The sequence below is a fragment of the Rhipicephalus sanguineus genome, chromosome 6, assembly GCF_013339695.2.
Source record: "Rhipicephalus sanguineus isolate Rsan-2018 chromosome 6, BIME_Rsan_1.4, whole genome shotgun sequence".
Taxonomy (NCBI): domain Eukaryota; kingdom Metazoa; phylum Arthropoda; class Arachnida; order Ixodida; family Ixodidae; genus Rhipicephalus; species Rhipicephalus sanguineus.
The window spans coordinates 61,325,741-61,397,829 of NC_051181.1; the positions used below are offsets into that span (position 1 = coordinate 61,325,741).

At 49.3% G+C, this 72,089-nt stretch overlaps 1 protein-coding gene across 1 annotated transcript; it reads right to left on the reverse strand.

Moving 5' to 3' along the window:
- Positions 1–5,362: 5,362 nt before the first annotated feature.
- Positions 5,363–59,857, reverse strand: LOC125758852 (uncharacterized). Its single transcript, XM_049416519.1, has 5 exons — positions 59,766–59,857; positions 49,767–49,900; positions 43,227–43,274; positions 9,983–10,114; positions 5,363–5,499 (listed from the first exon to the last, which is right to left on the reverse strand). The coding sequence occupies exons 1-5, from the start codon at positions 59,855–59,857 to the stop codon at positions 5,363–5,365; spliced, it is 543 nt and encodes a 180-aa protein (XP_049272476.1).
- Between the last annotated feature and the right edge of the window lie 12,232 nt (positions 59,858–72,089).

Consider the following 72,089-nt stretch of genomic DNA (forward strand, 5'->3'; position numbering starts at 1 on the left):
GTCAGCTCGTTGCTCATTCGAGTACGGCATGTCAGCTGCTTTGTCACAAACGAGCAGGGTTGCCAGGTACTCGGAGAGCTACCCGCCAAATTTCGGCCCATTAATAGCCCAAAAGTAGCCAAACGTAATTAATAAAAAATAGCCCAAAATAGCCAAAGAGTAAATATGAAAAAAAAAGCTTCTATTTATTATTTTTTGTGCAGAGATAGTTTCACATGAATAAAACAAAAAAATGAAGCAGTATTAAAAGAGAAATCAATACCTTTTGTGGGGAGTTACCCATATGATATGCATGTCTCCAAGTGTGCTGCTCCATGCAAGATCGCGTATGTGGTGCGCATAGTGGCAACAGAAAAGAAATGCCACCTTATTTGCTGGCATTTCTATTTTCGTGTTGCTTTATTAATTTGTTTTCTTTGAAGTGACGCCAGCCACAATGTGATGATTGTAGCCAAAGGAATGGAGAACCCAATGAAGTTACTTCGTGTGTGCTTTCATTGACACTTTGTATTTAAATCCACAAATTTATCCGCCGTCAGAGAGAGCGACTCAGCAGCAACGCGAAACCCGGCAAAAGAAGCTTCGCCTTCAAAGGAAGGGAATGAATTCATTATTAGTGACTACCGCAACTGTATGGTGGAGGCTGCTGATACCTAAATAATGCAAAATGCCAAGGAAAAGATAGTAGAACGAGTGAAGGAAAGATAACTGTGCACGTAAACACTTGATTCACAACGAACTTGAGGCACAACAACCACTAAAGAGGAGAAAAGGCATCGGAAAACAAGCGTTTCAAGCGAAGGCAGGTAATAGCCCAAATGTAGCCAAATAGCCAACGACAAAAAATCCCGCCAAGTCCACAAAAAAGTAGCCCAATTTGGCTATTTATAGCCCAACCTGGCAACCCTGCAAACGAGAAACGAACGCGTCAACAAAGCGAGCGCGCGGCCACTTTCAAACGGCAGCGCGATAGCACGGCCCCAGCCGCTCACTCAAGAAGCGCGAACGGCGAAACAAAAACAAGTATTAAAAGACGCCGGCGCGCCGGCGCGCCGACGTTTCTCCTCGCCCACTCAAAGCCGCCGCAGAGCCGCAGACAACCAAGACGCTGCGCCGTGCTCCCTCAAGGGCTGCAGAAATTAGCGTCTATTTCCCCCCCCAGAACCACTACAACAACAACAACAACCAAATCACTCTTCTGGGGCTCGGCTCGTCTCGTCCGCCACGGCGCGGAGTGTTCTTTCTTCGGTGTCGTAGCTGCTCTCCGAGATGGACGGTCGCGTTTTCGCGGAGCTCCGTCGTGGGACCAGCTACTCGTAGCAGCGTAAATATCTCTCCTTCCCCAGTCATTTTTCTTTATACAGAGTTATTTAACGCGCGCCTGCGCGTTTTTTATTTTATTTTTTCTTGAACCGCGCCCAGTGCGCAGCCCTTCTTAGGGCTTCAAGGCCATCAAATGTAGATCCCCCACCATAGCCTATCTTCAAGCCATCTTTCATGATGGCAGACGACCTTCCACCAGGATTTCCCCCGTGCTACTATCTATCTACTATAGGCAGCAGCAACCGGGAGGAATGCTGTACGTAGCAGGACAGGATCACGTTCGCACCCTCTCAGCAGGAGAGCGAGACAAACAGCCGCGGGTCACCCCCGCCACAGACGTCCCCTTCGTGGAAGCACACCGCACCCCCTTCCTCCTACCCCGCCGATCCTCCCGCGGACAGCAGCCCAGAGGAAACCCGCCTGGCCGGTTCGCCTGTTCCCTCCTTTCCCGCGGCCGCTGATGTTACGAGGTCCCCTCAGAAAAAGGCAGCCTCCTCTCTCGGCACAGCCAAGACAGTTGCGGCCACCCTCGTCCCCACCCCAGCCACCTCTGACACCATGGAATCAACTGGAGCAGGCGAACAGGTGATCCCTCCTGACGCGGCAGCCAGGCAACAGGCGACGGAGAGCGCTAGGAAAGGAACAGCCCCCCTCCCAGCACGCCACTGGAGGAGGCAGCATTCTGAGTTGCGTCATGGGCACGCTGGCTGTAAACAACGAGGATGATGCGTTCCCCTCGCTTCCCTCCACCGGCGCCCCTCCTGGCACACCCCTCTGCGCTCCGCTTGTACCCGCACCACCACGCGGCCCACCACAAGCGAAAGCAAAACCAAACGGCTCCCCACAGCCTCCAGCCACCAACACGGCTCTGCCACGCCCTTCACCGAAGAGGGCCCGTTCAACGTCCAGCACCAAAGGCCCTGTGGAGACGGCTCTATTCCGCCCAAGGAGCAGGAGGACGAACTTTCGAACCTCCACACAGGAGGCCATCTCTTCGCTCCTTGCCGTGGTGGACGGTGTCGTGTGCGTTCGCGTAAACTTTTGCCGGAACGTTGTGGCCGCTGATGTCCCCATCGGGAGCCCGCTCGAGCCCCTCCTCGCGATCACAGACATCTGTGGTATTAGTTTGCGTGCGAGGAGGGCCTCTAACAACAACGCCTGCAGCGGCATCATTTTCGGCGTCGACACAGCCCTCGGGGAGGACGATATATACAAAAACATGGCGTCCGATCTCCCTGTAACAGCGTGTTCGCGCTCAAGGAAGAACCTCATCGTTCACTTTGAGGGCACCAAACCGCCCGCGGAGGTCTCCCTGTACAAACAGCGCCGAATCGTGAAATCACGACGCCCGCGACCTGTTCAGTGCGATTCCTGCGGTCGGTACGGACACGTCCAGACCACCTGCACGTTCGACCGGCGCTGTGTTCGCTGTGGGGCAGGCCACGAACAGTCGGAATGCACAGCACCGACGGCCAAATGCCTCTTTTGGGGTGGCAAGCACATTGCCACGGAACCGGGCTGCCCTCGCTGGCAAAAGGAGCGGCAGCTCGCAGAGACTCGCGCTCAGGCCAGGAGAAATACCGCTAGCCAGGCGGCGCAGACACACGGCGCCGCGAAGAGCTCCTCCGAACAGGCCCGTGTTTTCCAGCCAACTAGGCAGGGGCTGCCGTACTCTGCCATCGCTGGAGGCAGCTCAAACAACGAGCTACCAGCATCCACTCCCGCCGACCCCTCTGCCAGCGCTCGGCGCGATTCCGCGATCGCCGTGCTCACAGCAGCAGTGAGAACAACGCTTGAGTTCCTCCCGCCGAACTCTCCTACCCACTCGCTTTGCGCCGCGGCTCTCGCCACACAACAAGCCCTAAACCAACATGGCTAGCAGGGACCTCAGCAATCGCCCCAGGCCGCGCATCCTGCAATGGAATTGTCGCTCGCTGCGCCGCCGACACGCCGAACTTGCGGAGCACAAATCTCTGCATGAATTCGACATTCTCGCCCTGCAGGAGGCGCACATGCCGTGCCGAGGACCTGACGCTTCACAACTTCATCGGCTACAGCGGACCGACGACGTGCGCGCTGAGCAACTGCTCTGATGCGCCCTGCACCGACCCCGGTCATCCCCCTGGCTCGCTACGAACTGTCCTGTATGTGCGCGCCGCCCTCGCGCAAACCTGCATTCCCTGTGAACGTTTCTGTGATGACGCAGTGGAGTGCCTCGCAGTGACAGTGCGTGTGAGTGGTGTGGACACTTTGGTTGCGGGTGTCTACGTTCGCCCGAGCTTCCGTTGTGATTACGCGTTTGTCCCCCGCCTCGCCGCGGCGCTGACAGTTGACTGCATCGTGCGTGGGGACTTCAACGCACATCACAGCAGCTGGGGTTGCGGGCTGACTGATCTTCGCGGCCGGTGCCTGTCGGACGCGATTGCCACCACAGGGCTCTCCATTCTCAACACTGGTGAGCCAACGTTTGTGCGCCGCAACACACGCCCCTCCACCATCGATCTGGCACCGGTGTCTCAGTCCTGCTCGTACATCTGGACATGAGCCCCAGACACTACCGGATCGGACCATTACCCCATCGCCCTGTCGCCCTGCCACCCGAGTCGCGGGGCGAAGCGCGTGTTCAGTGTCGTGAGGTGGCGTGTTTTTCGTGAACTTTGCGCGAAACCAACGCTCGCCAGTGATTTTTCCACTCACATAGCGGAGTGCGCGCGTTCAGCCACAACGCGCTGTGTTGTGCCTGCCGGCTCCCCGTGCCCTGACGTGAAGCTGTTGTATTTGCGCGCCGCTCGCCGACGTGCACAGCGCATTGCGACCCGCACGGACCGTGTCGAACATTGGACGGTGCATAATCGCATAGATGCGGTCTGCAGACGACAGGCACGGCGACTCAGGCCAGCGCCTCCTCTATTTTTCTTACAGGAGGCGCTGCTCAGGCGCAAGAGCTGGTCCGGCGTCTGCTCGTCTCTCGGCGATCCACGTCGCCGTAATCGCGCCTGGCCCATCATGAGAGGACCTCTCAACCCAAGGGCCCCTCGCCACCCTGTGCATGCGACTGCGGTTACTCTAGCCATCACGGAGCTGGAACTTTCAGAGCTATTAGCAGACGCTTTTACCCCAGCCCTCCCTGCGCCTCCGAGCGTGGGTGCCGGCACTCTCGGAGGCCACCGTCTGACCTTATCGCCCTCTGCGCCGACAGACGCGGCCGTCTCGCAGCAACTCGCTTGCCTGTGCGACGCCGAGTTCACTGAGCACGAACTCGCTCGTGTGCTCAACCGCAGACGTCACCGCAGCGCGCCGGAGCCGGTAGGCTAACACACAGCATGCTGCGGAACCTCGACGACGACCAGCGCCATCTCTTGCTCTTCTACTTCAACGAGGTCTTCAACAGCGGCTCCCTCCCGTATACCTGGCGTACAGCGTTGGTCGTGCCGGTTTTGAAGCGCGGGAAGGCACCGCGCAGCCTCGCCTCATACCGGCCGATATCCCTGACATCGGTGCCGGGAAAACCATGGAGGCAATGGCGCTTCATCGCCTCCAATGGATAGCCACTGCGAGCGGCACCTTCCCTCCACAACAGTGCGGCTTTCGCGCTCTTCGCGCCACGGCTGACGCGATTACCGTGGTTTTTGGCACCCTGGAACAAGCGCTACACGACCGCGAGACAGCCCGGCTACTTCTGCTCGACGTGCAGCCAGCTTTTGACTGTATCCCCCACACCACGATCATCCAGGCGGTCTGTGCGCTTGGTGTGCAGGGCAAACTCCTACGCGACATTGAAGCCTTCCTCGCCGACCGCTCACTGAGTGTCCGTGTGGGGAAGGCGAACAGTACGCGCCGCCCTGTCACCACCGGAGTGCCACAAGGAAGCGTGCTGAGCCCGTTCCTTTTTAACTTGGCTCTAGCACCGCTCACCGAGTGCCTTCCCAAACAAGACGCTTTCGCTGTGCGCGCGGTCATCTACGCGGACGACATCGCCCTGTATGTGCGCGGCCCCATCCGATGCCTCGCTAGGGTGCGTAAGTGCCTCCAGAACGCCCTAGAGGCCGTTGCCGGGTTCCTGGATGGCATAGGACTGCGCATCTCGGCCGCCAAAACAGAGGCGCTCCTCGTCCACCCGCGTGCCAGTGAACGGCCTACAACCCGCCCCATCACACTCCACGGTGTTCCGCTGCCCTGGAAAACCCACGTCCGCTATCTTGGTATCACCATAGACCACAGACTAAAGTGGATCTTGGAGGTGAGCCGTGTGAGACGTTAAGCACGCCGTGTCGAAGGTGCGGTCCGACGGATTCTCGCGCGAGGAGCCGGATGCCCGGCCACCTTCGCGATGAACACCTACGAGGCCATGGCAATGTCCAAGGTGCATTACGCGCTTCCTCTGTGCAGTCTTCGCCCCATACAGTGGAGTGCCATCGACGCTGACCATCGCCGATTTCTCCGCATGTGTCACGAACTCCCGCGAGGTTCGAGAGTGGCTGCCACGCTCGCGGAGAAAGGCCTCTGGCCGGCGTCACTCACAGGTGACCTGCGCGCGCCCTACCACCTCGAGCGCCTCCATCGTGCACCGGATGGGGCCGCCATCTTGTCTCAGTTGCGGGCATTGCCCAACTCGCGTGTCGGAACACTATTTGACGCGTTTGACTCTATCGTCGTGGATTCCACACCCGAGATTCCCCCGTGCCCCCCTTCCTCACCTAAGAGTGCCGCTCCCCATCGGCTTCGAGCTCCCATGCGTGCGCTCGGAGCGCAACACACCGGCCTGTGCTATCGCACAGGAAGCCGCAGCCAGAATGGACCAGGACCTTGATGGAAGGACACAGTTTTTCACTGATGCCTCCGGCCTTCGCGACCACTCTGCGGCCGCTGCCTGCACGGCACCACAGCTGGCATTGAAGCGCCAATGCCGGCTCACCTACCGCGCCTCCTCCACCACGGCTGAGCTGGTAGGAATACACCTTGCTGCCGACCTCATCCGTGAAACGCCGCAAGGCACACGCGCGGCAATCTACACCAACTCGAGGTCTGCCCTCCGCCAACTCGCCAAAGAGGAACGCCCCCCCCCCCCCCCCCGACTCGCACAACGTGTGGCGTGGTCACTCCACAGTCTGCGCGAACACGGATGCGACGTGGCTCTCCAGTGGATACTGTCGCACATTGGCATCGCAGGGAACGAGGCTGCCGATGACCTGGCAAAGACAGCACACGACCCAGCTGTTCCACCGACAAAGAGCGCGGACTCCGTGGACTCAGCGCGCCGAAACCTTTGGCGAGAGCTCGTGCGAAACCACCCCGACGAGCGCACGGCCGCCGGCTCTCCACCACGCATTCTATCCGAAAACATGCTGACCAGGAAAGAGCGGTCCCTCTTCCTCGCACTGCGGACAGGTTCCGTCTAAAGTCCTTAGTTCCGTCTGGCCTGCTGAGCGCCGGCACCGCCTCCGCGGTGCGCCCTCGCCCTTCTGCAGTGACTGCGGAGAGACGGAAACCGTGGCGCATCTGTTCCTTTCCTGCTCCACCCTCTCCACCCACCGCGAAGCGCTCGCGCGTGCCTTCAAGCAGCTGGGACTTTCGTCTGCCACGGTGGATGACATTCTGCACCCGGTAGGATCAGCCCATCGCGGAATCGCTCGGAGGATTTCATGCAAGACGGACGTGTCCCGCGATGCCCTGTTCGCCCGTTTAGGACGTACTCGTGCCACTCGCCGTCGACGGCCCGTGACGGTTGCCTCGTCCGCTATGCCGTGCGTCTCTCACCGACCAGGGCTTCGCCGCTCCGTCACCGATGTGCACCGTGCCTCTAGCCAATCGTGGTCCCGTCCCTGAACTCTTGTGACCGGCTCCCACCCCATCTTTTCTATCTCCTTCTTCTCCGTCGCTGTGCCCCTACTACTATCTTTTTTTCTTTCTACTTTTCTTTTTATCCCCATCCCCCCACCCCTATAAGGCACTGCGCCGTGTCGCCTCAAGGCAGACAGAAATTAGGTGCATTTTTCCTTTCCTCTGAACCACTGAAGAAGAAGCCCATCGCGTGCGACCTGCCCTGCGCGCGGTCCTCAACTACATCGAGGCCGCGCAACCGATCGTCTTCTCTGAACCACGCCGACCAAGCCCCCAACAGAGAGAACTCCCGTGTCTTTTTTTTTTTCTTTTTTACCCTCTCCCTCCAGTCATGTGTTTCCCTCGTGTCCCTTTTTTTCTCCCCCCAGTGATGTGTCTAACTCCCCCAGGCCTCCCCCTCCACTCAAACTCTAACTTCTCCTATACTTTTCTCCCCACTCCTCCCAGGTGTCGCGGCTGTGGTGTCCTCGCCTGAGAGACAGTTACTGCGTCACTTACCCCCACTCATCACCTAATTTTCCCGAATAAAGAATCTCTCTTGAACCAGATCAAACGCCCGGTAAAGCCTGCGAGCGTTCTATGAGCTGCACGGGATTGGTCGAGGCTTGATTCAAATTCAAATTCAATATGCATTGTTTAACGGTCCAAGACATGAGAATAGCCTGTAAAAGCCATAGAACGGTCACGTGATAGCCACCTCCTCTCCCATGACGCGACGCCGCACGAGTAGAACCGGGGAGAGAAATCTTGAATTGCAGCAGCCGTCGAGGCATTTCATCGTTCTGTCGCGTTTCGCCCTATCTACATGAATCAGAATCAAATCGCTGTTGTTGTTTTTTTCTCGCAGTCGTGACCGCTTTATCGCCGTGGCAGCGCTCGGCGAGCAGCGTGCATTTGCACCGTCATTCAACGAAAGACAGACGCCCAAACATCGGCCACTTTCAAAGCACCCTGTCGTTTCCCCGTGGCCGCCGCGGGCGACCTCGTTCACCGGTTGCACGTTTGAGAGCAGCACTATAGCAGTGCGCTCGCAGTCCGTCACATGGCCTCTTTTCAAATTTCGCGGGCTTTCTTTACAACGCGGAAAAAACAACACCGCGAGTCGTATCGTACAGGAAACAATTCAGTCCGTGGTTTCTAAAAGTGCTGCACAGCTCAGTGTTCATATTTTGGGTTTTCAGCCAATAATTAAAAAGTTAGGTAATTAAAAATAATTAACTATTTAGTTTAGGGCAAAATAAAATATAGCCCGAGTATCTATAGGCTAGTGCGAGTAGTATACGTTTGGTTCAATTTGCCTCTGAAGTGCCTTTCATTTTCAAAGTCTTGGCTCAAGTTATGTGGGACAACCTGTATATAGTGGACAGAGTGAGCGACGCTAGCATCCCCCCCCCCTTCACTCACGAGCGAAACGAGTTGGTACGCCACTGAGCGTGGTCAGTCTTTAGCAGCTCTCTTTAAAGGAAATTTTTCCTCCCATCCAGCCATTCCGCCAACAACACCGTTTTCACCGAAAGAAATAACAGTCCTCGACAATGCTCGACAAAGCTCGGCGAGCTTCGCGTTCTGTCGGCCTCCGTGCTTTTGAATACCCTCACAACCGTTCTGCTGGCAGCGGGTGCAGGTAAGTGCAGAGGCTGCGGTCGAGAGTAATCCGGCTGACTAATGCTAGGACACCGTGCGTCGTGTGGATGCGCCTGCTAGCGGATGATCCGCGGATCAGCCGTCCGTGTCTACGACAAATCCGTATTTGGTCAATCGTCTGAATGCACCATTAAGGCTGCAGTGTTGGCTATTCGCTTTTATGACAATGTAATAAACATTGACTATGCAAAGTATACTCAAGCGTAGCTCAAATACGCCGACAAACACTACCTATGCAAATCATGCACTTTGTTGCAATGAAACTTCCATCGGTGTTCTAACGCGAATACCGACGTTACGCTTGACCATGAGCTACCCCTTACACGTCAGTGTGATTGACGAGCCTGGCAAGTCCATAATATGCGCACAACTACTAAATTAACACAAAGATGCCAATCCACCTCGCAACGCTTGGTTCAAAGCAAAAAAAAATACGGCACTGGCTCGATGACTGCTTCAGATGAAATTGATTCCCACAGTGCGTAGGATCTGGCTGAATTTTGTATCCCCTCCTTCAAAGAGTATACCGATGGAACAAAGTGTCGCATCTACGGGAGCGGGAACAATAGGCCTTCGAGCGCAGTTCATTTATCATAATTCGAGGTACTTGTGCGCAGCGCGGTTCGAAGATATCTGCACTTTCTTCGTGCCGCGACGGATTCCGCTTTTGTCAGTAGGGAACCTGCAACGTGAAGTGAGTGGGGCGTCCAGGGTGCGGCTGGTGCGAGCAGTACGAAGGGGCGACGACCAAACGGTTCCGGAGCTCGTATGACCACATTGTCTCGCAGCCATAGCACAAACACAAATTGTACCCTCGCACTGTAGTTGAACAAAGCATAGCGAAGTATTGCACCAGCTTTGTTATACCCCCCGCGGCTCCCGCCACACCAAAACGGTAAGCTTCCATGACGGGTGACGGTACACGTAGAGATACTGTGCATGCTACCTCTGGCAGCATACAGAATAATTCTACGGACATGGCCGCGCAAATGAAAACAAGGACCACACTCTACAAAAAAAACCACAACTACTTTTATGTTTGCGGTCCTAGTGCCGATGTGCGCTGCCACATCCTGTAATAACAAACTAACTTCCTACTAGTACGTCTTAAGGAAATACTTCAAAGGGAAGCCCTGTTATGGCGGTACAGCTTCTCCGGTTGTGGCACACGTACCGTTAGCATTTGACATTTCTGTGAAAATCTTTTCGGCCGTCTTAGCGAAATAGTCCGTCTTGGCCTTGCACACGTGAGCGCTGAAACCTTTGCAGGCGTCACTCGTGTCGCCCATCTTTTGGATCAGATCGGCTGAAAGAAAAAGAGGGTGATGTGTCAGTAGTGAAATCTGATTGATCACTCTCGGTACAGTATTTCGTCACAGTTCACCGACAGGTTGCGTCTGAGAAACGCAGGTAATGTCGATGAGGTTTTTTTTTGTTCTTCCCCAATTCCTTTTCGGAGCAGCTGAATTCATTTCAAGTGGAATTCAGAGAACCGCAGTTTGCTACTGACAACACTGCTACGTAAAGGTAATGACAAATGCTAGCCTACATGTGCAGGTTATATTTACACTCGGAATGTACACTGTAACGGGATTCATGGAGTCGTCTTGGCCACAGTAAATGAGGCTCATCATGGTCCCCGTACGATAAATGATAGGCGTCACATTAAGATACAACAACAAAAAGATGGTTCATATCCAGCTTTTGTGGACACATCACAGCCAGCGCCCCTGGCGGCCCCGGCGCGAATCTAGCGCGTTTTCAATGGAACTGGCGAGTTTTTCCCGAATAATTAAGTGTAGAGGTCGAATGTTGAAAAACGCAGACCACAGAGCGCTTCTGGGAACCTAAACGCACGAGAGGACTGCAGCGATCATGTTGCAGTAGGCTTCAATTTTGTTCCCAGAGCAGTTAAAGATTGTACAATGGGAGTCTATGGAAACGGCGAAAAATGTGGCCTGTTTTTCGAGACAAAAACGGTCACTGTCGTAAAACTAAGCAAGTTATGTTAATGGTCAGGAAATCACATGTAGTCCTGACACTCAGCTTTCGTTTGAAGCCATTCTCAACTTGCCGCAATTGGTATAACATTGTTCCCTAACGCGTTTTTTGAAGCGCGGTCGTTCAAATGTTTTCGGTAAATTGATAAACCCTTGCTTACCACAGGCGACAAGGCGTCCACCGTGGCCGAGTGAGCTAATCGCTCAAGTTCGGAGCACGGCATGACCGCGCCGCCACCGGTTCTATTCCTGGCGACGGATCAGGATTTTTTTTTTTTTTTCAGCCCGTGAATTAGTTCCACAGCTTCGCACAGGATGTCGCCGCCGAAACAAAAAGAGCTTTCGTTTCGGTTTCCATTCTTGACTGTAATCTTGAGCTGCCGTTTCTTTTTCTCTTTATTATATGACTTTTTTAGAGTATGTTTAAACACTCCACGCGTATCACATCGTTCAGATCTACATTTGTAATTCTTACTTTATTCTTTTTAAACGTCCTAAGGAACAGAACGCCCGATCAATTTATGGTGAACAAAGCTCTTTCGAACTTTTGTACGCGTATTGTGGTGGAAACTTATTTCTCCCTTCTCAATGATGTGGTTACGATCTCCTCGTAACCTACAATTCAGCAACGGTACCTACAATTCAGCAACGTAAAGGAAGCGAACTAAGCTTAGACAATCGAGGCATAGTAATTAAATGACAAAGTTAGACGTTTTTGCAGTTGCTTTTTACTTTAGGGCTAACGCAAATGTCTGTCGTAATCTTAACCATAGAGTTTCCTACAATACTTACTAGAGGGAACTCTGGCGCTAGTGTCTATGGGAGCTGCAATGCATCGCGCTTCAGACAGCATGGGAATCATGGGTAGCACACGGATTTGTCTAAACTTCGTTCTTTCGGCTCCGTTTGGCTCCGCGTCACCTGCATCCGCTTTGTCGCAAAACGAAGTTAAGCAAAAATCAGCAGTTTCACTTCACCACTTTAACGTCTTTAGGCTCACCGATTCAAATCTGGTCACGAAGTTCACAACGATCCATTCTTTTATCAGAAAGAAAACCAAAACATAGCAATAAACAAAGCCACAAGTGCGTTCGAAGCCCACAAGCACGAAGACTAGGCAAATCCGTGTACTACCCATCATTCCCATGGTGGCTGAACGATCGCAGCGCCAGAGTTCCTTCTAGGTCATTTTAGGAAACTCTATGATCTTAACGAACGAAAGGGAATTTTTCGAGGGGTTCTTTTTTTTTTTTGTTAGACACTGCTAATGAAACCAACAGATAATTAAGCCAATCAAAGAATAGGAAAAATTATTTGTTCTTTTTCACGCAGCAGTGCAATGATTTCGCCCTAACTTAAATGAAATCAAAGTCGCTATTTCGACAAACATCAGCGGACGGCTCATATACCCTCTATATGCTGCGCTCTCAACTCGAAGAGACTGTGCGAAATCCCCTTTCCTACCTGGAGTGGCTGTGTTCTCTTACAGCACCATTTTGTAGAGTTACGCGAGGCTGGATCTAGAAGAGTTAGCTGCCAGCTTTACTTCATTTGTTGCCATCGCACTCATTGCATCGTCCTTGCGGTGAAACTGGGATATTGAGAGTTTGACCGCAGTATCTTTATAATAGCTATCGTATCACAGGCTAGCCGCCGCGCGCTGTGGCTGAATGGGTTGATCATCCGTGCTGGCTGTTTGCGCGCAATCGCAGGGGCCTTGATTCGAATCCCAATACGGTTTTTTCTTCTTTTTTTGTCCCTCTCAGAATTGCTTATGTTTGCTGCGGTGGTACAGCGGTTACGGTGCTCGGCTGCTGACCCAAAGGGCACAGGTTCGACGGCGGCTCCAACATTTTTGAACAATGCGAAAATGCTAGAGGCTCGTGTACTTGGTTTTAGATGCACATTACGAACCTGAAGTGGTCGAAATTTCCGCAGCCCTCCTCTACGGCACGCCTCATAAACATATTATGGTTTGGGCACGTAGAACTCCAGCAACTATTATTACTAGTTCAACGCTGCTCAAGATTTAGTTGCGTGTTTTTTCACTGGAGCATTTCAACCAAGATATTTGTTGCAGTTTCGGTTTCCCTTTTGGAAATGGAGCAAGTAAACTTCTAATGTTTTATTTTTTATTACCACGCAACCCATTACTTAATAACGAAGAAAAGGAACCCAGATTTTACCCACCACCACAAACGCGTTTGTGGTGTCCTGACTTCTTTCTTGTGTCCGTGTTTGCACGCCCTGTCTTTTCAGAATGAAACCAAGGCAAGCATGAGGGCAGCCATTTGTAATATAATGAAGCGTTTTAAAGAAGTACTCTACTATTAGAAACGACGCAGAAACGTAACCAGTAATAGCAGAACCAACGCAAAGCTTGTATTGTTGAATCGTCGCCTTTTTTCTACGGGAGCAGCGTTCTCTGCTTCTGCAAGTTGTGCTGCTCTTTTGCATTACATTTACTTCACCTCCGAAAAAGAGCCATCCTGGCTAATTACGGACAGCGGCACAGTGACAGTGAGGCTTTAGCAGGTCCATATGCACAATCTCATGCCTCGACATTGTTTGATTACAATAAGTCTCAAGCGACTTGACGGCGTATATGAAGTACGAGGCTTGCTAGACCACACGGTACGGGCCGTGGTACTTCGGAAGAAGTTTCGTAGACCGACCGGGGCCACCTAGGAGTCCAGAGGCCAGGCCCGTAGCTAGGGGGTATGCCCCAAGGGCCCGCCTCCCCTCCCAAAAGTTTGACGGAGGCGGTGTTTTACCGACAAGAATAATGAAAATAGGTGTTTCTCTCAAACTGTCAAGACGTTCAGCAAGGGCCCCCTCCCTTTACCCAACCCCTCCCCCCCCCCCCCCCCGCTGAGTGGCGCAGGCCGGCGGCGGGAACGGTAGGTAAGCAGACACGGAAGCGAGCACGGCCGCGCGCGCCGTTGCCATAGCAACGACGGAGAGATCTTCAACCGGCTGCTTTCTTGCTGGCTTGCGTTTCCTTTCTTGAATTCTTGGCACTCGCCACTTTCATATGAAGAATGCTGTCTCACGCTCATAACGTGCATGCCATTTGTGGCCATGAAGCACTGGAAGTGCCGGGTGCGCGGCGATAATGCTCTCGAGAGGCATGCACGATATCAGGACTGTTTTTGTGAGGCGAAACGACACCCTTTCAACACGTTCTTTAGTGTACGCTGCTTTCCTGAAAAGCATAGGTAATTTCATAGGCAACGCCACTTCACGCCGTTGAAAGAGTAATAAGAGGGAGTAACTAAGAGGGAAGTCCAGGCATGGACACATGCATGTTGTCTTTACTGATGACTTTCCCTTAACAGGTGCCCATGTTAGCAGCAATGTACAACAGAGTGAATGAAAACAGCGAGGAAGAAGACTTCAAAACTAACAAGCGCTTTTCGCTTTACAGTTCTGCTTACCGGTTCAATGAGACAAGTATTCGACGCTCACTAGATTGCCCTCCGCACTGTGTTCCCGAGCCAAGCCTAATTACGGTTTATCAAACTAATGAACAGATCAAGCTCGCCTTGCTTGTTCGCCTCAGGTTTACGACTAACGTGTCGGTAATGCACTATATATATATATATATATATATATATATGCGTGTCTGTGTGTGTGTGTGTGTAGAGAGAATGCATGCCTTGCGGGTAGCACTCACTAAAAAAAGAAAAGATGCTTTTACTAACGTTTCAGCCGTGACACCGCTTACGTAGGTCAGTGTCTTGCGAAGCCCATGCCACAGCCCAAATGTTATGGAATGCATTTATTCCGGTTTTTGATGTGTGCTACCTGGAAGTTCATTCAATGTAGAAAGCGCCGCGCGCATGCGCCGTTGCTCGACATGCGTTCACTAGTAGTCGCGAAGGCAACGCCACCTCTCAACGTCAAGTCCTTTTGCTCTTTTATAAGCACAGATTAAATCGAGAATGCCTAATACCGTGCGGATTATTTTTAAACGCATTTTTTTTTTTTTTAGTAAATAGCAGCGGACTGCGTACAGCATTCTGCACATCTCATTCGTGCACTATGAAGGCTTGCCCGTCAGGCAACGCGACATGCCGTTGTGACTTTCAAAGCGCAATTCAACAATACAAATCATAATCATATGGTGAAAAAAAAAGCTCGTTTATGTCACTGTAATTCACAGCCAGGGTCTTGTGACATATTTCGGTCGGTTGTCAGTCCCTTTAAGAAAGCACATCGCGAATATATATAGTGATAGAGTAAGTATTTACTCTAAAAAGGCGTGACCTCACTCAAGCTCACCTCATGTTCCACGATCCCAAATATTTGTCCATAAGTAAATATTGAGAAGATTATTGTGTATATATATATGAACTTTCTCACTATCAAGGAGGTAATTTCCGCGTCACTACAAAATCTGCCCTAAATGGTGGCTCTGCGCTGTACAGCACACGTGTGTGCTGTACAGCGCAGAGCCACTATTTAGGGCAGATTTAAGGCCTAATCTAAGAAAAAAATAACATGTTATCAGATTGACAGGAATTCCATTCTTTGACCTATTTCCACTCAAACAAAGCTGAGAGGGAATACCACGTCTAGAGGGTGTTTTCTAAAACACGTGCATCTATGACAGCACTGTGCTATCGATGCGCATTAACCAGACTTCACACCTGTGTGCAGGTATCCCTATTATTAAAGTCGAGGCTACATGCCAGTTATCGTGTCTTCTGAAATATTATTAATTTTTCTTAGTCGCTTTCGCGCGTATTTCTATTGCAAGTTTTATGATGCAGTAAAATTTAATATTGAACTATATATTTCTTACTATCTATTTTACTATGATTTCCTTATCTACAATAGAGACAAACCTACCCGATAGAGTGGAAGGGACTTTCAGGGTGGGCCTACAGGTTTGAGCCAAAAAAGAATCCCAACCAGGAATGTCTTCGCAGCTTTGACATTCTTATCAAGCCAGAAGATTCCAGGATTCAATACGCGGCTGATATTTTGCATCATGAAGTGCAAAAAAAAAAAGCTCCGGTTTTGAAGACGCTCGAGCGGAGCTGTAATCATTCTATTCGACATGGGACATTTTCCGTTGGGCTTTCGGAGGAAGAAGACTACTGCTTGAAAAGCAGTAGGTATTAAGGGAAAAAGCAGATTTCGCTAGGCTTTATCTGGCTGAAGACTGGTATTTTTCAGTCATTGCTACGAGCGAAAAACTGCTAATCAAAATTCCTGTGCGCATAAACACCATCGTTCTCTTAAGGGAACCTCCTGGAAAGAAAGGCTTAAGATTTCCTTTGGAACGCCTGCACGTCTTCGTGGCAACAGAAGGAGCTCCACTCACAACTGAAGAAATTTTCATATGCTGAGTGATCGAAAGAAGGGGGAATTAAAGGATTCGCTTTTCTCTGATGTGTCTTGTGACCCGTTGTTGAGCAAGTCAAACGCATTTTGTATTCTACATCAGGAGTGATACAGAATAGAGAAGTGATTTTGCGAGATTGTAGGAATAGTTACTATATTATGTTGCATTAACAATCGTTGTCAGCGCAAGAACGCCAAAATTCGCTCTTCTGAATTTCTTTGTGCTGATCAGAGTGGACGATTGGGCCAGTAGGTGATTCATGATCGACTTTGTGCTTGCTGTAGTGCAAAGTTGAAAGAGACTGCGCCTACAGAACATGAAAGGAGAGCTTCAGGAGAACTTCCAGCACATTAGAGTAACATATTGGTCTATCTGCGCCAACGGGATTCAAGACGATCACCTCCAGCAAAAAAAAAGTAAAAAAAGAAAGAAAAAGAAAAAATGCAATTAGGATAGATAAGTGCCTTTTTTACCGGGATAGACGGCAGATCTAGAGATTATTACACAACACGTCAGTCGTATATGTTCTACTATACGTTCATTCCTAACAAAAAAACTAACCAAGTTCACATTTTCCGGTGTACAAGATCATCTTTCAACGACTGTATCATTTTTGCACAGCCGCTTAGACGGCGCCAAGCTTGCGGTGGCAGCCACATTTAAATAAGAACTAAATGAAAACAAATAAAAACTATCTTTAACTTCCTTTTTTTACTCTCATTCCTAGCGTTCTCAAACTTATCCAGTTCTAACTTGAGGTAACGCAAGGAGCAAACGAGCGTCACCCAAGTGGTACACCAAAGGAAATTCGGTTTATTATGCAACCACAATATCCTGTTCGTACCCAAACATAATGGTTCCCGCTAGCTCAAAAAAAGAAACTCGGAAAGCAGCATGCTGCTCCAAAATCCCACCGGTACGGCAGCGCAAGAAACTAAACATACAAACAAACAAACAAACAAACAAATAAAAACACGATGCTCTTCATGCATCGTGGGCGCGTCTATAACGGCCAGACATTTGGCATGGCACGTCTAGAAAAACTGCCAATTCATTGCCAGTCGTCGTCGTCGAGATAACGCCGACAAACAGCGCTCTCTTTTCTGCGCACCGAGGTGAAGCGACAGTCTCGGGGCGTGTGTACTGTTTCTTTTGATTCTCTTTTATTTAGTGCCGCGTCACTGCATACGTCATGGCGGGACTTTTGAATTCTTTAAGGTCGATACGCCACGAGGTGTCGTTCACGCGAACTAGGCCACTGGTGTCCAGAAAAGCTGCATATGGATCCCTCCGTCATAGGAATCGGAATAACACGACAGTAAAGCGTGCCCTTACAGAAATAACTGAATGTTTACTCTACATTGATATAAGAGAGTTTGCACAATGTATAATGATGTGTGCCAGCTATAGCACCCTTTAACGTGGATGCACCCACTTTGATGATTGATGGTACATCTCCATCCCGACGACTAACGTCCATGGTAAATTATTAAACAAACCCTTGTGGTAGCTGTAGTAGTTAACGTTGAAAGCGTAATCAGAGAACGAGGTGTGATAGCCAGAACAGCGTCGCATATTGGACGCGGAACTTGGTCGCCATCCCGCGGCACGTTAAAATGTGATTGAACACCGCGGCCGGACTACACGGAAACGCAAAGCGCGTCGTGCCGCCCCGGTAGCCCGGCCGCGATTTTTCTCGGGGCGAGCTGGGCGAGCGCGTGAGCGGGGAACGCGGTATTACAGCCAGGTGATGCAGGCGCGCGTCGCAGAGCTATTTTTTATTTGGATTAGCCTGATGCGAAGAGCGTGGCCGACGCTTTTACGACGTTTGGGCAAAGATCGCCACCTCGCGGTGTGTTAGGGCATTGAAAAAATTGAACCTGTATTGAAAACGCGCCGAATCTGACAGGCGCGCAACGCGTTGCAGTTGCTAATCGCGGAGGCCACAGTAATGAAGAATTACTTTACTTTACCGCTCTCAAATACGTCACTGAAGTCTTGGTGGACCCCGGCATAAAACACTTTCGTGTTAAAAAATAGTGGATACGAGAAAGAACCATGGTAACCGATATCCCTTCTGTTATTAAAGGGCCTCTAAAACACCCAGAGGTCGAAATTAAGTTGTGGCATTGCAGTTATGAACAAGTCTGCAGCGAAGGGTAGCGGAGTTACACGCGTTTGCTTGTTTCGCTTTACGCTAAGCTGCGTTCGCCGGCTCGTCTATCCACCTCTCCAACACCTTCTCTATTATAAAAAAATAGAGGAGGCGCTGACCTCTCCGAGTGCCCTTGCTTAGCGTCTGAGGTGAAAACGCAAGGAGCGTCCGCACCGGCTAGCAGAAAACAAGTTCCTGTTCGCCCACTGAGAGCGTCTGTTGCTCGCGACGTCACCTAATGGAACAAGTGACATCATGACGGCTGTTGCGGATAGCGGAAAGGCGCGGCGAAGCGTACGCGAGCGTCTGTTGCTGGTTTTGGGGCCCTTCAAGAGACAGAAATGCACCGGGGTAGTAAGGAGCGCAGATAACCACTGCTCACCATTCAAGAAATCGGCAGGCATAAAATCGACTCAGCTCGCGAAGCTCAGTGTGGATTTGAGGTCATTGGGATAGGCCTTCGTCCTGCGGTGAACTTTAGGTAGGTTGACGATGATGATGATGACGGTTAATACGTAGTATTGGACAAAAAATGGATGGATTATTTCAAGGTGACCTAAATGGTTAGAATTCTTCATATGCTATGTATTATACACCATCAGCCTGACTACGCCCACGGCAGGGAAAAGCCCCCTCCCACGTTTCGCTAATCAACCCGGTCTTGTGCTTGTTGCGGCCACATTAATCCTGCAAATTTAATAATCTCATCTGCCCACCTAAGTGTCGGCCTTTACCCTCGCGCGCTTGCCTTCTCTTGGAATCTAGTCTGTTGCTCTTAATGACCACCCGTTATCTTGCCTTCACGCTACTTGCCTCGATCATGTCCATTTTCAAAGACGATAGTCTTTCTTGGGATACTTCAACGCAGAAATTTTGGTCTGTCTCTCTGTATGTCTGTCTGTCACACGATTCAGTCACCCGGCCAAATATTAAGCACGTGCTGAATGCCCAGCCATCTTGAACTGGTAGCTACGTTCATATGTGTGAACATTGTCGATCAAAAAGCAAATATTACGCATATCTGAGGCGCATCACCAATACGTAAGTATTAGGTGGTGTGTTCCTTTGCTAGACAATACATAGATACGTAATTCTAAAGACCCTAGTGTTTCTTAGGCTGCGCTGAAAATGCGACGCTATGCACGAAAAAGCCCTCTGTCGACGATATGGTGCTGCCACGTGGCAGTGGCCCTGGGTTCTGCACAAGCTCCTGTTTCCCGACGCCACTGCCAGATGGTGTCCATATCTCACCCAGCACCTCCTCTATTTCATCAATGCCAGCCAGATGCGGCCGATTCAACATAGAGGAGGCGCTGTCTGAGGCAAGGCAAAGCGTAAATGGCCGCTTGATGAAAAAATTGGTACGAGAACAGCATCACGGGTGGCCGCAGATGAGACCAGGACTCATGTAGTACGGCCGGCAGAAGACTATCGTCTTTCGACGACATTTGCAGCGAAGCACGCAGATACTCGGCCAATTTTTTTTCTCGATTTCGACTAAGATGTCTTTAAAGATCCCCTCTTGTGACTGCTGTAGTCAAATATTTCTTTAAATACAAATGTACCAGGATCTTCGTGTCCCCGCTTTAACGTCGCTAGCAATGACCCTGGTGGCACTAAAGGTCAACGTCAATTGTACAACGGTACGGCTTCAACTGAGAAACATGAATGACATCGCTAGAAGGCGACGAGGATAACGTCAGTGCAGACATCTCGTACGTCACTTCAGTCACTTGGCGCAATCTGGCAGACCTCACATATGCTTGCCATCGTACTTATTGCATCGAGGAAAGAAGATGACTTTTAATGGCTCGTTCTTTTTTGCTACGCAATAATAGTGAGAACTAACACACAATAATGCCAAGGAAAGGATTGCATCGAAGCACTTACAGACAGCACGACACTTATAATGTTGATAATCTACTGTAGCCGGTACTCAGGATCGAATGTTGTATTTGGGACTTTTAGACTGCCTCTATTCGTGTCACACCGATTCGAACAATTTATGGCGCTAGCACCTAGCGAGGTTATGTTTCTCAAGGAGCACATCGGAATTCTCCTCCAGCAAACAGGAAGTTGAGCGTTCGCTCAAATCTCATGAAACCCAAATGAAACTTATATGAAAAGAAGGTAATCGCTCAAGTTAGGAGCTCCAGTTAGGAACTTTAGTAAACATAAGGGTCCCTTAACTGTCAGGATAATTAATGAAGATTGGTTTAATTAGTGCATTGTGAGCGCAGATGTGCCATCGATCTGGCACATACCCACTACAGAGCAGTCTTCTTCCACTCCTCAGTTGACTCAGTAGTATACACTAGTGCATCATTTCACTAGAAGGTGGGAAGAGGTCTGACGTCACTCTCGTGCACGTCACCCCTCTATCTCTCGCCCAGTGGCCCTCGCGCGCTCACTGCCCTTGCTTGGTCGCGCCATTTCCGTGGTGACGTCAGCGTGACGTCAGCGCGGCATGCTGACGTCAAGCTCGCGTTTACGCGGCGCTAGCTTCGCAGCATGCTGCCTCCTCCGTGTGGCGTCACTCGCTAGGCGCCCTCTCCCACTTGATCTTAGGGCACGTTGTCAGTTGCTGCTCCATATACCTTGGCTGCTCTGCGTGCGGCACCAGAGTGACGCTTCCTTCGTGAACAATAAGTGGACGACGGTGAACAAGCCGGTCCAAGAGCATTGTGTGTGTGTTAATATAAAAGTCAATAACACTGTGGATCGACGTGGAAAGCTGTGCATATTTCGGAACGCAGGCTGCGAGCTACTGCTAACAACCAAATAAAATAAAATGTTTTGCTGGACGTGTTGGTTCATAGTCTCGAATAGATTTCAGGGCAATAAGACTGGACACAAGAAGATAAGACGCTCGTTTAACAAGACAAGAAGACGCGCTCGCTCAATCGTCATGTCTTCTTGTGTCCCGTGTTTTCGCGCTCAAATCTATACTAACAACCACTGGCGGCCGTCGGAGCTTTAATCCGCCTTTTTCATTGTCCTGTGCTGCCCTCTGCTGGTTTGGTAGGGGCTTAGTAGAGGCTGGGACAACCGGTGTCGCTATGATGAAAGCCTCCGAGATGAAGGGGAGTTTTGTGACTTTTCCGCTAGGGGAAGGGAGCACGCGCCGTGGCATCGTGAAAGAGGCGGATTGCGTCCGTGGACGAGGTCGTCGCAAATGGCGAAATGATGAGCTTGACGGTGCTTCGCGCGAGTGGTTGGTAGTGTCGATGGATCCGGGAGCACTCCTACTATCTGGACAATCCAGGGGCGCTTGCGCTGCTCAGAGACGACGGTGTCAAGGTCGACGGAAGAAACAGTAAGCTGAGATACTGAGGAGTGGGCACGCTCGTCAGCCAAGTGAGCGCGCGAAAGGTCAGCTGCGGCACAGCACGCGAATATTGTAGCGCTGCAGGCGAAGTGCCCAACGGGCAAGACGGCCGGAGGGCAAAGTGCGTGGTGGTCCTTGACATCAAATGGGCGGCCACACAAATACGGCCGGAATTTATCAAAAGCCCAGATGATATCGACACATTTGTTTTTCGTCACGGTGTAATTACTTTCGGCTTTGGTAAGTGTCCGACAAGAATTAGTGACGACATATTCATGAAGCGCTGGTTTGCGCTGCGCAAGCACAGCGTTTAGCCCAACACCACTGGCGTCTCTGAGGTCCTCTATGGGGGCCTTCTGGTCATAGTGGCGCGAAATTGGGGGAGACGTCAGCAAGCGACGGAGGTTCATGAACACCTCGTCGCACTCTGTTGACCACGAGGTGAGGCGTCCGTTGGTGCCAAGAAGCGTCGTCAGGGGTGAAACTGTGGTGCCGAAATTACGAATGAACCATCTGAATTACGAACGCAGTACAATGAAACTGCTTAATCATTTGACAGGCGTTGGCGTAGGACGTTCAGCAGCATAGGCCCGAAGTTTGACAGGGTTGGAGAGAATTCCATCCTTAGATACGACGTAGCCAATTATCATGATTTGCCGCGCATCAAATCGGCACTTTTTAAAATTTAGGTGGAGGCAGGCGTTAGATAAGCACGGCAAAACACACCTAAGTCGTTCGAGGTGCGTGGTGCAGTCGAGAGCGAAAACAAAAACACCTTCAAGATAGCACAAGCATGTGTGCAACTTCAGGCCTGTGTCCATCATGCGCTCGAATGTTGCGGGCGCATTACAAAGTCCAAAAGGCATAATGGTCAATTCTTACAGGCCGTCGGGCGTGATGAAGGCTATTTTCCGCCGGTCGATTTCTGCCATGAGCACTTGCAAATTGCCTGAGCGCAAATTCACAGATGAAAAGATTTCAGCTTCTCGCAGAGTGTAAATTGCGTCGCCTATGCGGGGTAGGGGATAAACGTCCTTGCGAGCGATCTGGTTGAGCCGCCGATGATCCACGCAAAACCGTACGGAGTCATGCTTTTTCTTAACAAGGACGGCAGGGCTAAGGGAAAAGCTAAGATCTAGCGCCAATAAAGACACTAAAATGAAACATTGCCGACGCCTAAAGTTTGTTATTGCTTTACAGTGCTTACAGGAGGTTTCCAGGGCCCTAGATTGGTAAGAGTTAGGGATACGAGTTAATGGAGACTACCTCAATAACATGAGGTCCGTTGATGACATTGCATCGATGAGTAACTGAGGGGACGAACTGAAGGAAAGAAGTGTTAATTTCAAGGGCTCGTTTTCTTTGTTATACACAATATTAATGAGAACTAACAGACAATAATGCCAAGGAAAGTATAGGGGATGTTTTTAGTAATAAATGCAAGGTAATTGTGAAGAAAGAAAAGTGGGCGAAAAGATAGCTTGCCGCGGGAAGGGACCGAACCTGCGACCTTCGAATAACGCGTCCGATGCTCTACCATCGGACGCGTTATTCGAAGCTCGCAGGTTCGGTCCCTGCCCGCGGCAAGCTATCTTTTCGTCCACTTTTCTTTCTTCACAATTACCTTGCATTTATTACTAAAAACATCCCCTATACTTTCCTTGGCATTATTGTCTGTTAGTTCTCATTAATATTGAGGGGACGAACTGCAACTCATGATTACTCAATTGGACAATGAAAACAGAACGATAGATCTGAAAATTAATATGCAGAAAACTAATGTAATGCGCGACAGTCTCGGAAGAGAACAGCGCTTTGCGATAGGTAGCGAGGCACTGGAATTTGTAAAGGAATGCGTCTACTTAGGACAGGTAGTAACCGCAGAGCCGAACCATGACACTGAAGTAACTAGATGAAAAGGATGTGATGGAACACATTCGGCGAGCACTCTCATATCACGAATTGTAGTTTACCATTATCACTCCAGAGGCAGGCATAGAACAGCTGCATTTTACCTGTGCTTACCTAAGTAGCGGAAACCTGGAGGCTTACAAAGAGGGTTCAATTCAAACTGAGGACGACGCAGCGCGCAGTCGAAAGGAAAATGACAGGTGCAACCGCAAGGGACAAGAGAGCGTGTCAGGGACCAAACGGGCGTTAAGTACATGTTAGACGAAATCAAGAAGAAGAAATGGACATGGGCAGGCCACGTAGCTCGTAGGCAAGATAACATCTATGGTCATTATGAGTAACTGAAGCCCGATCACATCAAAATAAAAGAAATGAGCGCGCATGGCAATATACTTGGACCAGGCTCGTCTCCAACCTCTCATTTCCGTCGGCCTCTACTGTGAATACATCGTCTTGAAACACAAGCACGGCAGCAAGATAACTGGGTCACGCGTAAAATGAGCTGATGGCGAACGTGTTGGTTGTTTAGGTCACGACGTCTTCGTGGAGTGTACCGAGTTTCAAAGTAGATATGGCTTATTTCTATTCCACCAGGTACATCATTTCAATCATTTTCGTTTGAAACTAATTATCTCGAGGCAAGTTTCAATTGGGAACTGAGCAATATGGAATGAGAGCGTTTTTACCTAAAACTTACAGAAACGCCGGGCATTATTCACGTTCTAGTCAAATTTAGCATAGTTTCAGTTTCTTAATCTGTTAAAAAGGGCTCCACGGATTGCAAATGCAAATTACAAAGCTATAAAAGCATTCTCGTATTGTTCTCGTAAGCTCGCTATTTTCCGCTTAAGTCGCCGAGAGTTCGGACATTCGAGTGCAACTACAACATGCGAGTGTAGCAAGTTTTCATGGAAGGAAGCGAAAGCGATGCGACGGTATTTGAGCCGGACTGTCACGGCGCTACAGCCTGTTGCAACGTAAGAAAAAAAAATGCAGGCTCCGCGCGCTGCTTCCAGTGTCCCACCCAAAGACAATTTGGATTCAGTTGCATTCAATTGCGTTCGCCCATTACCGCGGTGTACTGAATCGTGAGTCTCCCATTTGCCTGGACGGGCGGCAAAGCCGGGGCGACGACTTGCACCACAGGGCGAAGGTGCAGTCCAGCCGGAATGAATGCCTATTGAAAGTGCGATCAAAATTTGGAAGTTTAGTTATGCAAGGCTCGTTCAAACATGGACCTCAAATCTAGAACGAAATTCGCTCCTAATTAGGGCTGCTACGCTATGCGGCCGAGGGGTGGGGGAAGGGCCGAGCCCCTTCCTCTAACTGATGCCTCTAGTGACGCCATGCACTCCTGCGCCTTCAAAATCGTTCTTCCCACACTCATCTTCCCACACTGGCGATCACAGCCAGCAATGCACTCCCTCACCAGAGCAGGAGTGGCCACCCTTGTTGTGTACTTGACCACTACCTCCCACATGAATACACCAATTAACCCTCGGCCCTCAGTCTCCAGCGGCTACGAAGCAACTAAGGCGGCGGTCAGACCTGCGACGCAGCAGAGGGTGCTAAAAATCTCTGGGTCCGGACAGGACGCCATTGCAATCTCATCTAAGTGTGTGTCGTTATTCATGGTTTGGAAATTTTAACGTCCCAGGAAGTTGCGTAAGACCATAATACCGTGGTATCAGTACTGATCCAAAGACACCAATTTAGCACAAACGACCTGCTTTTTAAGGCGCGGGTCTTAAGAGTCCCATTGAACGGCAACTTGAGCGAAACACGGCAGGCGAATCAAGTGATTCAAAAATCCACGTGACCTGCGTTATGTGACGTCATAATGCCGTCATAAATTGAAAAAAATGTGTGACGTTATTATGGCATAATCGTGATGTTACATGACATCACTGGCAACGTCGCTTCGTCAGAGAAGGGCAGATACAGGATGTAGTGCACCACCACGTGTGGTGCAAAAAGCTTCAGGCTCTTAGAAAAAGCAGTTCGACCGCAAGGGCGAAGCGATGAATGCGACAGCAACGAATTGTAGTGCTATACAAAGTAAGGCTAGCAGCTAACTATTTTGGATCCGACCTCTCGTAACTGTACAAAACGCTGGTGCAAGAGAATACGGCCGCTCCAAGGAGAGAAGCGCTTTTCGTGCAGTCTCTTCGCGTTGAGAGCACAGCGTCTATACGAGCTGTTTTCTTATGCCTGCCGAGATAGCACGCACGCCAGTGATCGCGGTATTGGTTTGTCTATGTCCGTTAATACATGAGATCGTGAGAACACAGTAAAGACAACTACGTGCCCTGCATGCGGTTTTAGGCGCTACCGCACGCTTTAAGATCATTCCCATGCGTATCAGACTTATGTAACCTATGGCTAACGGCACACATGCTGAAAATCGTGCGCTGCCGCTCGTTCCCATGCGCTGTGTCAAGACGCTTTTTTGTTGGCTATGTATGCTCGTGCGCAGGGGCGTAGCCACGTTAGGGCACACCCGGGCCCGTGCCCCCCCCCCCCCCCCCCCCCCCCCCCCCCGAAATTTTTTTTTGCCATAGCATACAGAGCAGAAAATGACACTCGACCACATCTGCCTGCTCGTCCCCACTACAGATCAAGGAGGTGCCCCCCCCCCCCCGAAAAAATTTCTGCCTACGCCCCTGCTCGTGCGCACGGTGTCAACGGCGGTTGCGAAATTGTAGCAGGGATGATTGTATAAAATCGCAGTTTCACCACAAGGGCGAAGCAATGAATGCGATAGCAACAAATTGTAACGTTATGCGAAGGCTGGCAGCTAACTCTTTTGGATCTGATCTTGCGTAACTCTACAAGACGTCGGTGTGAGAGAATACGGCCGCTCCAGGAAGAGAAGCCGTTTTCTTGCAGTCTCTTCCCGTTGACAGCACGGCACGTAGACGGTATACGAGCGTTTTGTTGATGCCTGCCGAAATAGCGCACGCGCCAGCGATCGCGACCGCACCCTTCTAAGCAAGGTTCACAGTTGCTCCTCGAGCGACACAGCCCCAACCCCCCACCTCCCCTGGCGTCCATTCATGCTCCTTCAAGACGAGCGAGGCGATTCCTCTCTTCTTGAGCAGCAGTCGACGGAAGGCTTATTTATGTTTCATCTATGCTTCAGCCGCGTTCGTCGCACCCGCTCGCGCGCTTTTACCCGGGGGTAGAACATACGGTGCGGGAGGACTTTATACGATTTGGACTTTATACGGAAAATGACGGCGACGGCAAAAACCCTTCGGGAGTGTCCATATTATTTCTGCCGCAAGAAAACAATGCAATCGACTGAGAACGGCAAGGTAATTATATGCGTGTGTCTCAGACGGTTGCCAATTATGTCTTTCAACAAGTCTGGTTCCCGATTGTTCAACTTTATGCATTACCAAGTGCGCAACAGGCTTTCGCCTTCAGGCGTTACAATGTAACATTCTGTCGGACTTGTCTTTACAATATACCTAGAGTAATTACGTTAGCAGAGAAAGTAAATTTAAGCTTTGAACGGACTCTAAGCAGTGCGATTTCCTTACAGAGATGAAGGTGCACCGCGGTCCTGTGGACGAAGCCAAACTTGTTCTTATGTTTTAACCGACTGTAAGCCGCGTAACGGCCGCAGTCTTTGCTACGAGTTGTTGACGCAAAAGCAAGAAGTCTCATCTCCAGATGTAATGCGCCAAAGAAGGCGCATTATGGAAGGCCCAAGTTTCGTTGTGTATTACTGTCAAGTGATGTTCTCACAGCAATTACTAAACAGCCAACTTTACTGCTGTATCATTGTTTAGAGGGCGAAATATGAGGCGTGGAAATTTTCGATGACGGCGCAGTACTTGCCTCAGGAGCTGCGGCTCTTATTTTATTGCGATAGCAATTATATGGACAGTCTCGGCTGGAAAATGTCTGTCCCCGTCGCCGTCATGCACCGTATATGTATATATATATATATATATATATATATATATATATATATATATATATATATATATATGAGAGCCCCAAAGAAAAATAATTCAGAAAAATGCTTCCGAAGCGCGTAATCGAACCAGGGACCTCTTGCTCCGCAGCGAGTGGCGCTAGCCACTACGCCACGGAACGCAGGCCCTCCGCATAGCTAACGGCGAGCGTTATATACACACCCTTTGCCGCTGGACGGACTCAGAGATGGCCGGCGCTCATAAGCGTTTCTTCATTACCAGCGAGATGGCGCTAGGAGCGCGATGAGCGCATTTAAAAGTCGTCGGCGAGCTCGCTCGCTTCTTCTTATATTTGCGCAAGGAGAATCTTGGCCTTCCGCTGTCTGCTCGCGCGGTTTTCTCGTGGTGAGGACAAGAGAGATGTTTCAAGCTTTAACCGTGATGTCCGCGCTGATGTCACGGAGCGCCGCTAAACGACGCCGCTAAACGAACAAACAGAAGATGAGCGCAAACTATCAAGTGTCACAGCTCGACACTTGAAGCACGCTAGTTTCCTTCGCTGCTTCGGCCGCCTTTGTAACAGGAGCGCTGTTCAAACTGAGAGTATCCATTGGCGAGCCTCACTTCGTATAGCATTAGTTTCTTGCAGGGGCGTAGCCAGAAATTTTTTTCGGGGGGGGGTTCAACCATACTTTATGTATGTTCGTGCGTGCGCTTGTATGAGTGCGTGCCTATATACCCAAGCAAAACTGAAAAATTTCGGGGGGGGGGGGTTGAACCCCCCAACCCCCCCCCCCCTTGGCTACGCCCCTGGTTTCTTGCTATCGCATTCATTGCTTCGCCCTTGCGGCGAAACTGTGATTTTTTTCCTTCTGCGCGTGAGCTCCACGAGAGGTGAAGATGACATGGCGTGAATAAGCTTCCAATGAGTCGGCAGGAACATGGTGTGCTGGTTTCTGTGGCATCATGCTTCCAGTAATCATACTTCAAGAACACCCTCGCCCTCACGCTGTACGCAAAGCGACAGCTTCCTTCCATCGGCATGAACGAGCCGGCGTAGCGAGTCAAGTAGTCGGGGCCACCACCATCCATTTATTCCCTGACGTTAATGTCAGAAACGGCCCACAATAAGTCTCTCCCAATCTGTTGGAATGATCGACTAGGATGATCGATCGGCTGCAGAAATTCGGTTGACCTTGATGGCACCCTCTTGCGTCGCTGAGTCTCGGCATGTCTTCACGCAACGAGCGGCGTCGGCAGTAATATTGGAGCACTTTAGGTGCCCGGGCTGTCTTATTCTGTCGTATGCTGTCGTATCCTGTCATCGCTTGTCGTAACGCAGTCAAACCCATGTATAGCATAGCCACCTATAGCATATTGAGCGCGCGCTCACGCCAAGGAGAAGTCTGCTTCCTCTTGTTCTTCGAGCGCCTTGATGATGATAATAAGTGCGGAGCACTTTAGGGGCCCAGGCTGTCGTATGCTGTCGTCGCTTGGGGTAACACAGGCAAAACCACGTATAAAAATAGAAAAAAAGGAAGCAAGCGAGAAACAGAGAGAGAGAGAGAAAGAAAACGAGAAAAATAGGAAGAAAATAAAAATGGAGAAAAAGACAGGACAACTGGAAAAGAGAAAAGAAAAGTCACAGTTTCGCCGCAACGGCGAAGCAATGATTGCGATATCAATAACTTGTAATGTAACGCGAAGAACGGAAAGCAGCTCGAAATTGCCAGCGCGTCGCTCGAGCCCAAAGGACGCACGAAAAGAACGCACACAGGACGAGCGCGAACTAATGCGTCACAGCTCGACACTTGAAGCGCACTGCTCAAACATAAAGCAGGACACACGAAACAAACGAACAGGTACACACAAGACGAGCGCCAACTAATTGTCACAGTTGTTACTTATTTCTGTTTGAACCGCGCGCTCCTTTCGCAAACGCGGCCGCTGCAGCGAGCGAAGCGAAGCACCCCACCGGCCGCCCCTTCTTTCCTTGAGATAAGCGCACGAAAGCGACGACGCCCTGTAGAGTGAACAGCAACGGCGCTCGCAGGGGCGGGGCGAAGATCTTTAAAGCGCGCAACACGCGCGCACGTCGAGCCATCTATGTGGCCACTAAGAAAGCATGCTGAATTAAATGGTGTATATAAATAGCTCGCCGTAAGCAGGCTGAGAGACGGTGCTGTCGTGGCCTAACGTCTAACGCGGCGGGCTGCAAAGCGAGAGGTCGCCCGTTCGATTCCGCGCGTCGGAAAGAATTTCTTAATTATTTTTCTTTATGGCCTTTCTGTATATATATACATACTTATACATATACGGTGAATGACGGCGACGGGGACGGACATTTTCCAGCCGAGATTGTCCATATAATTGCTATCGCAATAAAAGAAAGAGAGGAGGAAAGAAAGAAAGAACTGAAGAGAAACAAAGACGGCCCGGCTCCGCACTTTCTTCAGGCTTGGCACCACTTGTGCGAAGCTGCCTTATTTTTTTCTTCTTGTATCCTCGCTAGCGCGCATGAGTAACAAACCGATCTGTCCAGCGGCGGGGTCGTCATGCAGAGCATGGAGAACCGCTGGCCTCAGCGCTGAAGGCCCAACGAGAGGGTATATTGGCTTCGGACTGGCGACAAGTTCCTCTTCACGATACTGTTGCTTTGCAAATAAAAGTATGTCAATTATTGCCTAAATACATTTGGCACGGCGGCGGTCTTTCCCTCCAATTATTCCATCACGCCTCGTATTTCTTGGTCCACCCGCTGCTGTTCAGCGAGAGAAAAACAACTTTATTTATCCCATCCTAAGAGAAAGCGGCTGCGAGAAGAAGGTGAGGGATCTACTCGCAGTACGCTTCCTCTACCACCTCAGCCCACCTCAGGATAGCGTCCTGGAGTGCGGGGACCCAGAAAGGTGTCATCATCATCACGTCGCGACGAAGGGTCAATGGGGGCGCAGAACAAGCCGTCGGCATCAGTGCACTTTCGTACGCACTTGTACACCACGCTAATGTCCAATCCTTGTAGTCTGATACTCCAGTTTGCGAGGTGTCCTGAATGGTCCGTTAAGTTTCCCAGCCAACACAAGGCATGGTGGTCGCTCACGACTTTGGGAGGCCTGCAGTAAAGGTAGAGACGAAACTTTGATGTGGTTCAAAATAATGGCAAGGCACACGTTTTCAGTCGTAAAATAATTATCTTCATTCTTCGACAGCGACCGGCTAGCGCAAACGACGACTTTCTTGTCCTTCCGTCCTCTGTACAAGCACATCGCAGAGTGCGACGAAGCTTGCATCGGTGCGTATTCCGTATCCACGTTTTTGTCGAACTGGGTCAGGATAGGTGGCGGCTGTAGGCGTCGTTTCAGTTCCTGGAAAGCTTCCACCTTCAACGTTCCCTACATGTCTGAAACGATGTCTGACTTGGTCAGGTACGTTAGGGGCTCGGCGATGAAAATGAAAGATCATTGATTAACCGCCTGTAATATGCGCGAAGACCAAGACATCTGAGCACCTCCTTTTTGTCGGAGTTCTGCGGGAATTTCTTAAATTGGCAACCGTCTTTTGCGGATCAGCTTGAACACAAGATTTACTGCTGACGTGGCCGAGGATCAGGTGTTATTCTTACGCGAAGCCGCATTTCTCAGGCTTCAGGGTGAGACCCGATGATTCCATTCATTGCTTCAGGTCGTCGGAGATGTTCATCAATGTTTGCGGCGAAGACGACGAACTCATCCAGGCATAGCAGACGTGTCTGCTACTTCACTCCTGCCAACACCGTGTTCATAACGCCTTGAAATGTAGCCGGTGGCGAGCAAAGCGCAAACGGCCTGCCTAAACTCGAAGAGCCCATCCGTCGTGATGAATGTGGTTTTCTCCCAATCCCTCTCGTCGACTTTAATAATAATGCCCCTATTTCGTCTTCACATCTATCGACAAGCAACACCCCGCGTTGCAAAACCGGTCCAACGCGTCGTCTATCCGTGGGAGAGGGTACACGTCCTTCTTTATTATCTTGTTCAAACAACAATAATTGACGCAGAACCGCAGGATGCCTCGATGCCTTCATCATGTGGGCCCGGCGGCACGCTAGCAATGGGTCGCCCTAATTGGCTTCGTTTCTTCGCAACGCAGCTCATCGTGCTTTCCTGGCAGCCGTTGCCGGTTCGGACCGAGAGGCATTCCGTCGATGTCCTACCAGATGCCGGCGTTCCGCTCCCCGTACCTGCAGGCACGCTGAACAGCGACTACAATTTCCACGAAGATGGCCAGGATGACGCGCCTGCAGAAGCAGTCTGCGCAGAATTGTCTGGGAAGCAGGATCGTTTTTGGTCGTGCTGGGGGGCCCGCGCATGGATCGCACTCCTGACGTACTATCTGCAACCAGCATCTCAACCTCCCACTGGCAAAGTCTATAAAGCCTGGCGAAATCATCGCCGCGATCAGTGCGCCCGGCGGCACGCTAGGAATGGGTCGCCCTAATTGACTTCGTTTCTTCGCAACACAGGTAACGAACCAACATTGCCTTTATGTTAAGCGTACTCGTTTTCGCGCTTTGTTCGTGCTGCCGAGCCCACGGCAATCACTTGTGATAATGCATGACTGTACATGCATGCTGATCAAGGTGCTCTTGTTAGTCGGTGATGTTGAAACTAGTACCGGCCCCGCTACAAAGATGTCGTGTGGCTTGCTTGAAATGTTCAAGGTGTTACAAGGTGGGCAGTCAGCTATGATCGAGCAACTGAATTCTATTAAGGAAACGCTGTCTGAAAACGAAAAAAAGTTCAATGAACTTAATAGTAGACTTGACAAGATTGATTCCGACCTCAAGTCAATTTATAGTATTAACTTGCAGCTTGAAAATATTGAAACAGTCGCGAACAACTGTAGTGCTCAGGTGTCTTAACTGACTGCTCGCGTTGAAGACATGGAATGTAGATCTCGCCGATGCAAACTAGTATTCTACGGCCTGTGGACAAACAGAGCAAGTCTTGGCGCGATTCCGAGGAATTAATCATCCAACATTGCGAAAAAAATCTTGATATCGCTATTCAAACGCGTGACATCGAAAGAGCCCACAGGCTTGGAGCTTTTAAACACGGAAAGAATCGACCAATTATTGTTAAGTTTGCCCATTTTAAGGACAAAGAACACATTATCTCCAAAAGCGGCAAGCTGAAAGGCACAACGTATGGTATAAGTGAAGATTTTCCGCCGCACACACACTTGGCCCGCAGCCGCTTAGTTGAATTTGGCAAAGCACAAAACATACCCATTAAACTGCGCCACGATAAACTAATCTATGGTAACAAAACGTACGTATTTGATCATACTACTCAGACTGTTATCGAGCACAAACCCTGGCAAGTAACAAAGAAAGATTGCAATCTAGATAAGCCCCCGAAAGATGATGTGTCATTTCTTTACATCAATATTCGTAGCCCGATACGGAAACTTGATTCCATAAGTAGCCTTATTTCGTCCTCTTCCAGTAACGTTGTACTAATAACCGAAACTTGGCTGAATTCTTCGGTGTCGGATGCTGAGCTCTTTCCAAATCCACCCGAGTTCGTCACCTTCCGTAAAGATAGGGATGACAGCACTCGCTGTGGCCGTGTGCTAATAGCGACTAATCGTCAATTAAAATGTTCCCTCGTAACCGTGCAAACACCTTTAGAAGTGTCGTGGATCCGCAGTCATGCAACCAACTCGCGCGTGCTCATTAGCGTTTGTTACAGTTCACCCAGTTCTGACACTTCTTTTGCGTCAGACTTCCATGACGTATTACACAAGGTAACGCTGACTAATCCCAATAGTCTTATTTTGCGTTTTGGTGACTTCAATTTTTCTTACACTGATTGGTCCAAATTATCCGCTTGCCAATACAAAAACAGCATCTCCGCTGAATTCATAAACACGTGCCTTTGTTCGGTATGTCGCAGCTTGTCACTTGACCTACGCGCACAACTGAGCATTCGAGCAACGTTCTTGACATCACATCACATCTCACGTCACATCCCGATAGCTTCTCTTCTCTTTCGTATATTAGCGGCCTCAGTGATCACACCGCTATTCATACTACGTTTCCCTGCAACATGATTTTAAAAAGCGTGAAATCAAAGAAGTTATTGACTTTTTACGACAGAGCCGATTATGCCGCTATGAATAATGACAACCGCCTTTTATAGCGAATTTTCTTATGCTTACGATCAATAATCCACCGAATCAAATTGGACTGTAATCAAACACAAGATGCAAGTTTTGATTAAACTTCACATCCCTACAATCACTGTGAGCGAAAGATCTCGTTCTCCTTGGTTTAACGTCGCATTCAAACGTACAAAAATAAGAAAAAACGACAGTTTCGTTCCGCCAAACAGTCAAACTCGCAGCTAGCTTGGGACAAGTACAAAAGTACAGCCAAAGAATACGCGGCGTTGTTAACAAACGCAAAGCGAAACTTTGTTTCAACCACCCTACCTAACATGCTTCGGTACAACCCACGCCGCTTTTGGAAAATTATGAAACCGGACGACAAAACCAAAGTTTCATTTTGTGACACTTTTGGATCCCCCGTTGCCGACTGCGACGTTCCATCCGTCTTCAACTCTGCATTTTGTTCCGTCTTTACTAACGAACCTAACAATGAACTTCCTGATTTTCCGCATTTTGCTTTTCCGCCAATGCCAGAGATTGAATTCAATCCAGGGGAAATTGTAAAAGTTAATAAACAATTAAAGAACTCTTCATCAAGTGGCATAGATTGCATGAACGCCAAAATTTTGAAAAATACTAAACATGTATGCAGTTCCATACTGTCAATCGTTTTTCAGCAGTCACTCGACACAGGTGAAGTCCCATTAGACTGGAGAGTTGGGAAGGTCATTCCGGTGTTCAAGAAAGGTGACCGCTCATTTGCAGGTAACTACCGACCAATCTCGCTCACTAGTGTTTGTTCAAAGATCATGGAACACGTCATCTCTTCTCATGTTGCTACATTTTTATCATCCGTAAACTTTTTTTTCACTCAAACCAACATGGCTTTCGTAAAGATCACTCATGCCAGACCCAACTAACATTATTCCTGCACGACATTCATCTTCATATGAACCGTAACATCCCAGTTGACACACTGGTCTTAGATTTTGAAAAAGCCTTTGACAAAGTACCCCAATCCCGTCTTCTAAAATTCTCGCGTCTAAACCTTCATCGGCATGTTTTCAACTGGATTAAAGCATTCCTAACAAACCGTAAACGATTCGTGCATGTTAATGATCACTCCTCTGACCACTCCCATGTCTTGTCCGGCGTGCCCTATAGGGTACCGTCCTAGGGCCTCTTTTATTCCTAATATACATTAACGATATTCCGCTTTCCGTTGATTCTAACCTCCGTCTTTTTGCTGATGACTGTGTCCTCTACCGCCTCATAAATAACCCTACCGATGTTTCCTCTCTACAGCATGATCTCTCACGCATTCAGCAGTGGTGTACCACCTGGTTTATGTTCCTAAATAAAAAAGCATTACTAATTTCTTTCGATCGTCGCCGAAACCACACGCCGGCTACTTACACAATCAACAACTGTCGTATAGCTGCTACTGACTCTATTAAATACCTAGGTGCCCATCTTTCGAGTAAACTGTCTTGGGGCGACCATATAAATCACATAATTCACTCCGCTAACCGCGCTCTCGGGTACATACGCCGTAACATTTCCATAGCACCACCTTCCGTTAAACTACTCGCTTATAAAACCATTGTCAGACCAGAACTTGAGTATGCATCTGCTGTCTTTGACTCCCACCAAACTAATTATATCAAAATTCTTGAGTCAGTACAGAACCGAGCAACCATATTTATTGTTTCAGATTATCTCCGCTACTCCAGCGTCTCTGCCCTCAAATCCCAGCTAAAACTTTCTACACTCGCTCTTCGTCGTCGTATTGCACGTCTCTGCCTTTTTCACATATTCTTTTATTCAACCCCGCTTGACAACCACCTCATCCAACCAGTCCATCGAGGTCATCGCACAAGTCATCCAAATTCTGTGATTCCGCCACGTGCCCACACCACCTCATTTCAGCAGTCCTTTTTGCGCACCGCCCGAGACTGGAATGACCTTCCGAGCGAAGCAGCAGTCATCCGCGATTTTGCGCGCTTCAAAAATGCCATCCAGGAAGCAGACTCAACCACATCCTAATACACACCTTCATCAATACCGCCATTTTTTATGTCGCCCACCCCTCATGTAAAGTCCCATACGGGACCTTTGGGGATATTATAAATAAAAAATGCAACTTCAGTGGAAAAATGTACACTTAGAGGCGGAGTAAGCAACACGACACAAGCGCTACGCAAGAAAGAACGAAGGGGGTGCAGAGCACGAGCATCGGCCATGGGTGCTGGATCCTTCAGTTGCTTCGACACCTTCAGTTCAGCCAGACGTCCGGGTCTGGGTTTCAACCCCGTCCTTTCGTTACATATTCTTCGGCTATTATCTGGCGTTTAGCGATCGGTGTTTGTCAAATCCTTGAAGACGACGAGACAGTTTCTGTATCGTTGAAGATCATTGTGTTGTAATGCACTGTTCTGCTTTTTGCGAGCTTTACGGCAACAAGAGACACGGCGTTTGCACGTCACGTCACTTAATTCAGAGATACATTTCGAAGCAGCGTCAATCAAGAAAGCGGTAAAATATTCAACAATTGCATATATATGCAATACATATATGTCAGCCCAAGAAATTATAGCACGGTTCCGAGTGGAAAAGCAGCGCTAAAAGACGGCAAAATAAAGGACACAGACCGTCTTTTAGCGCTGGCTTTTCTTTCCTAATCATAAACCAGGCAGCTCAAATGCGTACCCTACCGATAGCAAGACTTGGGAATTTTTCCCACTCAGCTGTATGAAGCTTCCACCGAGAGACTTGGGTGAAGTGTTTTCTTTCTTGGTGATCTCAGCACAGTTGGTAAGTGGTCGCTCCCATAAGGATTTTTAATCACTTGCCGTTGTAGGCCCATAATACCGGCGATAAGGTTAAGCGTTACTATCGAGACGTGAGAGCCACCTGAACCAAAGGGTTGATCTTCATGACCTGAATAAAGTTCATCATGATATTGAAGTTTAGGTAGAATAGTGGGCAAAACTATGCCAAGATCGATGTAGGAATAAGTTTTGTCTGCGAAACCATAATAGGTAGGTTCTCTCTAATTCAGGAGACGTCGCAGAAGAAACCAGAAAATGTTCAATTAGACGAACTCGCGCATCAGTACGAGAGTCGCCCCACGAGCTGCTGTGTGCATTGAGATCGCCAACAACAAAGATAACGTCCCGGCAATTCATTTAAAAACTTTAAACTTCACATATCTGTAGCTGATAATACGGTGGTACGTGCAGCGGGCATAGTAATAACTTTATTTAGAAATACAGCTCGACGATCGACTGCCTCCAGTGCCTTTGGAGAAGAAGGTGATGAGAGGCTACACTTCTGCCCGATGTAACGGCTGAACTGCAATGTGATGCGACAGCATCCTCACGATCTTTGCAGAAAATGACGTACTAGGTTTTTCTGGGAGTCACGTGCGTGTTTCCTCCACAAACAGCGCCTTTAGAAACAATTCACTTAAAGGTTCTTGTTCATCGCTGTGGGGGATTCGTGGCTGCGGCTGGCCCAGAAAGCCCTCAGGGACGAGACCAAGACAGACCAGCAGCCATCTTTACTTCGCCGAGCCTCGGCCGCAACTGCCTGCTGCAAGCGGCCGTTGAGCGCGTGCTGAGCGCGCCCCGTCGTCATTGTTCTCTTCTACGAGCGTTCCTACACTGCCCCCTCTCCCCCGGTGAAATAGGGCAGGAGGAAGTGGTAGGCATCACCCTTGGTCACGGCGAACCGCACGTGGCATGCAGAACCGCGTCCCAGCGCCATCAGGAGACGAGGGCGCACCGGACTCTTTCAGGTTGATGACCGCTGTCGTCGGCGGGAGCATGATGGAACTACGATGCTCCTGGTGCAGATCCTGTCCCACCAAGCTAGCGGGCCCGGAGTAGTCGCAAGAGGCTTCCTGGCGGTGCCGCTGTTGCATTTCACCGTTTTCATAGTGGTCGTCTCGCTGCGTCATGTTTCGCTGTTGTAGCCGTCCGGATCATCCACGTATGGGCGGCGGCCACTCCTCCGCGTGGTAGTCGTCGAACGCTGGCGACCTCGGCAGCCATGGGGGCGCGACGTCCACGTAAAAGGTCTAATCGCCTGTGTCTCCGGCGCCCACTCCACGGCCCTCGCCGAGCTTGGTACCAGGCGTCGTCTTCGATGGGGACGGTCCTTTGCCCGGTCCTAGCACTGGCTTGCCGGATTGCTCATCGAGCTCTTCGGGTTTTCCCCTCACTCTTCTCGGCTTTTTCGGAATTCCCAGCCTTGTTGTTCGAAGCTCTGCAACGGCTCTCTCGTCCTCAGCACTCGCGGCACCGTCCACATCATCCACGAACTTTGCATCGTCGGCGTCCACGCACTCCATCTCGTCCCATTCGCTGTCTCGCGTCGTGCCTTCTCCCTCCTCGTAGTACGCGACTTCGTGCGCACCCTCTTCGACTTTACTGTCAGCGCCGTGAGCTGCTCCTTCCCAGGCATCAGTACCGTCGTCACCTCCTGCGATCTCGTGTCTCTCTTCGTCAACGGCCACCGCTTCAACATCCCGGAACTCCTCTGCCTCTTTTTTGCCGTCGTGACAGTCCACGTCCGTGTAACCAACTCTCACCTCGTCCACATCCGCGTATTTTCCGTCGCCTACGTGCTCCGTGGCCTCCACATCCCTGCGCCGCCCGTCATGGTCTCTCTCTTTCTTCCTTTTCTTCTTCTCCTTCTCAACCTCACCATTTGCGCCATCGGCTGCACTTTCCGGGTCCGCAACGCAGTCTCGTCGCGCGGCGTCTTCACACAGGGCGTCCGCCGCCACGACGCCCCGCTCACTGGCCCGACACTGACCGGTCTCCTCCTCACCGCCTCGGAAGTCATCGGAATCGTTCCCGGAGATCTCGACCACCGCCGTGGACTGCGCGGCTTTCACGTTCTCTGGGACTCGTCAGCGCACGCGTCTTCGCCGCTTTCGTCGTCGTCCTTCGGTGCCGCCTCGCCGCACGAGCCCGCCACGCCCTCCATGTCCTGCGCGTGCACCGCGACGGAGTCCACGATGCGCGCCTCACTCGCGGCAGGCGTGCTTCCCTCGTTGTCGGCGTGCTTCGTTGGCGACGTCCCTCTTAGGCAGTGGCAGCGTGGTAGTTGCGCCACTTGGTGTCACCATGATGCCGATGCCTGGGCCGAGCTGTTCAACGGCCATGAGGACGCGCCTCCTCTCGTCGGGGCTCATTCTCCCGGAGACAAAATGTCGCTGGACGGCCAGGACCAGCCGTTGTAGCTCTAACGGGTCGAAGGTCCCGTACTGGTCCAGGGCCAGGAAAACTCTTCGCAACGTCCACAGTTTCCTCGTACGCGACATCATCCGGTAGTGTGCCGAAGTCAGGAGCCGGTGGGAGCCGTCGGATGGGCATCGTGCAGGTACCTCGGGAAGAGGTCGCACCAGGTTGGGCGCCAAATGTGGGAGTTTCGTGGCTGCGGCTGGCCCATAAACCCCCCAGGAACGAGACCAAGACAGACCAGCAACCATCTTCACTCCTACGAGCCTCGGCCGCAACTGCCTGCTGCCAGCGGTAGTTGAGCGCGTGCTGTGAGCGCGCCCCGTCGTCATTGTTCTCTTCTACGAGCGCTCCAACATCTTAAAGGTTGTGTAGAAGTCCCTGGGCGTTCCATTGCATTATCTACGTTAAAGGTGGGTTTGCGCAGTGTATCACAACATCGCATTAAAGAAGAATGGCTTTTTATAGACCCTTTTCAGGCCCTGAAATTGGGCTTTTGTTTTTGTTGGAGTCGTAAAGCGATCCTGACTCGGAGTCCTGTCCACTGCTTCTTGCGACGCGTCGAACAGTCGCCCTAGCGAGCGATGTGCACGTCGTACTGGCTACGCCTCGAGAGTCGAAGCCTTTGGCCCCACCAGCCCGGAAGTCAACCTTTTCCTCTTAGATGCCATGGATTGTGCCACAGCTGGTAGAGGCTTCTCGTGTGACCAAGTTCAAGAAGGGTAGGCAAGTATTAGCTGCTCCCACTGTGGGGGCCGACGGCATTAGCCTCGGCACGCTACACACAGTTTCTGCAGCCACGTGATGCCATCGGGGTGCTGGCCCCCGCTGCACCACTTTAGCAAGTGATCTTTTCCCTGCGAAGTACGATGAAACACGCGATCTTGCTTCTTGAAAACATATGCCCTCTTTGAATTGATTGTTATGATTTCCTTCTCTTTTCCTGGCTCTGCAAGACCTGGGATATGCCGGGTTGATGTACCATCGTAGTTTGTGCGGTGCACCTCCTCATACAGTCATGATCACATGATTGGCCCGTGGTGCCGCACTTGGCACGGGCAAGCCGCCCTCAGCATCTTTGTCTAGCGTGGCCAAATCTTTGACACTTGAAACAGCGTCGCAGGTTTGGGATGTTAGTATTATGTGCCTGGTGGGTAATTCTCTGCTGCCGACGTCGTGTTGCCGAACTAGTGCTACCGACATCATTCTTGTTACGAATCAAGCAGCGGACTTTTGGGTGCTTGGCTTGCTGGAGTCAGCTGATGCGGTAGTTTTCTTCCGCATTGGCTGCCGGGGCAAGGTGACATTGAAGTGTACGCCTCACCAGAGAAGTGTCAATTGTCTTAATTTCTTACTGGCTTTTTCATTCACCTAACGTATCGTTTTACTTTTTTCACTTGCCCGTGTCTGCTTAGAACAAAATGTCCTTTGTCAACCTCCGCTTGCATAGCGGACTGCCCAATCCTCGTGGGGACATGTCGCAGCTCTTCCTTACTTTCTTTTTACTGCACAAGTATAGCAGTACGGTATTGACGCAGCACGGATTTATCAATGGAGGTTTGTTTGCCTGGACAGCTTGACACGATTCCCAAAAGGCAGCCAGAAACTGACAACAGATTCGCGCTGGCAGAACTGCGCCATCTCTTCGACACCATTACATAGACGTAGACCGCTTCGCAAAGCTTCTCTTCTTGTTTGAGTGTTTTCCCTTAGGGGGCCGATGGCGTCGGGGTGTTCCTGAAACTACATTTTCAGGAAAAGTTATTTTTCCGAAACTGTAGCACAGCATGACTGGCGCCATGGCTACTAGAAATACCTGTGCCAAAAACTACAGCACGGTAACGGCTCAGGCGTGTGAGCTCGCCGCGGCACATTGCGGCAGGTTGTCTGGTCGAGCGGCTCAGTTGTGCCGCGTCTCCCCACCAGGCGTCCTTTCTTGACGCGCCGCCTATCCTGTGTTGGTTTCCCTTACGTACAGTTCACTGTACCTATGTGAAAGCGCTGGCTTCCTATTTGCCCGGAAGGCTTACGTCGCACTGCATGAATATGAGAGGTGAGTAGAGCAAAAGACATATATCATTCGTGTGACCAAAATTTGGAAGTTTGCTTGCACGAGGTTCATCCCACGATTACGCTGCTTGTCTAGAACAAAATGCAGCTGCAAAATAGGGCCGCATTTAAAGGGAACACCTTAATGAGCATATTTCATATTGGTGGCCCCGTAACTTCAAGTAGATGTGGAAACATTGTTCGCGCGCGGTACTAGCCTGTGAACAGAGTCAGAACTGTCAACCAGCAGTAGTCTGACTCAAATCTAAGCCACTATGCTTTTGCAAGAGAGCGAAATCCGGACATACCCTTCACGCAAGTGTTCCCTTTAAGAGTGGACCCGTCTGTACGTCGATTTCAGTGTTACATTCATCTTCGGGAAAATGTGCAGCACGGCACAGACGAATTAAGGGTAAGAAACGGACGACACGAGTGCTGGTGTAGCGCTCGTGTCGTCTGTATCTTATCCTTCGTCTGTGCCGCGCTGCACATTTTCCCAAAGATGTTAGTATACCAACTCGCCCAGATCGCCGTATTAGTGTTACATTCATTAGGGTTTTTATGGTGACCCGAGAACCTCAAGCGCGAGACATCGCAAGACATCCCGCTGTCCATCGAGATTACGCGCAAAGCATGGCGGGATTTTGCGAGACCATTCGTAAAGGTTCCCAACGAATGATTCACGCGAAATTATGAATAAATACGTACAAACGTTCACTCGATGGTGCCGTACATGACGGCAGCGACGACGGCAGAAGTGCGTATCAAGCGCCCGTACGCTTTCTATCGCAATAACAAACGAAACCAAATTACTCGTAGCCAAACCGTAATTATTTAGCATAGTGTGCTCACATCTCATTGACTAAACAGCGTGACTTTTCGCTCACTTGAGGAAATGGAGAAATCGCACACCACGCTGACTTTCAGGTCCAGTTTATCAAAGTAGAACAAACAATTTACAAACAACAAGTGACGTATGCTAACCCGTTTGCTTACAAATGGGGTCTCTACGCTAAGAATAGTGAACATGAAGTCGCCGCTTCGCCGCAAGGGTGACGCAATGGATGCACTTGGAACAAATTGATATGTTGTACGATGTAAGACGAGCAGCTATTTTTTTAGGCATCGGACCTGCCATAACTCAACAAAACGCTCGCGTTATGAAGCACGGCTGCTGCAGCGAGCGAAGCGTCCTTCCCGCTGTCACTACGCCGCCAACCGAGCGGTGAGAACAGCAGCACGTGGAAAGGTATCAGCCCTCTGCTGATCCCTATCAAGATACGGCGCGCGGGACCGGGTGCCACCACGCCCGGCTGGTCAAAGTACGCAAAAGGGCTTCCTCCTGGGCTTCTCGGTTCTGAATTAAGTTCTGAATTCAGACGAGTAGTATTGCGCATAGGACGGGACAAACCAAAGAACACGATGACACAGGCAGAGTGCAAGAATGCTCTGTGTGTGTCATCGTGTTTCTTTTTTTTTCTTTGTCCCGCCCTATGCGCAATACTACTCGTCTTAATGCAAAGTATCTATACGCAGTTTCTTCTGCCGTAGACACGTAGCCCCTCCCCTCCCCCGCGCCCTTCCTGGTCTCCTCCATGCGCCTTTCGCGCGACCGAGACGACCGGCGCGTTTCCTCTTCGCTTGATCCGCGATAATCGGCAGGCCTCGCACGTCGAACTTACGACGCGCAGGGCGACGTTATCGATTTGGACTTACACGGAAGTTCACGTCTATTGTGAAAATATGCCAGTAGTATCCATGTAGTTGGTATCAGAATATTAAAAAAGAAAAAAAAGGCCACGCTCGCAGAGCTGACGAGACCGTTGATGAGCGATAAACTGAACCTGGAATTAACTTTAGTGGAATGTCAGTGCAGTGTTATTGTCTAGCTTTCCTGCGTCTATGTCAAGTTGTGCTCTTCCAGCCATGAACCTAAACCAACTCCGACTGTTTTCTTGTATTGTCTACGCCTCAAATGCGACTACAATTGGGTGAACGTGAATAGGAGATTAAAGGCACAAGGACGGAGGATAGCGTTGTAGAGGAGGCAGTGGCGTAGCCCGGGGGGGGGGGGGGGGCACACTGGGCCCGTCCCCCCCCTCCCGAAATTTTTTTTCTGCCACGGTATACAGAGCACAAAATGACACTCGACCACACTTACCTGCTCGGACCCCACGTCGGATCAAGGGCGTGCCCCCCCCCCCCCCCCCCCCCCCCCCACCAAAAAAAAATTCTGCCTACGCCACTGAGAGGCGGCATACAATGTAGCGACGAAAAAACAAGCAGTTTTCACTTACCCAGCTCTTTGCAGGACTTGGTGTCGCAGTAATCGGCGTTGACATACTCTGAAGAAAGGAACGCAAGGATCGGTGTAAACCATAGGGCCCCGAACGTTGTTCTAAAAATCCTTTTTTTTTTTTACCTGCTGGTAACTTCACATTTCATGTGCATGTGATAGACGAAAAGCAGCTTATCCAAGATCTTACACATTTTCATAATAACTGTACGCCTTGCGCATGCGCGGTGGACACGAGACTACTTCAGAGGGCCAGAAAGGAATAGTGCATTCTCTCTCCAAGCAAACCTGAGGTGCTCATTGTTATTACGAAGCTTTAAAATTTTCCAGGACGTCGTTATTAGGGACCTCTAGAATGCTCCTAAGTTTCTCTAAAAATGTTTGCGAAACGGCGGATTAACGCTCATACGCGGTGAACTCTTCTGCCCATGGGCGGCGCAGCCACCGACATTATCAAGTCGAGATGGAACTTTGAGCGGAGGGACGTTCCATACCTACACAGGGTGTTTCAAGAAATGTGTCCGAAGATCCTCAAAAATAAGGAAAATGAAAAATTTTCACGCTGCCTTCATAATTTCTTTTTCTCTGGCGGCAGGCATCTTAAGATGAATACCGGCATCAATTACGAAATCAATGAAAGAAATTTAGTTAACTTTTTTCAAGTAGCACAGACAGGCAGTCGGGTAAAATGGGAAAAGTGCTGCCCTTCCTGCGAAGAGCCTGTTGCCGCTTTCAGATTTCGCAAAAGCAGCCGCTCGCAATTCTTAGCGAATAATGAAATCTGACCCATTTCGCCGGCGTAATCGAAACCGAAACTCGGAAGAGCGCAACTGCCATACTCTTCCGAGACGTCGAGAATGAGCGAGCGTCATTGTACAATCGCCTATCGACTTCGCTTCGTTGTAGTACGGGTTTCGTCTGCGATTAGAACTCGTATGGCGCACGTGCGTTAACAAATGCAGAACTAACACCACTGCAATCGCCGTCGTGAACAGTGACATCACTCTGGTTGGCTGCTAGCTGCACTCGTCGGGGCTTCGGTTTCGGTTTCGCCTGTGAATGTGGTGGAATTTCGTTGCTCCGCCATTACCGGAGGCCGATTTTTCAAAGTCTCAAAGCGGCGATGGCCTCTTCGCAGGAAGGGCAGCAATTCTCCCATTTGACCCGACCGCCTGTCTTCCGCTAACTCAAAAGGTAATTAATGTTTTGTTTAATTACTGCCATAATTGCTTCCTCTAGTCATCTTAAGATGAGACCACAGAAAAAGCTATTAGGAAGGCACCAAGCATGGAAGAAAAAAAAAAATGGAGGGAAGTGCGCGTAGAGTCTACAGGCCAACCTCCTCTGAAGCCGCTACCTCTTCGTGTTCGTGTCACAATTCCCATCGTGCTCTCGTTTCATATTCTGTTTTCCTGGGCTCATGGGGAAAAACAAATTGACGAGCGCACGCGCCCCGCGTCCACAAGCCGACCTCCTCCGACGCCTCTCCCCCCTCGTGCTCCGTGCTTTGGTCACAATTCCCAGCATGCTCCTTTTTTCATTTTTCTATGGCTGGGTTTCAAAAATTACGTGGCGCTTCCTCTTAGTTTTTTTCTTTTCTTTTACTTTATTTTCGTCCATAGAATGAAGAAATATTCCATTGCCCTTGTTTTTGATGATTTTCGGAGACATTTCGCGAAACACCCTGTAGAGTCTATTTCATAAGTTGATTGCAGCACTTTGGAGGCTGCAGGGCTGCTTAGCTAGCAAGAGCGAAACTTTCTCACAATTTCGGTGTCGTCTACTCAGCGTCTTCATGGCGTCTGCGCGCATGCATTGGGCGACGAATCACAGCCAACGGGAGCGCCGGGAACAAAAAAAAAATGGCGGCACCGTTCGAAGCTTCAACCGTAACGGGTGCCTTCCGCCTCGAATTTATGAAGTCGTTGTAATGCTCAGTGTGGTCCGTAACTTCTAATCTGACACTTGTATTTGCTTTGTGTTTGCGTCCTGACACTTAAAGGAGCAATGTGTTTGTGACTATTTCACAGTTTTCAAAAGCCACTGCGAAATTTTTCGGTGACGAGGCTCAGCAGACGTGGTCGAACAAACAGCCGATCTCAATAATAAGGACAAAACGTAACAGATGCTCTGTCGTCAGCGTGAGATGACGCAGAACGACGGCCGATTTCACCGCTTTCTTGTTACTGTCAGGACAGTGGTCAAGCACCGAGCGCGAGTTCGGATAGAAGTGCGCAGGTGCTTCTATCCTTCTGCCTTTTTCTCGTAACCAAAACTACCGGCACCTAGGGATACACAAACTTATGCGACGTAGGTGTCCAGCGGAATTGACTTATCACGTAACGATGGGACGTAGCACGTGCCAAACAAATGCAAACGTATGCCAATTACATAGAGGGTGTATTTTTGTCATCACAGACTTTTAACTGAGATTCTACGAGAGGCTCCTGTAAATTTTGCGAGCGCACTGTACGTCGAGGTGGAAGTACTTTAACACAGCTAAAATGGCATTTAAATGACTAATTAACACAGGCTAATTAGTTAAATTTTTATTTCTTGGCTTTAGGGCAGTTTTTTTTATATTCTAGAGACTTCTAGACCGTGACAATTTATGGTATACCCACGTTTTTAAAAATCACAAAAGTTGCAGGTAACATGAGATATTATTCATTGTATAATTTTTATGGCGGTATCTAAAACCGCACCAGGCGCGCAGGAAACGCGCCCACTCTTTCACGTGAGACTGGAACTTCTGGTAACAAGGAAGTCATGGAATTAATTTTGAATGAGGCGCGTCGCGGCTGCGTCCATGCGCGGAAAGCGGCAAGTCATCCAACTTTCACCAGCGTAACGTCTTACCATTGAGTGTGATGTTTGGAGCTTGTTTCTTGCTCTCGGGCTGTGCGCGAAAAACCGCGATCTCCACGTTTCCTGTTTGTTTTTTCCCTCTCTGTAGAGAATAAACTCAAGGGCAGTAACTGCGGCGCTTCGTCTCGCAGACAGGCGGAATAGTTTTTCGCGCCAGTTTATAGACCATTCTACGTACAAACATCGGCGCTGCTACCTTGGGCTGCTAAACTAATGTTTTCTCAATTTTGTATATCGCAACCTCATTGGATAAGGTCAGGAAACGTTGAATGTACCAACCCAACCGTTTTCACGTGCGTACGTCCAGCACACCACTGCTCGTTTATTTGTAAAAGATACAAAATGGCAAGATTAACAACCCGATATGGCGGTGCCGAGACCCAGAGAGTTTCCTAAAATTAACTATAGGGGACTCTGGCGCTGCGATTGTTCAGCCACCATGGGAATAATGGGTAGTACACGTATTTGCCTAGTCTTCGTACTTGCGGGCTTCGAACGCACTTGTGGCTTTGTTTACTGCTGTGTTTTGGTTTTCTTTCGGATAAAAGAATGGATCGTTGTGAACTTCGTGACCAGATTTTAATTGGTGAACCTTAAAAAGTTAAGTGGTGAAGTGGAACTGTTGAACGTCTGCTGAACTTCGTCTTGCGAGAAAGCGGATGCAGGTGACGCCCAGCCAAATGGAGCCGTAACTACGAAGCTTAGACAAATCCGTGTACTACCCATCATTCTCATGCTGGCTGAAGCGCCATGCGTTGCAGCTCCCATAGACACTAGCGCCAGAGTTCCCTCTAGTGTATCTATATGAAACTCTATGCCGAGAGCCATCCGTGAAATAGTCTGTAGTTTAAGAAAGTGACAGATAAGCAGCACGCATCGCACGCGAAGAATGAGCGGTCTACTTGTGTACTTGAATAATAAGGATTCCTGGTATTAATCAGGACAAACAGAGAATAATGCCAAAGAAAGTATTGGGGATACCGATGGCTGCGATCGGCGCTGACTAACACTCCTAGGTTTAATTCCACACATATACCCCGTCAAAGTGGACGGGAGGATCACCGCCGCCGTATCTCAGTGGTAGAGCACCGGACGCATTATTCGAATGTCGCAAGTTCGGTCCCTGCCGGAGGCAAGTTATCTTTTTGTCCACTTTATTTTCTTCACATTTATATCCTAATTACTACGAACAGCATACCCAATACTTTCCTTGGCATTATTGTCTAATTGTTGTCATTATTATTGTGTCTAACAAGTAAAACGAGCCCTTAAAAGTCATCTTCTTTCCAAGAATTCCTGGTGTTTTATACATGCCGATACGACAATATAACTACGAGGCATGCTGTAGTGGAGGGCTCCGGAATGGTTCCGGCCACCTGGGGTTCCTTAACGTGCGCCTAAATCTAAGCACGCGGGTGTTCTTTGCATTTCGGCTCCCGCGAAATGCGGCCGTCGTGGCCGGGAATCGAACCCGCGACGACGAGCTTAGCAGCGCGATATTTTACGTGCCAAGATACCACGATAGGTTGCTCGTGTATTTCAGATTACAGTTGCCGGTTTTACTGACCATAGTCTGCTTCGGCGCACCTAGATTCCAATTTCGTCGTTTCCTTGTCACAGGAAGTTCCGGTCTGACGTAGCAGAGCGGCCGTATTTTCAGACCGTTTCCTTTCCTCATCAAAGTTTGGTTAAGAATATCTCAAATGACGTGTAACTTTCGTGATTGTTAAAAAAAATGTATAGGCCGTAAATTTTCACTTACGACGACTTATTAAAGGGGCCCTGCAACACCTTTCTTAGTTATGTTGGAATAGTCTCATTATTGACGTATGGCTCTTCACGAGTCATATGCCGCAAAAATTTTTCGAATCCGTCAAGTCTAAGTGGTGTTACCAAATTATAGAGATCACGTTCAGCAGCTTTCTCCCCCTACTCAACGCCGCGAGCGCGCGGAAAGCTGCGCGGGGCGTGAAGGGAGGGAGGGCCGAGGTGCAAGGAGGCGCCGAAGAGTTACGTCAGCGCCGGCGGCATTTTTTTTTCTACATTTTTTTCTCTCTGGCGTCTCGGCGCAACCACGTGGTCTGTGGCGCCACTTCCGGTCGGCTTGCGTGGTCGTCGTCGAGTGGAGCCCATCGCACCGTGTATCGCGCGTGCTTGAAAACTGCGAGTCGGTTTGGTAATGTTGGGTGTGCACCTCGAACTGCCGTAGTGTTTTCATCGCTCTGCCAACCATGGATGCAAACCTGAATGCGCGTTTGGTAAGAATGACAGCTGAGATGGGTTTCGACCCACACTCCGATACACCGCCTCGTAGCACTGCTCGCGCTTGAATCGTATTAATTACGGCAAAGCTGCGTGCACCCTTCTCCCAGTGGCGGTACTTCGATGCTGTTTGCTCTTCGAATGCGGGCGCACAGCGAGTGAGGGCTGACAACAAAGAACTAAAGACTAGAAGAAAAGATCGTGGGGCATCGGGCCGACGCGGACCCATTCCCCGGCTTTCTGCAGCTACCGTGAAAATGCGAGACTGCTTGATTGCTGTGTCGCGGTTTCTCTGGAACGTGAGGCTACGGGGAGGATGCGCAGAGGTACGGCTCGATGACATACTGAACAGACAGCGAACGGGACTCTCGCCATACAGCAAACACAGGTACCCTAAACTAGCCGGCGCCAGCATTGTTATCGGAGAAATGCTGCACCCCTGCCTCGGTCGGTCGTGAGAACGGCTGCCACTCTCAACGGCAACCGGCGATGGTCAAAAGCACAGAAATATTGACGATTTTGGCACTGCGCATGGTGAAGAAAACACAACCACGCAACTACGAGCAGCCGAGCTGTCGGTGAGACCGAAAGTGCTAATATTAATGTTTGTTCGGTGTTTTAACGGCATAACACAATATAAACATATATATTATCTACTTATTGAACTCAAAATTAACAACGAAGGTAATAATGAGGGTGTTATCTTGATTATAACATCAGCCAATGGTGGAACTGCCGACAATCGCGTCATATATTGCGGAATAATACATCATTTGTCGAGAGAAGAGGGAGCGATTTTCAGCTGACTTTGAGAATTTATTGTAAATTCCAGGCCGCTCGCTTCGCTATAATATTCGGCTCGCGTGTTCTCGGGAGCCTCGACTACCGATTGGCAGTGCTTTTTGACCCTGCTCAAAAAGTGTTGCAGGGCCCCTTTGATATAAACAGCTGCCCTGTAGTCAATATTTAGAATTTCAATTAATGGAGCTTGTTAATTAGTCTCTCCAGTGTCACCTTAGCTGCGCAAAAGTATTTCCGCCTCGATGTAGAGTTCGTATGCGAAAATACGGGAGCCTGTATGTCATAGAATTTTTATTAAATGCCTGTATTGTCTCAAAAGAAAAGGACACACTGTTCGAACTGCATGCTTTGCTGCGCAAGAATGTGGCTTCCTTACACCTCGAAGCTTCTACCTTGTCGCACCCAACTTGTGAACTGTAATGTAGTGTACAAGGGACTGACCGTAAAAGACCGCCTTGGTGCTTTCGCACTCGCATTGCGCTCCTTCTGCATTCGCAGTGCCAATACAGTCACCTGCCTTTTATTGGGTTCTTTCTAACGTCCCTATTTTCTGGGTCACTGTGCGCCCAGAAACTGTTGGGTGGCAACCGCGAATATGACCACCGCTTACCTGAAAACTTTTTGACGTAAAAGATCGTCGGCAAGGCAACGAGCAGAAACATCACCAGTGGAATCGAGCCAATTATGCACCAATAATTGGCCAGCTTTTTTGTGATCATTTCCGCCTGTGCTGCCCCGGCTCCCCTGCAACGCAAAAGCACAAAGGATTAGCTGCACGCTTTATTGCGCTGAAAACGTACCGAGTCTTCGTGATAGAAACACGAGCGCATGACAACGTGAGTAGTGCGCACGCGGACGTGGATATCTGAGCGTGTGTAGTGGTTGCGGCTGAAGGGGGGGAAGGGGGCTACCTATAATCATCATCATCAGCCTGACTAGGCCCACTGCAGGACAAAGGCATCTCCTATGTTTCGCCAATCCCGGTCCTGTGCTTCCTGCTGCCGCGTTATCCCAGCATTAACTTTTTTAATCTCATCCGCCCACCTAACTTCATGTTTTCCCCTGGAGAGTTTGCCTTCTCTTGGAATGCAGTCGGTTACTCTTAATGACCAGCGGTTATCTTGCCTACACGCTACATGCTCTGCTCATGTCCATTTATTCTTCTTGATTTCGACTAAGATTTCAGCACCCTTTTGTTCCCTGACCCCATCTGCTCGCTTCTTGTCCCTTTTCACCCACTCTGCCTCTGCTTGTCTCTTTTGGACCTCTCTGCTCTCTTCTTGTCCCTTTTGACCCACTCTGCCTCTTCTTGTCCCTTTTGACTACCTCTGCTCCCTTTTGACCCACTTTGCATCTGCTTGTCCCTTTTGACTCCCTCTGCTCTCTTCTTGTCCCTTCTGACCTACTCTGCTTCTTGTCCCTTTTGACCATCTCTGCTCCCTTGTCCCTTTTGAACCACTCTGCATCTGCTTGTCCCTTTTGACCCCCTCTGCTCTCTTGTCCCTTTTGACCCACTCTGCCTCTGCTTGTCCCTTCGACCCTCCCTGCCTCTTCTTGTCCCTTTTCACCACCTCTGCTCCCTGGTCTCTTTTGACCCACTCTGCATCTGCTTGTCCCTTTTGACCCCCTCTGCTCACTTCTTGTCCCTTTTGACCCACTCTGCCTCTTCTTGTCGCTTTGGACCACCTCTGCTCCCTTGTCCCTTTTGAACCACTCTGCATCTGCTTGTCCCTTTTGACCCCCTCTGCTCTCTTCTTGTCCCTTTTGACCCACTCTGCCTCTGCTTGTTCCTTTTGATCCACTCTGCCTCTTCTTGTCCCTTTTGACCACCTCTGCTCCCTGGTCCCTTTTGACCCACTCTGCGTCTGCTTGTCCCTTTTCACCCACTCTGCATCTGCTTGTCCCTTCTGACCCCCTCTGCTCTCTCCTTGTCCCTTTTGACCCATTCTGCCTGTTTTTGTCCCTTTTGACCCACTCTGTTCTTGTCCCTTTTGACCCAATCTGCATCTGCTTGTCCCTTTTGACTCCCTCTGCCTCTTCTTTTCCCTTTTGACCCACTCTGCCTCTTCTTTTCCCTTTGGCCCACTCTGCCTCTGCTTGTCCCTTTTGACCCACTCTGCCTCTTCTTGTCACTTTTGACCCCTTCTGCTCTCTTCTTGTTCTTTAAGGTTACAGATATCATTTTCTTTCCATTGCTCGCTGTGTCGTCCTCAATTTAAGGGCACAGGGTGGGGTAAATTTTTCTTAAAATCAAAATTCGCTTTTTTGCTTGTTTGAAATGATGAGGCCTTCCTTAACAATATCCAGTGCCCCACACATGTTCGCGCGTTTTCATTGAGCTAAAAGGACCCGGTTTTCGAGACCAGCTGACGAGCAGCCAAGTCTCCTTTTCTCAGACCGTGCACAACCTGAGCTTTCTGCCTCAAGGGAAGTTTTTAAAATACAAAACTGGTAGTTTCCCTGAGCTCAGAAGGTCTTTAAAAAGGCATTCCGGCTACTTAAAGGCATATCGCGCACTTTTTTTTAACACGCGTGCCATTTACCGAGTCCTAGCCATGTGTGTGAGAGATGCGCATTGAACGTAGTTCTGTGCATTTATTTTGAGTTTAGTTTCGCCTTTGTGGACTTTGTTGCGGCGGCAAAACATTCTCGTGTTGCCAAATCAAAGAAACTGTTTAGAAAGCGCAGTTTAATTGGAAATTGACACGCTTCGGCTACTAACAGGAATGGAACCGGAAGTACTCGCGTGAACACTTCAGCAAGTAAGCTTTCTCTTCATTGCACGTCATCGCAATGACAAAATGTTAACTGTAGTGACAATGGCTGCGCTTTGATTGATGTAGAGCTTCTACAAACGGTAATTACGAGTAACTGTGTCTGCACAGAATGCGGAGGAACCGTGGCACTCGTAGAGAACACGATGGATCGTGTTTCTTGGAATGGAAACCCTCCGAACAGCCACCTTTGACACCGTTCTAAGTTTCAAAAAGACCTGCATGGCCAGAGTAAACGTTCTCAAGGCCGTTTGGTATATCGCCCAAGCGCAACACTGTGATATGGTTGGGTGAGTAGGACTGCCATCAACAGTAGTTGGCCAATAGAGAGGCAGAAGGTATGAAAAAACAAGCCAGAAAGCCAAGAAAATAAGAAAAGAGGTGAAAAACTGATTTGTGTGAGGACTATATGGCAGGTTGCTTTCAAGTTGTTCAGCACACTTTTTTGAACAAAACATGATATAAACTTGTTTTTTTTTCTCTTTAACTCTCAATATCTCGGAATCAATGTTTCTTTTGTTACATTTGCCCCATTATCAGAACAACCTGAAAAAACAAAAATCCGATTTTTTTACCAGAATAAACCAAAGCATTAATGCGAAGCTACTGAACTAGAATAGTGTAGGTATGCGGAATAGTTTCCATTCTTTTGGCAGTTTTATTTTTTAAATATTGACAAAGATTACTTGCTTTGCTTAAGAAATTGCAGAAACGTCAACACTTGAAATACAGTTGTAACTCTAACTCCATTGCTAGAAGAGACGCCGACGAATAAAATGAAAGGAAGCCAAACGTTTTACACATAGTAGTTTCAGATAAAATGGGTCTTAAAGAAGCCTTAAAGGGGCCCTTTAACACTTTTCCAAGTAGCCATGGAATGGCTTCACTAAAGGAACTTGTTGCCTCACGAATCCAGCGCCGCAAAATTTTCAGAATCCGTCCAGTACGAGCGGAGTTAGAAAGATTTGTCGCACGCTGTATTTGCTTTCTCTCTTCTCTCGCCCTGACGAAAGCGCTGGAAGCTAAGCAGGGGGGGGGGGGGGTGGCTCGGGGGAAGAAGGTACATCACGCGCGCCTCCTGACCTTGAGTACATTTTCTTTTTTTTCTTCGAACGCGTGGCGTACTGACAGTGCGATCGCGCATGCGCGCGAGTGGCGGCCTCTCGCAGCGGCCGCAGTAACTACCAAGAGCGCCATGTTCAAATCAACCAGTGGCGTGGAACCTGCCTGTGACACCGTAAGCATCATTTGTGTCGAGAGGAGAGGAAGCGCATTTTAGCTGACTGCGAATATATTGTATATCCCTGGCCGCGTGCTGCGCCGTAATGTTTGGCTAGCGTGTTCCCGGGAGCCTCGACTACCGATCGGCAGCGTTTTTTGATCATGCTGAAAATGTGTTGCAGGGCCCCTTTAAAATACATGGAAGGTATAGGGCCTACCCTTTGCCCTTCTTACTCCTAGGTCCCATCCACTTCGTAAGCATCCAGGCATGTGCCCTGTAGGTAAATACCGGTAAAATGCAGCTGCTATATGCCTTCCTCTTGGAGGATAGTGGTAAAGTACCATTCACGATTTGAAAATCTCATTACTAACACTCACTAACACGTCCTTTTTCGTTATTTATTTGTCGGTAAATGCTCCCATTGCGAACACACGCCATCGCTCCATTCCTGCATCATTTTCTCAGAGTGCAGCCGTGGGTACCGGTTTGCCGGAGCTGCGTCGATCGAAAGGATTTACAGTAGCAGAGCTGGTGGCAGCATCAGGTGGCGTTTCGTCCAGCTACAATTTATTTTTTTTTTAAATCTTTAGTGGCATCAGTTTTCTTTTCGAAAAAAAAATAAAATCTGGAGGCTACCCTAATTCTTGACTCAATTCACTATTTTAGCGCATTGTATAGGAACAAGACGGAGGGCAGAATAAAACACGGACACGGCGCTAACTTCCAACGTGATTTATTACAGTAGGCGTAACTCCAATAAATAGGTTGAAAATCAACGCGCGCAGGCGCATTTGTAAATAACAAAATTGAAAACATAAGGTTTTTTTTTTCAAACCACGCGTACAACTTGGTTTACAGAATGATGACAGTGAATTTTGTATAACATATGTTAGTCTACGACATTATGACGACTGAAGATGCGTCAACGTCGACGTGTTGGAAGTTAGCGCTGTGTCCGTGAGTTTATTCGGTCCTCCGTCTTGTTCCTACAGTGCGCTAAAATAGTGAAATGAGTTACCAACACGCCCAAGTCTACGCTCTGCCTTGACTCAAGTGTCTGGCAGCGGCCCTCGCGCGTCGGCGTTCGTGCTGCCCTGGTGTATTGCTCGGGTGGACCTCGTGTTTCGTACGCTCCCGAAGTTGATCTCAGAGGCCATGTAGAAAGAAGCGCGTGGATGAGATCCACTCCGCCAGGTGCCGCAACAATCCCAGCTGCTCACACTTCTTCAGCGAACTTAATCAATCTACATTACTTAGCCTAACAGTTAAACGGTCATTAACTAAGGTTATGATCCGATATCATATACAGTAGAACCTCGTTGATACGTTTCCGAAAAAAACGCGGAAAATAATAATAATATCTGGGGCTTAACGTCCCAAAACCACCATATGATTATGAGAGACGCCGTAGTGGAGGGCTCCGGAAATTTCGACCACCTGGGGTTCTTTAACGTGCACCTAAATCTAATTACACAGGCCTCAAACATTTTCGCCTCCATCGAAAATGCAGCCGCCGCGGCCGGGATTCGATCCCGCGACCTTCGGGTCAGCAGTCGAGCGCCATAACCACTAGACCACCGTGGCGGGGCAAAAACGCGGAAAATAAACGTACGATCCGGGAAAACGTACGATCTGAATCCAGTAAAAATTGGGGCTGACAAGCCCATATTGAGGTGCAAGGGCAAAGAACATTTATTTCTCAAAAAACATGGAGGGACTCTTCGATTTTCAAACTCCTGGCATCTCGCTGGCAGCCAGAGGTCAGCCAGCTAGTTCCGGTCCTGACCTAAAATAACGTCGTGGTCACGTGCATTGAAATCCCGAGACAACCCGAATATTGCAAAATCGAACTCTGGGACAACCAGCGTAAACGTAAAGAAACGCTACCGCCGTGTCAGCAGGCGAAACTTTGCGCCGCATGAGCGTCGGTTCTTTCTGCATTGCCACTTGGAAATACTATAGGGCTCGGTTTGCCGAAGAGCAGAAGTGATATTTTCGAGCATACGCATTTGGGATGCGATCACGTACGTTCGCAAGATCACGCGTGGCTTGCCCCGTCCGTGAAGGAAACTACCGCCCCGCTAAAGGCTTAACAAGCTCAACTCTTCGCAGTGCATGTAACAATCGCGGTACAACACCATATGCGAAATCTCGCGAAAATGGTAAGCGTCCCCGAAAGCGACAGCTGTTCGCGGCTTTCGCATACTACGTCGCACACTCGCGCTGACCAGTTTGCGTTCTGTCTTAACTTGAGACATGCGCTGGTATGTTTACCGCCACTCGTATGTGTGATAACAGAGTCTTGGTTACATGAAGCCATTGGCGATAGCGAGATAGTTCCGCCGAACTACCAACTTTTTCGATGTGATCGTGGTTCTCGGGGCGGTGGAGTGGCTGTCATTATCATGTATGGCATTGATGTATCTATTGCTGAGCGTTTTCCAGTGAGAGAGAGTCTGCTTTTAAAACTTTCATTTGCTGATATGCCATTTTTTTCTCTGTGCGGTTTATCGGTGTCCTAATGCTGATGAATCTTTTATGAGCGGTTTGTACGATGAACTACTATGTCTACGAAGCAAAAATCTTATTTTAACGGGTGACTTCAATCTGCCAGCCATTAATTGGGATGATATAAATTATGGTACTTCTTCTTCAGCTGACACACTCTTAGACATAATGTTTTCTCTTGGCCTTGAGCAAATGGTAGGACACCCCACAAGGGGGAGTTCGATACTTGATCTGCTATTTACAACGGAACTCTTTACCGAAGCGGCTATCACAGTTGAAACCGGTATTTCTGACCATAGATTAATATCATTTGTTTGGGACAGGCATGGACATTGTAAATCAGTGAAAACGCCAGTGGAAAGTGTTGTAAGAGATTTCAATCGAGCGGATGATGTTGCAGTAATTGATTATTTAGAAACACATTTCCCCACATCTGTTAGTGATGTTGATAGAGCCTGGCAACGCTTCCGTGGTATTGTGGACTTTTGTACAAAGAACTTTGTACCGCTTAGGAGAATACGCAGGCGTTCACATAACCCATGGATAAACCGTGAGATTATACAGATCAAGAGAAAGATAAAAAGGTTACGAAAAAAACACAAGACTAGTACGCAACATTTTTCCGATCTCAAAGAAAAATTATTAGAGAGTGTTAGTAAGGCTAGGCATCAATTTTTTAATGACACACTACCTGAATTCATCAAGACAGATCCTGATAAATTTTGGCGCTATCTTAAGCAAACTAAAGAAGGCGTTTCTGAAATACAAGTTGATGAGGTCACGATAACAGATCCGGCACTAATTGCTGATCATTTTAATAAATACTTTCAGAGCGTCTTTTCCGAACCACAGTATTATGAACTGCGAGACCCGATGCCCATAATCACGGATGATGTTCAGATAACTCGTGAAGGTGTTTTACAAATGTTACTTAAGGTTAATCCTAAGAAATCGTCAGGCCCTGACGGCATTGGTAATTCATTCCTACGACGCTATGCTGAAGAAATCACTGACTTCCTTACTGCCCTTTTCAATGTATCAAAATATGGTCAGATACCAGCCGATTGGCGTAAAGCTCGTGTTGTGCCGATCTTTAAAAAGGGTAACCGCTATTCCTTGACAAACTACCGTCCTGTTTCTATCACTAGTAGCTGCTGTAAAATGTTAGAGCATGTTGTTGCAAATTACATTAACACATTTTTATCAGAAAATAATATTTTGTCGCCTAATCAACATGGTTTCCGAAAAAATATGTCTACGGTAACTCAGCTTGTGTCTACAGTGCATGAATTCGCACGGGTTCTAGATATATCTGGGCAGACTGATGTGTTCTTTTTAGGTTTTAGCAAAGCCTTTGATAAGGTGCCTCATGGAAAACTTGTTTAAACTCGAAAATATTAGGCTACCTCCGGGTATCGTTACATGGATTCATATGTACTTAAACAACAGAACTCAATTTGTTGAGGTCAGGGGTTGTTCTTCTTCTTCGCTAAATGTTTCTTCCGGTGTGCCACAAGGTAGTGTGTTAGGCCCCTTGTTACTCTTGATTTTTGCTAATGATTTAGTTGATGTCGTACATAAGGACATATCCGTCCGATTATTCGCGGATGATTGTGTTGTTTTTAAAGAAATATGTTGTGTAAATGACCACATATTACTTCAGCAGTCTCTTACAAGTATAGACGAGTGGTGTCAAAACTGGGGCATGGAACTTAATAGTGACAAAACAGTTCTCTTGATAATAACAAGAAAACGAACTCCCAGCCTTTATACTTATTTTCCCCGCAATAACCCACTCAAAGACGCAGAAAAATACAAATATCTAGGAGTCACTTTGACAAAGGCACTTACGTGGTAAGACCACATTACAAGCATATGCACGGCTGCACTTAGGAAACTTCTTAAGAGGAAACTTAAATCCTCCACGAAGGAGACCAGATTATTGGCATATAACACCTGCATTCGATCAAAACTTGAATATGCCTCGGTTGTTTGGGACCCTCAATGTAAAAAAGATATTGCCTTGATTGAAAAAGTTCAACGGAAGGCTGTCAGATTTATATTTAGCAAATATAAAAGATATGATTCGCCAACACAACTTATGCAACTGAACGACATCCAAACACTGGAAACTCGCAGGAAAATTAATCGGTTAACGTTCCTACACAAAATTCTTTCCGGTAAAGTTACAACAAGTCTGCCCAACTGTGTGAAACCTCTATCTTCTAGAAAAACAAGACATAAGCTTAAATATTCATTGGCGCCAGTTTTTGCCCGTACCACTGCTTTTAAAAATAGTTTTTTTCCCTAGGACTATTGCTGACTTGAACTCTTTGCCAATAAGTGCTTTTCAGTCCGAAGATATTGAAAAACAGCTTGAAACTTTTTTTGTTTAGTTTTGAGTGATGTATCCATATGGTGTGTATACGTAATGCCCGAGTAATGTAGTTAGTTGACTTCTGCTGCGCATGAGTGTTCTGTTCACTGTTTATGTGCCGTAACACTGTTGTTCAAGTGCACTATAAGTTGTCTGATTAAGTGCTGTGACACTGTACTTTTTTTGTTGTTGTTGCCCCTCCTGCTTGGGCCTAAGTATAGGCCTGCAGAACTTGTAAATAAATAAATAAAAATAAATAAAATAAATCTCGCACGGCGGAAGGGGCTTTAAAAGATAACGCCCGGCGTAATCGCAACCGAAGGTGACGTCCCCAAGCGCCCGCACTGCAATCTGTCGAGTCCTCACAAAGATGGCGGCGAGCGCGCATCGTCTCGTTTTGGCGTCCGATAACCAGAAACCTCCCAGATATCTTCCAGAACAAATCTTTTCTGGCAGCTTCTGACGGCCCGCTGGTAGACAGAATCGCCCAGCCAGAGAAATACGCCGACCGGAATTGCGCCGGGCGGAGCAACCCAAAAAACGAATGCGCTCCGGGAGAACAGTGTGGGGAAAATTATCGGCCATATTTACTGGGCACAATGGCGGCGTTGCTATGGTTACGGGTCGCGGCGTGTTGTGCAGCGGTGGCGATGCGGCGGCGGCATGTGCGTTTCCGCGGCAAGCCGTTTGAAGATTTTGCCGGCCAGCGTCGCCGCCTGCCTTCGGGTCGGTGTGTGGTTGACAGAGCGCGGCGATCGAGCAATTCGGAGAAGACACGGAGGGGGCGATCGAGCAATTCGGAAGAGACGCGGAGGGGACAGTTGAGTAACGCAGAGAAAGTGCGGAGGAGGAAAGGCATGCCGCCGTCGCCGCGCGGCGGCTGTCTGCCACTTCGCGCTTCACAAGTGCAAGAGAGGGCTCTTTTTGCACGCCTGAATGGGAGTTTCTGACTACAAAACGTATGATACCACCGCAGTTTTCCGCGGTGCTGAACGTTGCTGCCGAATAATCGTATTTTCCGGGAACGTATTAACCGGAACGTATTACACACAGCTGTATTGGCTTATTTTTAATTTTAGCGATTTCGAGCCTAGGAGCCGGGCAATCGTACTAAGCGGGAACGTATCAACGAGCTTCTACTTATATCCAGTATGACTCTTAACTAACATAGACCAGCACCATCGATTTCTATTTTATACAAGACATTTTTTTGTGAATATTCGGAAAACCGGAAGTACGTGTTCAACCGGATATTCTTGGAAGGCAAATAGACTATATTCAGTCGGTGATCTTATCATTAGAGATACTGCGAATGAAAGGTTATCTCGCTACCGTTACTTCACACCAGCAGTTAACTACACCCGCGAGCAAAAGTACACGGACCACGTCAGCGCATGCCGAGCTTGCCGTCTGCTCCGTATAGTGGCGAGCCGTCTGCTGTCGAGAGCACTGCGCTGTCGAATGCGCGGCCAGAGCAATGCTCTGGGCATCAGACGGTTCGCCACTAGACGGCGCAGGCGGCAAATTCGGCACGCACACCCGTGGTCCGTATAATGTTGCTCGCGGGTGTACCCAACACGTAAATCGCAGCAATATTATCTCTAGATCATCGCATGTCCTTGCCACCTGAGTTGCTCCCGTATGCATCCTCTGTAACTTTCATTCCGCGAGCGCTACGTCTGCGTACAAACTAACTATCCGTGAATTCACAGATGAGAGTTCACTCACCCCGGCACTGGTGCAGCCGGATCGGCGCCGCCCACGCTGCTCATGCCGCTCACGCCGCTCTCCGCCGAGGACATCGCCGATTCCTCGGCCATTTTCTGCGTGCGAGGAGAGCAGGACATATTGCACACACACAGTAAAAACAGCCTTGAGACTTTACTGCGCACCTCTAAATTCATTTGGACGTTATGCCGTCTTTGCACAGACCTATTTAAACCGCCCAATATTCAGACTGATCTGTCTTGTCTATACGGAGTTCATATAAACAGATGACCAAAAGCCGTTAACTCGTATGCTGCTTCCTTTAAGCCAGGACTCTCGAACCCACCTCTGCTAGCGGGCCGTAGGCACGAAATTAAAGCCCGCAAGGATCGTGACAGTTTATCGAAGCGCTGTTGGTGTGGTGTGGTGTGTGTTCCTTCTGTGTCGTCGTCTTTTACTGCGCTGTTTCCTGTTCCACTTGGTCTTGTTGGTAATTCATCTGGAGGTAAATTGTTGCGCACAAAGGCAGACACACAAGAAAATTCGGCAGATCCCACGTACCGTGGGAATCGATGTTACGCGAAGCATGCAGGGGATGGTGACTGTGGCGTAAATTTTCCCATTGAGGGGGGAGAAACGTTACGGAATGACGCTAGAAATATATGTGGAAGTGCTATAAGTGCTATACGCACACTCATGTGTTGAAGAGTTGCATATGTATTACATAATCAGTTTTTTACACTTGCGTAACGATGCCAACAGCAACATGGGTGTTACCAACACCAGACGCGGTAAGCTGATATGTAGTGCTTATATTATTCAATACTATAGATAGTGCGAATCCGAACAAGACAAAGAAAAAACACAGATGCGCAGGATAGGCGTTACTCTTAAATAAGCTTCATTCATGAAAGTTTCTCTACATATATACACAGCCGAGTGGCACGCGCATGCGCACTGCACGCACGTTATAGTCACAGTTGCAGTTGTTACTGTTGTTATGCCTATACTTGTCCGTTATGACGGAGAACGTACGCACGCACGGAGAACGAACACACGCACGCACGCACACACGAACCCGTGTGCAGGTGTGGAAAGGGTTCTTGACAGTTCTCGAACAAGGTCATCATCACCATGATGAGTGAGCCCCAGCAGCTGCACCGGACTTGGTATTCGGATGCGTTCATGATCGCGGCTACGATGGGTCGAAGTGCAGTGAACTGCGAGGTATAGCACAGCTGGTTCAAATCCTGGATGCCTCTCACGATGAAATGATCTATGACGCCTCCTGTCCTGGACTTTGCAGCGAGGTAGTTTGATGCCCTGTTCACGTCCAAGCCGTCTTTTACACAGTATAAGGACCAAGTGTTAAAGTCCCCGGTAAGGATGAGAGGCCCGGCTCTCTAGACAGATTTATTGTAGGAAGCGTTGACCCCGGTTCATGCGCAATACACGTGGTACACGTTGCCGACCACGTGGACGAGTGGCCCGCAATGATGCGTTGAACGTCTTCCAGGGCTGTTCTGTCTACAGCTTCCTCCCTTTCCTTCCGTTCGCCGCGGTGGTGTAGCGGTTACGGTGCTCGACTGCTGACCCAAAGGTCTCGGGTTCGATCCCGCCGCGGCGGTCGAATTTCGATGGCGGCAAAATGCTAGATGCCCGTGTACTGTGCGATCTCGGTACACGTTGAAGAATACCAGATGGTCAAAATTTCCGGAGCCCTTCGCTACGGCGTCTCTCGTAATCATGTCGTGGTTTTGGGACATAAAACCCCAACTATTATTATTGTTATCACTTTCCTTGCGTGTGAATGTGTTTGTTCGCGCCCCGCCACGGTGGTCTAGTGGTTATGGCGCTAGACTGCTGACCCGAACGTCGCGGGATCGAATCCCGGCGGCGGCGGCGGCTGCATTTTCGATGGAGGCGAAAATGTTTGAGGCCCGTGTACTTAGATTTAGGTGCACGTTAAAGAACACCAGGTGGTCGAAATTTCCGGAGCCCCCCACTACGGCGTCTCTCATAATCATATCGTGGTTTTGGGACGTTAAACCCCAGATATTATTATTAATGTGTTTGTTCGCGGTTACTGAGTCGGTTGAACTCCATCCCCTGTGGCACATACCCGCAAAACATGAACTCTGGTATGCGGGTATGGGCCACACGTGACTGAGAGAAAGGGTTTCATGACGTACGCGACAGGTATTTTGCATTATTCATGTCATGACCAGTGGATCGTGTTCGTCACCCACAGATACCCTGCTATGCCATTTTTGGTATACTACAAGTTATGGAGACGCCCAGGAGAGCGCCCAGACGTAGGCGGCTAGATAGATAGATAGATAGATAGATAGATAGATAGATAGATAGATAGATAGATAGATAGAAACGGCCAAAGTGCCTGAGGTTCGCTAAGAAATGCTTCGCATTTAATAAACGCAGATAGACAGACGAAGCGCAATCTTCGTCTGTCTATGTGGGTCCCTCTTTTTGTGCGCAACAGTTTCCCTCCGCGGAAGGAGGAGTTTGAACAAGATGTCAGCTAATGTTGCCATCTTAGATACATTTCCCATATCTGATATATGGGGCTCATTTCTGATGGAGATTTGGCGTCAGGACTCGACAAACATGCCGATCCCAATCTTCAGAATGACTAAAAGCTGGACTTCGATACTGAAAAATAGAGTTTTTGCTCCATGTTTATGTTTCAACAAATGGCGACAGCGTGGAATGCCTCACGAAGAATATGATTTAGACCAGTCACGTCTTTGTACCTTACCGAGCGAAGTGTTATTGATCGCAATAGGCGACAAAATAATGCAAGTAACAGTTAGCGAAGTCAGAAAACATTTTTTTCCTTGTGAAGTACAAAATAACTTCTAAAGTTTTAAAGACGCTCGCTTAGACACGTCGTCGGCCTTGCCCGCGAAGTTTCTTTCTGGTGTGGGCAGCTGTCCGTTGCTGGTTGACAGATCGTGGATTACTTATTGGGGGAAAACAAAACATGTGCAGGCCTGGCCGCGTGTTTAAGACCCCTGCCCTATATTGTAAACTTCTCCAACGGGTCTACAACCGACAACAGAGCTTCCAGACAATTCAAAACATCCATTTCTTCGTATTAGTGATGATACGCCTTAGTGAAACGTATTCGTAGGAATGAGATATCCTGTACTTGGCTTTCATAGAATACTATAATGCAGTTGACCATAACCGACATGAACGTAGTAGCTGCGCCCCAGTAGACGTTGCACAGAAAGTTAAGGCGCTCGGGCTCGTTGGGCAATGTCTTCACGGCGAAAGTCTTTCGAGGTCGCGTTGTCACGTGCACAAAATGTCACGTGAACGCACGAGCTGTTCGTCCACTTCCTCTCTGTAGCTTTCGCGTGAGTAAAAAAATTTAAAATTTATAGCCCTTCTGCTACTATGTAGATGGAAGCCAGCGAAGCTGTGACTATGGTAGGTCTGCTGTAGTGAATTTACATATTGTCACGTGGTTGTGACGTTGATGAAGGCAGCAGTCGAAAACTCTCTACTGGGGCGAACTTGTGTTTGGAAAGTGAAAGAGGCAAAGTACAGGCAGTTCAAGCTGTAATACACTGATAGCGGCGAGCACAGCGTCGGCCGTTGCGTGATCTGCCAAGCGATAAAGCGCGTCGGCATTTCTACATGTACCATTGAACATTCCAGCGTTATCGCAAGCGGCGTACATGCGAGTTCCAGAATTAGCTCTAATGTTCGCGTTTGCGCGCAATCGCATCGGAAGGTTCTAAAATGGTCCCCACATCATTCGGCGCGCAAGGCAGCAGTTACACGTGTAATGGGGCGGTAACGTAAAAAATAGAAGGAAAGGAACGCGTGTGACAATATTATCATTACTGACCACATTGAACGAATAAGGAGACACACTCAAAAGATCCAGGCGTTTCTCTTGCGCATGACGCGTATCACCTCGTCAACGGCGCGAAACAGCGGTCTCCAAATTAAATGTTGTCGTACAGCCTCAACGGAAACAGATTAGTACGCGTGAACGGTGGCCGGAGCTGCAAAATTGCGACACGCGCGCTGTCGTTCATGAGCACGCCGATAACGATATTGCAAAGCACATTCCACTTTCCAAAGCAGGGGTGGCCGGCCGACCGGCGGAAAGCAGCCCATCTGGCTGTTGGCCCATCCGAAAGCCCATGTCTTAAATAAACGCTTGTTCATAGCTTATCGCCATATGTGGCTATGCACAAGATATCCTTTTTGTTTTTCTTTTTTCGCTGAAGTTGCGAGCAACCGTATCTTCATCGCAGTTGCCCCGAAAAAGCTGCTTGTTGGAGTGCTTTCCGCCGGCCACCCCTGCTTTTGAGAACGGAATGCGCTTGGCACTCTCGATATCGGCGCTCTCGGGGAAAACGCAGCGCCGCGTGTCGCAATCTTGCCGCTCCGGCAACCAGTCACTTGTGCCAATCTATTTCCCGTTGATACTGTACATAAGAAATCCCGTTGTTCCGAAAGTGGTCTTGCAAGTGGTCCTTGAGGCAAAATTGTTGACGTCATTCCGCCATGTCGGCGAAATCATATATACACCTTTACTTTTACGCCATGTCCATTTTCTCGACGCAAGAACGCTGGATTAGTCGAGTTAATCGGTTCGACGAAAGCTGTTGTTCTACGTGCATTTTGTCGGTACGTCGGAACCTAGGCATATGCAGCTTCTCTTTTACGAGGGCGAACATTACGTGACCACGCAATCTGAGCCTTCACGGCATTCGCGTGATCTTTATAAAGAGGCGTTCAAGTCATCTGAACTGCCCGATAAGATAGCTACACCGGATAACTCCTTACTTCGAGTCGGCTTAGGAGAATGCATAAGAGATCCTGCGAGAGCTTTTCTGCAGCCAAGCTGTCGTAGTCTACCCTGTGCCGTCGTCGTCGTCGTCGTAGTAGTAGTATATAGTAGTAGTAGTAGTAGTAGTAGTAGTAGTAGTAGTAGCAGTAGTAGTAGTAGGTGGAGTAGTAATAGTAATAGTAGTAGCAGTAGTAGTAGTAGTAGTAGTAGTAGTAGCAACAGTAATAGCAGTAGTAGTAGTGGTAGTAGTAGTAGCAGTAGTAGTAGTAATAGTAGTGGTAGCGGTAGTAATAATAGCAGTAGTAGTAGTAGTAGTGTGATGAGGTTTATTGGAGTAATGAAGTTGCAACGAGGTCGCAACGAAAAAGGACCGTACGGCAACGCAGTGCAAGGCTGACGGAGGCGGTACAGGCTCTCGTGCAATCCGAGCGCGGGTCGTCTTTTCGTCCTCTTTCACAGGCGCATCCTCGTTCGTGCATCTGCTCCACTACAATACCCCCGGGGTGAAGCGTAGCCATCCTGGCGACTCATGGAGTACGTAGAATGAGGGGGTCGTAGTAGGGCTTGAGACGGTCGATGTGTACAGTCTCGCGCCCTCGACAGCGCAAATCTGGCGACTGTGTGAGGGGCTCGACGATGTAGTTCACTGGCGAGGTGGCATCAATGACACGGTACGGACCATGGTACCGCGCCAGAAGTTTAGAGGAAAGGCCAGGGACGTGGGGGGGTACCCAAAGCCAAACAAGGGAGCCAGCAGGAAACGTAGGAGCTGGGTGACGAACGTCGTCATGATGCGTCTTTTGTCGACCTTGAGCTTCCGCTGTAAGGGAACGAGCCAACTGACGGCAGTCTTCGGCGTATCTGGCGACTTCAGAAACTGGAGTGCACTCAGAGGCATCAGGGCGGTACGGGAGTATGGTGTCCAGTAGGTGGGAAGGTTCGCGGCCGTACAAGAGAAAGAACGGGGAAAAGCCGGTAGTCGCTTGCGTCGCGGTGTTGTAAGCGAACGTAACAAAAGGTAGTACAGTGTCCCAGTTGGTGTGGTCGGAGGAGATATACATCCTCAACATGTCGCCGAGTGTGCGGTTGAACCGCTCGGTGAGACCATTTGTCTGTGGATGGTAGGCGGTGGATTTCCGGTGAATGACGTTGCATTCAGCGAGGAGGGCTTGGATGACCTCTGACAAGAACACGCGACCCCTGTCACTGAGTAGTTCCCGCGGAGCACCATGGCGTAGAATGAAGCTGCGGAGAATGAAAAGTGCAACTTCGCGGGCGGTCGCTGCCGGGAGAGCTGCAGTCTCAGCGTAGCGCGTGAGATGATCGACGCCGACAATAATCCACCGGTTTCCAGAGCCACTATACGGGAGGGGGCCGTAGAGGTCGATACCCACGCGGTCAAATGGGCGAGCCGGGCACGGGAGCGGCTGCAACGTGCCAGTAAGGTGTCGCGGAGGTGTCTTGCTTTGTTGGCATGTAGGGCAAGACTGAACGTATTTCTGCACAAAGCGATACATTCCTCGCCAGTAATATCGCTGACGCAGCCTTTCGTAGGTTTTCAAGACGCCGCCGTGAGCACTTTGGGGATCTGCATGGAAATTCGAGCAGATGTCAGAGCGCATATGACTAGGGACAGCAAGGAGCCACTTCCGACCACCTGGCATGTAGTTGCGGCGGTACAGAATGTTGTCTCGCACGGAAAAGTGGACTGCTTGACGGCGTAGCGCTCTCGTCGAAGGGACAGCAGACGGATCGGCAAGGTAGTCGAGCAACAAGGCAAGGTATGCGTCTTTACGCTGCTCCGAAAGCATGTCAGTGGTGTCGAGTGGTGACCAGGTGTTAGAGAGGGGTGACAGAGAAGCCACATCTGGTGTTATTGGCGAGCGGGAGAGTGCATCAGCATCCGCATGCTTGCGACCGGAACGATATACGACACGAATGTCGTATTCCTGCAATCGAAGTGCCCAACGGCCCAGGCGTCCCGACGGGTCTTTCAAGGTGGAAAGCCAACAGAGAGCGTGGTGGTGTGTAACCACGTCGAAAGGACGGCCGTAAAGGTACGGGCGAAACTTCGTCAATGCCCAGATTATCGCCAAGCACTCCTTCTCTGTCACGGAGTAGTTCAATTCAGCCTTCTTGAGAGCACGACTTGCATAAGCGACAACGTATTCACCTTTGGTGCCTTTCCGTTGTGCCAAAACTGCACCAAGACCGACGCCACTTGCATCGGTGTGAATTTCTGTGGGAGCAGTGGGGTCGTAGTGACGAAGGATAGGTGGTGAGGTCAACAGGCGGCGCAACTGGCGAAATGCGTCATCACATGCAGGTGACCATGCAGAGATACCTTTGCTGTTGGCAAGCAGACTCGTCAAAGGTGCGATGATGGACGCGAAGTTGCGCACGAAGCGGCGAAAATAGGAGCAGAGGCCGACAAAACTTCTGAGGGCTTTCATCGATGTGGGCTTTGGGAATTCGGCGACAGCTCGAAGCTTATCGGGATCCGGAAGAACGCCGTCTTTTGAGATGACATGTCCCAAGATGGTTAGTTTCCGTGCTGCGAAGTGGCACTTCTTGGTGTTAAGTTGTAGGCCCGCAGAAGTTAGACACGTGAGAATTTCGTGCAGACGAGCAAGGTGTGTCGGGAAGTCTGCTGAAAAGACTACTATGTCGTCCAGGTAACACAAGCAAGTCTTCCACTTGTGGCCTCGAAGGATGGTATCGATCATGCGCTCAAATGTTGCAGGCGCGTTGCAGAGCCCAAATGGCATGACATTGAACTCATATAGGCCATCGGGCGTTACAAAGGCTGTTTTAGGGCGATCACACTCAGCCATGGGCACCTGCCAATACCCAGAACGCAGATCCAAGGATGTAAAGTACTCGGCGCCTTGTAAACAGTCAAGAGCATCGTCTATTCGCGGTAGCGGGTAGACGTCTTTTTTCGTAATCTTGTTTAAGCGGCGATAGTCAACGCAAAATCGAATGGTGCCATCTTTTTTCTTGACCAATACCACAGGTGATGACCAAGGACTTTGAGAAGGCTGTATCACTCCACGTTGAAGCATGTCATCCACTTGCTCCGTAATGACGCGGCGCTCTTCGGCGGAAACGCGGTAAGGCCGCTGTCGCAGGGGCGAGTGGGAGCCGGTGTCGATAGTATGACTGATAGTCGTGGTGCGGCCTAACGAAGGTTGTTGACAGTCGAAAGAAGAGATAAACTTGTTAAGGAGATCAACAAGTTGGCGGCGATGAGAGGGGGAGAGGTTTGCGTCAATGGCGTTGTCGAACGCTGACGAACTTGATGGCTGAGATGCGGGAGTGATTGTGGCGATGTGACAACATGTGGTGTCATCGGGAAGATCAAGATCCTCGATGTGGTCGACAGGTTGTACGGATCCTAAACTTTCACCATGGAGTAAGGCAATGGGGTAGTTGCAGTGGTTTGTAATCAGCATTACGGTTGACCCAGACGCAATTGTGAGAATGGCAAATGGGAGAACGATGCCCTTGCGTTCAGTAAACAATGGAGATGGCGTAAACACGACGGTGGCGTCAGGTTGAGCAGTACACGAAAGGGTAACAGGGACTGAAGCTTCCGGAGGCAAGGTGGTGTCGGCATCAACGATTAGTTTGCAGGGAAGGAGAGAACGGTCGGGAGATGAAAAGTCACATGTTGACACAAGGGACACTTCCGCACGTGAACAATCGATGATAGCGTCATGACGTGAAAGGAAATCCCAACCCAGGATGACGTCATGAGAGCAAGATGGCAGGACAAAAAATTCGACGATGTACATAATGTCTTGGATGACGACGCGCGCCGTACACACAGCTGAGGGATGAATGCGTTGCGCGCTAGCCGTGGACAGCACCATGCCAGAGAGAGATGTTGTCACTTTCTTGAGCCTCCGACAAAAGTTCGCGTTCATCACAGAAACGGCGGCCCCGGTATCTACAAGTGCTAGTGCGGCGACTCCCTCAACTTCGACATCAATAACGTTTTGCGGCGAAAATGGAGGCCTTGAGAATTGCGCACAAGTTGCAGTTCTTGCCTCCGGAACTGCACTGATTAGTTTCCCTCATCAGAAGGTGGGCGACGACGCATAGGCGATGGCGACCGGCGACGAGGAGAAGGGAAACGAGCACTTGCTGAGCGGCGATCCGAGTCGGAGTGCCTCTGCTCGGATGCAGATGTGGTGGCATGTTGCGGCGCGTAGGTAGGAGTGCCGAAGGAGGCGTACGCAGGTGTGGGACGGCGGCGGCAGACGCGCGCAATATGGCCAGCGATACCACACGCGAAGCAGATAGGGCGGTTGTCATGAGTGCGCCACGCATCTGATGGACGGAAGAAGTGTGGTGGGGGCCTGTAAACTGGAGGTGAGGCGGGATTGGGTGGTGCCGATAAGGAGCTTGGATGCGGTGGGGGCCGCGCGACCACAGCTGCGTAGCTGAGAGGTTGAGATGGAGCAGGCGGTGCGTAGTCGGAACTCGAGAGGCGGGACGGCATGGAAGTGCGCGGGTAAGGGGCCGGAACTGCAGGGAGGGCGCCACAAATTTCGGTGCGTATGGCCTGCTGCAGTGTCGGAGGCAGGCTTGCGGTGGATGAGTCGCTATGAGGTAGCAGGGAGAGCTGTCGGGCCACTTCCTCTCTGATGAAGTCCTTGATCTGGTTGGTAAGTGTGCCCTGGCAAACGTTGCCGTTTGCGACTGCGACGGCCGAGATCGAATCTGGTGATGGGAGACTTTGCCGGGCGATGGAACGCTGACGACGCAATTCGTCAAAACTCTGGCACAGGCTGACGAGGACTTCCACAGTGGTCGGGCTTTTCGCCAGCAACATCTGGAATGCGCCATCTTCGATACCCTTGAGGATGTGCCTGATCTTCTCGTCTTCCGGCATAGATGGGTTAACCCGCCTGCATAGGTCTAGCACATCCTCAATGTAACTGGGAAATGTCTCTCCAGGCTGCTGCGCTCGGTGGCGTAGACGCTGGTCAGCGCGGAGCTTGCGGACCTCTGGTCGGCCAAATGCTTCAGTTACGAGGGTCTTGAAGGCTGACCAGTTGGCGATGGCGGATTCGCGGTTGGTAAACCAAAGTTTAGCGACGTCAGCCAAGTAAAAGATAACGTAGCCAAGCTTAGAGGCGTCGTCCCACTTGTTGCTGGCACTTACGCGTTCGTATAAGGAGAGCCAGTCTTCGACGTCGTGCTCACCACTTCCGCTGAAGATGGGCGGGTCTCGTTGACGGGTAGAGCCGGGGCAGGGGGACGGGGCAGCCGGTGGTGCTGGCTGGGCAGTGACTGCGTCAGTCATGTTGTCCGGTGGTCTTTCGGCCAACTTGCGAGAGCGGAGCTCCAGGTCTGTTTGGGGATATCAGCAACCTCCACCAAATGTGATGAGGTTTATTGGAGTAATGAAGTTGCAACGAGGTCGCAACGAAAAAGGACCGTACGGCAACGCAGTGCAAGGCTGACGGAGGCGGTACAGGCTCTCGTGCAATCCGAGCGCGGGTCGTCTTTTCGTCCTCTTTCACAGGCGCATCCTCGTTCGTGCATCTGCTCCACTACAGTAGTAGTAGTAGTAGCAGCAGCAGCAGTAGTAGTAGTAATAATAGTAGTAGCAGTAGTAGTAATTGTAGTAGTAGTAGTAGTAGTAGTAGTAGCACGAGAAAGGCACCTGGTAAACAACACCCACTCTGCATGGAACTATCCAGGACATATGTTTTACCTTGCAACATTTCTTATTTACACCTGTTCTTTTTTCAAGCAACTTCCTGTCAATTATTCCACAGATGTTTTTCATTTTATTTGGGGCTGACAAAAGAACTTCAACGTTGTATCTTCCTGCAACATTTTTTAGCTCATGTGAAAGTTTATGTGCATAAGGTATGACGACAAATTTACCTTTTTCCGTTGGCACTGAATTAGTCTCTGTGGTGCGTGTTACTTTTATTCGTTTAATGAGCTTCTGCACGTTCATCCTAGTGACATTTTCTGAAAACCCCGTCGATCTGAGACGCTCCATTTGTCGAGCAAAACTTTCCGGGAATAAATGAACACACGTTTTAAACAAAGCCGAGAACAAGCTGGAAAAAGTGATACCATTTTCCACAACCTTTGAATGTGCAGAGTTGAAATTCAGCACTGCTTCGCTGAATCTTGGGCTGTACAGCCAGCACACATGTTTTACATTTAGCTTAAGACTGACGTCTAAAAATTGTGACTGGTTATTCTGTGGCAATTCGTAAGTGAATTTCAAGCCATGGCCGCATTCTTGGAAAAGATCGAGTACGTTTTTAACCGTTCGTTGGAATTCTGAATACCTGACAAAAATAAAAAAATCGTCAACATAACTTAGCACCTTGATTACTTCGTCACCTAGATTGTTTGCCACCTTCCTGTCGACCCTTCCCAGAAAAATATTGCTAAGCACAGGAGCAACTTTTGATCCTATACAAACCCCTGATTTTCCTATAAAGGTATTTCCTTTCCATTTTACACGCGTTGACGCTCGGTAGGAAGAGAGAATTTCAAGAAACGCGCCTACTGATACACCATACGCACTTGCAAAGGCCATTTCATTGTTATCCTCAGTGATGCATAGTTTTACATTATGCATTAGGGCATCGTGTGGTAAATTGTAACATAAGTCTTCTACATCTACGCTGAACATATTACACTGACCAGGGTTAGAAGCGAAAGGAATGAAACAAGGTCATTTGAATTGTGTGTAAAAAGGGGCTTGAAGGCTTGAAAAAGAACAGGTGTAAATAAGAAATGTTGCAAGGTAAAACATATGTCCTCGATAGTTCCATGCAGAGTGGGCGTTGTTTACCAGGTGCCTGTCTCGTGTGGCCACGTCTCGATAGGCCAAACGGGCCGCTGTTTGAATACTAGATTACAGGAACATAAACGCTCACTAGTAGGCAATTCTTATTCACATCTGGCTAGACATTGTAATGAACATGGGTGTACTCCGATATTTGCAGACACTGTGTGTATTTTTGGGCATGCGGATCAGGCTACCAGAGAAATTATGGAAGCTTTATATACATTCACAGAAAGGGCCCTAGTTGTGTAAGCGTACCTTCTTTAGCCCTGAATGACAGAGGAATTTCGTTCTTGAATAGTTTTGTCACATGATTGTTCGTGATTAGTCCTAATCTTTTGCATTTATCCTCTGTTTGACGTCATCGGCCTGTGGTCACGTGGTTATAGGTTGTGCTTTAAAATATGTGTTTCTGCGCTAATAAAGTTAGTTGTGAGAACAGCGCTGGTGTTCGTGTCCCTTCTTCATCTCTGTCCTCGTTTTCGCGCTGAATCCACCCAGTATGTTCAACGGAATCCAACTCGCCCAATTGTCAGTTCAATGGCGAATTGGCCCGCGCACACAGCTCAGAGAGCCAACGCAGTGCCAATGCAAAGTTAAATGCACGATATTGTTCTCCAGGAAGCCGAAAACCACGGTAATGTATACGGTGTCTAGCTAAGTGTGGCCGCAAGCATGATGCGCC

What these genes read in the sequence shown, in the direction of transcription:
- LOC125758852 (XM_049416519.1), bottom strand. Translation starts at nt 59,857, where the DNA reads ATGGCCGAGGAATCGGCGATGTCCTCGGCGGAGAGCGGCGTGAGCGGC. An exon ending in CCGGCTGCACCAGTGCCGGG is followed by an intron (nt 49,901 to 59,765) that starts GTGAGTGAACTC and finishes TTTGCGTTGCAG; the next exon opens with GGGAGCCGGGGCAGCACAGG. An exon ending in CAAGTCCTGCAAAGAGCTGG is followed by an intron (nt 10,115 to 43,226) that starts GTAAGTGAAAAC and finishes TTTTTCTTTCAG; the next exon opens with CCGATCTGATCCAAAAGATG.